Here is a 72089-nt window from a genome sequence, read left to right as displayed (position 1 = left end):
TTGGCCCAATACTTTGCTATGCTATTTCATAGTTGAAGGTCCGGATTCTAATCTTTCTGTCCCTAGAAACGTGTATTTTGACCCAACTATGCCCTCCTGTTGAGAAGTTTTGTGGCTGTATCAAAAAAGATATTGCCATTACGGGAAAAATTCAAAGCACAGAGAAAAGATTGGGCCTGCACTGTTATAACACATAATACCTTGCTTGGCAGCGAGTTCGCAGTTAAGAGGGCAGGCAGATTTTAGAATGGACAAACAACGAAATAGGCAAAAAAAGAAAGTGTACGTGAGGGTAACTTGTGGAAAATAGTAAATGTGCAATTAGTTCAATCAAGACCTAAATAAGTAATTGGACCAACTATATGTTTGTGTGGAAAATGGTTAAAGAATAATGCATGGATCGTGTATTCTTTTCATCTGACGAATATTATATAACTAGACACATTTCTATATAACAATGCTCGCATGTACAAAGTGCGACAAAAATAGTTTTGCAGGTAGAAGTCTAAAATAAGTTAAAAAACAATGGGCCTGTACCTGAGAAGAACTAAGTTTACAGTTCATACAGCATCTGATTAGACTGGAAAGTAATTTCATTCCCTAACTGAAAGCATGTACTTCCTTCAAGCGCTGACTGATGTTATACCTTTCAGTAGGCCTACTTTCACCCTACTCTGTATATATATGTTTCTAGTTTATTATATCTGTCCTGTAGTGTATATCATAGCGGGGTCTTGAACTAGCGGCCCTTTGTTCAAGCCCACCAAACTCCTAGTTTCAATGTTTATATTATACTCATATGATGCATATTTAAAATTTCACAGTATTCATGTGCAATAGAAATATTAGATACAACTAATTATTATAACCGCAGCATGCAATCGGTAGCAATGACTTTGGAATATCTCTGTGGACCTCTGGCAAAACAAGGCCGGCATTGGACCTGGCTTCTTGTACCTCGAGTTAACGAAATCATCTGTTGCTATGCTATACTATACTATATACGTTATATTCCATTTAGCTGTATACTTAATTAAAGGCTTGTATGATCGTTATAAGTACAGGTGGCACGGGTTAGATAGAGCCACCGAACGCATACGAATGGCATTCGTGATTTGTTATTTGAAGCAATAAAAGAAACGCCACTCTACTGTCTTTTACATCATTCATCAACACATGAATTTTCAGTGAACTAGGCATAATCAAGCTAGCACTTCATTTCGTTAACACGTTTCCAAAGTTCGTCGCTTCGATCACCGCGCGGTTTTTTGAACGAATCGATTTCCGTCGACACATTCGCCACAGGGTTTGGCAAACCCAGAGCATTTGAAAAGGGATAAATTGCATAAGTAAGTCGGGCCTGAAAAAAACGGACAAAGCTTCCGTGAATTCATCTCCAAATTTACGAACGAAGCGAAGATAACAAACGCTTCACGGCTACGCCTTCTCGCTCTCTTCACACTGTCCTGTCAGTTTCAACGGGAAAAAGCAAAGCGGGTCGTTTGCCCGCTGTCTCGGCCTGCTAAACCTGCTGGGACAAGGACAAAGTCTGTTCTTGAGTAGCAAATTTGGCTCTCAGATTTATGTGTGCGAAAATGCGGTACAGGCCGTCGGGAAAACTAGCTAAAGATCAGAATACCTACCTAATTAACCGTCGTTTGATGGCTGACCTTACGCGTGCAGTATAGTTTCATTGCTTTCTACTGGTTTCGTTGTATAACAGACGCCATGTGTAATATTGATTTGTTCCGTATGTATTTACATTAAAATACAAATAATAAGCCCCATGTGAAGTGTGTATCGTGAACCGAACAGGACGCCAGCGGAGATGCAATATTATTAGCTAGAGTGTGCCCGTACAACAATTTGATTGCAGTCTTCGCTGGAATATTTCTAATAGTTGTTTCAACTTAGCACTGTTTAGGTTTATAGAGTAGATACAAGTTTAGAAAATATCTGTACGCGGCTTAGAATCAAAGGTAGTCAAAAACTTTATATGCGTTAATATATTTATAGCGACCTTATTGTCTCCATTGCCAACTATCTAGGTATTAAAAGGTCGGCAATTTCGTAAACATAATCCGTTTTAGTTCACATTTCATTCGGCTTTAACGCAAATTTGGATGACCGTAATCTAACGTACATGTGTAAATCTTCTTTAAGCTCTTTGCTTAGAAAAGAAAGTAATAATATGTCGATCTGCGAAAAAATTACGGCTGGTCGATCACTGGAGTAATGTAGAGGTTATAATTAAACGACGGCATATTTAAATTTGCCTGTTCTGATTGATGGACATATATGAGCTCTATCGTAGGTGAATCACTATGTTCCTTTGCACTTTCATCCATAGAGTTCGTGTGGCTTCTGTTTACATACAGGAGAATGCTCGGAGATATAAAGTCACCGGAAATGAAAAGGATATAGCCGTTTTTCTGGTGTATTTCGTTATAGAGAGCACTAGTACTATGGTCTAATTGTGTATTCCACTTCAACACTGCCCATATATAGTCATTTGTACGGTAGGGTCAGACGGATCTGTCCTATAGCGGTATAGGCTACCTGTTTCCAAAGGCTCGAATGTTCTGTAGGGGCATCATTTTGTATGCTGTCGAGGGTCACTGTACGTGCCTAGTCGGCCATAGGTACAACGGTTAAATAGTTTCTGATAGCCTCCTTTATTTGTTGTTGGTAAATTAGATTCACGTTACCACGTAATCTTTTGGTAAATTTACTATATTCCGTAATTCAAGTCAATATCCAACCACAAGTAGTAAAACCGCAGAGCAAATAATCTGTATTCACAGTCCTTTTCAAAATAATTTTTTGCCCAACATTTTACTTTAATTTGGAATCGTTTTATCTTCTGTCTTATATTTGCAGAGATTTTTACTTCGAAATGTTTATTTTTTTAATTAATAGCAATATGATTTTATTACACCAAATCGAACTCGACATAAAATAACATGGTCCAGTCAAATCGTTAGCCATAACGATTTGTAAAGCAAAAGGAAACTTTCTAAACTGTATGTAAAGGGATGGATATGGACACATCGAAAAACCCCAGATCACGGACAGAGTCTAATAGATGCTTCTCATCCGGAGAGTGCCCTGTTACGGTGCCTGATGTTCTCGATATTCCTACGAAATTAACTTTGACAATTTCTCCCAATACGAGCCAAACAACGGAAACTATAATACTTCTATTAGTTGACGATGGCTGACATTAAATATCTTTATAATTATACATTTGTATTGCAACCGTTAACTAAATAAGAACGTACGCGTTTCCACGGAACAGCTTGAGCTAGCAAAACCAATCAGCTCTATACAAGTAAGGTTAGTACCGCCGGACTAATTTTCATTTTAAAATTTTTTGAAGGATTCATGAGCCTTGCTAGGTTAGTAATAGTTTCGGACAGGGTTGAAACGCGCACAACACTTTTGTTTATCTTTGTTTTACTTTAAGGCCCAGAAATAAAAAAAAAAATAGATCCAGATAACACGGATTCTAAAGGCAGAGGTATCATATGCCTTAGGACAACGTTTTAGCAGCCTTTCCCAATTATATTAAAAATAAATTATTTTATCTAAGACTTTAATCTTCAAATGGTGGAACCAAAGGCCTTTTAACAAGTTCAGGACCTGTGAAGGATCATCAAGGCGTTCGTATTTTACGATAACAGATGTATTATTATTATTAGATATTTCTCCCCGCAAGAGGAGAACTACGGAAACTACGACTTAACGCTTATTCTGTGACTTTACCATGTCGCAATATATCTATTCCGCAGCTCGGTAAAACAAGCGAGTCCCTGGCTAGGACGCACTGGACAAAACCAAAGGATTTCGAGGAAGAGACCTAAGGCCTAACTAATCTCAAAATACTTGTCTTCAACATTCTCGGTTTTGAGAGAATGACACAAGACAGAAAAGAACGTAGCATCTATTTGTTCAGGAATGGCTTAAGCTATATATGGGGCACTCGTTCAGGTTCATAGCAACAAAGAAGGGAGAACCTGCGACTTTGGCTTGATAACCGAAATACTTCGACCGTATGCAGATAAAGACTAAATAATTAAAAAGATGGATTAAATAAAAAGGAGATGTGCGGTTTGTTAGGCTCTATAACACAGCCGACAAACAAACGACTTGCTTAAATTGTCTATTTCGAATGCGTATTGTTATTGCAGCGGGTGAAATAAGGGGTGACGTGACACGCCGGGACGCTCGTTAAAAGTAGAGGGGTGCGTTAAACACAATACCGCTTATATCTACACTTACAAAAGATGCATACGGATATGTTACGCTACAATATTAATTGTAAACGTAGTTCAAGTCGTATGCAGTACCCTACTAACTACCTTAATGACAGCACGATATGTACTTAACTTGAAGACCGAGATAAGGCGTGGATCGACATATCCCTTGGAAGTAAATCAAATATAAGGTCCGCGCACCTAGGCGAGTTTTTTTCTATTGTGTCGTATTACATTTGAGTAGCATTATAGCTAAATGGACATTATCTATAATTAACATTTGTAACCACTATCATAGACTTAGGTATTGTTGTTAGACAAACTCATTTTGTGTGTTATAAAAAAATTATATGTAAGAGTGGGTTTTAATGCGGTAAGTGCATTACCCGTGCTCTTTTTAATTATTTCATGTAAGAACTTCAGCCTCTCTTCTGTGGCATTTTGATTCATAGACTGCACTGTGTGGCCGTTGGCGCAAGATGCTGGCCATTTACGTACTCCAGTGGCTATAATTTTTCGGACCTCATAGCGAACTAAATGGCACCGTGCAACTGACGTTCCGGCCTAAGGAAAGACGAGCGGACCTAATAACAGCGTTTATACTGGGTCTGCTGTTTTCAGAGGTAATTTATTACATGCATTCGAAACTTTTCCTGAACAGTCATTTCATGACTTCTACTGCCGTGCTGCGGTCAAAATATGCTGAAGGTGGCCTGAGCTAAAATTCGTCGGCCATGAAATTTTCAGACGTACCTCAACACACTGGTCACATCAAACCTTCACACATAGGCAAAGATGTTGTCGTTATCTATTCTTCGTAGCGTACCTGATATACTATTCCGATTCGAAATTTAATAGTAGCAGGCCTTCTGTTTACACTTAGTCGCAGACATTTGTGATCATACATTAAACCTAGTCGCTGTTTCCTCGAGATGGCGACTAAAACCTTCAGCTCTCCCTCTGCAAAGCCATAGACATAAGTGGGGGAGAAGCTTGATAAATGGCATTACTGCAACCAAAATGACAGTCGATAAATTACGTTTTTACATGAAGAATATAATCTTTTGTTTTTAGGACACGTATGAGTCGTGCCTGTAGGCTCACCAATGAGTCGATTACTATTTCAGTACCCGCTACGCTTTAGTGGAACAAAAACTTTAGTCAGTTATGTTGCCTAAAACAGAATATAATCGTGAAAAAAAGCTTGGCCTACGAATAACTTCTGAGCGAATCGAAAGAACCGAATTGAGATTAAAGAATATACATTTTAAAAAAGCCTATGCCAGTGAAGTCACCTCCATTCAATCGACAACAAACAAAAAAAAATGAACAGTAAAAGTCGATTTACTTTAATTAAGGAATTTGTAACATATTTCTTAAATGTTTTTCCAACACATAGAATTTAATTTGTCCAAAAAAAATGTGACTGTATATGAGATAGTTTTTTCACAAGACGATCTAGCAATTCAAAGACTGCGCAATATATTCATCACTGAATAAAATCAGCATTTATAGGGTTGCTTCATCACACTTTTGAAGTAATCTTTAAATATCTTCGATAAGATTATTATCAACATCGGTCCTTGACTGATCCTCGGCCTGGAGTGACGCATAGCTTCCGGTTTTAAAGGTAAGTACAATAAGGTGAGCGCGCTGGCTTTTTGGCATTGTTGGGATGTGAAAACAGTTTTTCTCTCGTAGGCGACATCTCTTTCTTCCAAGTTAGACCGTAAACCATCGAACAGCTCGAGTTATGTTTGCCATCTTTATCTTGTGTAGATTGATACTTTCCTGTAAGGGGATTTCTGGGAAACCTTTTGCATTAATGTCTAGATTCATATATGCGACTTATGCCAAACTGGCATGAGACCAGTCTCCGGTAATACCTTAGTGGGTAATATATTTGCCTGCTGCACTCAGCGACGTTGCGGCCTAAGTTTGAACCTAGGCATGGATACACTTCGTTGCGTGCTGGGAGCCAGCCATCTGGTGAAATGTCTAGCGGCGACACCGGACGACAACCTCAAAACACAAAGCCGTATAATACTAGCCTTGCTAGCTACCGCTTCAGGTAGTATCGGGGTAAGTACTCACACTTTAATAATCTGCTGCTGTAATCGTTCGGCGAAAAAATAACGAGTTTCACGTTTGTTTTATCACCTCTACCATGTACCTCCTAGGCAGCATATATATACGTGTATACGTATATATGGATATACAATACTTTTACTTCGGTCAGAAGTGGTCGCAGTAAAAAAAAGCAGCCTGTTGTGCGAAATGGTGGCGCAAACTAAGCTGGGTGACCATTCTTCATCCAACGCTGTTACTCGTTACCGTTAGTTCTTTCCCTCCATCTCTCGCAAGCCGCATCATCATTTCAAAACAATCATTCTGTCAGAGAACGGTTCCCGCTCAGCTACCACTTGGTCGACTGTGGTGCTCCGCCGTCTTGCTTTACTCAGTTGCTATTTGTTTGGCCTTCTCGCTGAATCGACCCTCCCCACTTGTCGCCTGCGAGCGCGTATGTGATCCAGTCAGTGCAGGTGTCGCCACTTATTTGTATGACATTTCAAGGTATCGGCCCAGAGGCAAAAAAAGCTGTAAAGGGTTTTCGTGCTCCAGTAACCAACCGTAGCGTTCTCACAGACCGACGGCACGTCAGACAGCAAGGACAGTTTTTTTGGAAAATAATTGTACATGCTAAGGTCAACAGTGCAGTATTCGACAGTATAGTGTTTGTTCATCGACGCCCGAATACCGTCAGGAGCTGCGCCGCGATAGTTGTTGCTGTAGTAATGGCGGGGCAGTTCTGACCGCGACGTCGACGTCGACAAGATGGCGCCCCATGCGTTGCGATAGATAACACGTACGAAAATATCGACGAGCGGTTAACCCCTCGGCAGCTTGCGATACAGGTGGCATGGTGATCGCTAGCCCACCATCAGCTTCTCCTTCAAGTAATAGACTCCATATTCAGGAAAAATGTGTTTAGGTAGGTTCGTGTTTGGTTTTGTCGACAGCCCGTGATTGTGCGATTGGCTGGCCACTCATTGTAAACAACCGAGTAGCTCATGTCGAAAGATTGTATCGTTATCTGTTATTGTGGTATGACAGAACGATCGGGCAAAGAGTCGCAGAGTTCTTTTGTGTAGACGTTCAGTGCGATCGTGAACTTTGTTCGATGCCTGTCTCGCTGACCACAACAGTGTGGTAATAGGATCTACAACCAAAAAGAGATTCAAATGAACTGAAGCTACATTATTCTAGAGCAATAGCCGGGTGGGAAAGTGTAACCGAGAGCGTCGACCAGACATTACAGACATTATTACTAACACAACAGGAATTAGTGTGAAGAGCGATCGGAGTGTGATTACATTACGAACTCTCGGTATCTTCCACTCTCGGGCGGCAAAAAATAGAATATCGACAAAAATGCTGCTAGAATCCGTTGGCAATAAAAATTCATGCTTTAAAAACGGTGACGCTAACATCTGACATTTAAATATGTGATTGGGGAGAATGTGTTTAATACGAGAAAAAGTATTTTGCGCGCTCATTGATATAGCGTTCCAGATACGCGCTGCATGCTATTGAAGTGTTTATATGCACAGTAACCAATTGGCAGATGGGAGATCTTGTATACGGGACGCTTTTAGCACAGCTTCGCTCGTAACTGCTCAACGCTAGCGCTTATGTTCTGTTCTGGCACCTACAACCATCTCGAAACTTTACACACTGTTGACTTTACCTTATGATTACCATTGGCGCAAGATGTCCGTCGAAGACCGATTCAACGCCGCCGTGCAGATCATTCGAAATTTGCCAAAAAATGGCAGCTTCCAGCCGCCATACGCCATGCAACTAACTTTCTATTCACACTATAAGCAGGCGACTGAAGGTTCATGCAAAGGTTCGCGGCCATCTTTCTGGGATGTTGTTGGTCGGGCCAAATACGATGCCTGGAACGGACTCCGGTCGATGACAAAGGAAGAAGCGATGGAGAAATACGTTAGTGAATTCGTGTCAACAATCAAGCAACTTCAGTGCAAAGCCAGCCCCGAAGAAGTAAAAGAGGCACTGTCGTACTCCGAACCAAAGCATATCGCCCTTTTTCGACCGCTTCTCGGCGACATTACGTGTCTTGACAACGTACCCAATGAATTTCACAAGCTAGTTGGAGATGGCAATGCCGCTGATGACGCTGAACGCCACTCGGAAGATGACATAGAGAAGCTCGATGGCGATCACGATACGGACGGCGAAGACTATTCCGATACGTTCAATCATGTCCAGGAGGACGGTCCTGGCCAAGCCGAAATCGTCAACGGCCATTCAGTGCAGTATCAGAATATGAAAAATAATAACAACAATAATAATCACATCAAGGCTGGCGGTGGTGACCCAAACAGTTATCCTCCGCCGCCCATTGCCCCGTATATGGGCTCTAACAGGGAACCGTTTCCAGGGGGCGGAGTGCCGCCGGTGTCGTCGTCGAGGGGTGGCTGGATCGCAGGGGAGTCTTCGTTAGGCTTTTCTGCTGGAGATTCGTTTACAGCGGAAAGAGCTCCCAGCGGTGGAGGTCGACAACCTAATAACGCCGACGCATTCAGCCGAATACAACCAGTAGATAACCTTTCATACGCAGTCGTACGTCTTCAGTACACAATGGATGAGGTAGTCCGACGCCTGGATAACCTCGAACGTACTCTACAGGAACGCCGACGGGCAAACCGTTGGTCGCTTCTAGGCGGAATCCAGCCACATACCCTTGCAGCGATTTTACTTTGGCCTGTGCTCGTACAATTCGTGTTATACCTTCTGCATCGACGGAGGTTGCGACTTCGTCTTAAGTAAACGATGATAAACAGAATCTTAATTCTTTTGTCACTAGTATATACTTTGCACGCCATATGAACAAAGAATAATTTCGAAGGAAAGTTTTGTCCGAAAACGACACCCAATCATGAAAAAATTATTGTCCTTATGAATATATTTTCGTAAAACACAGACGTATTTGCCAGAATGGCGATATACCAGCCAGTCATTGTTAAGTGCGGTACAGTGAAACAGTGTCTATATGTTATCTCGGAGTCTGTTCAAGGCAAATTTAGCCACAGCGCAGTGTGATATGAATAAGCAACGAGAAACAAAACACTATACGGTGCGTTCTATTTTGCCGTTTAAAGATATCTACAAACGCTCAGCGCTCAGTTAAGACCAACTCCAAACAACAAAGCTTTCATTCAAGCTCGTATGAGCTATGATGATACATCGATGTTTTAACGGCGGTGACATGAATTGCCAGGGCATGCCAAAGCGGCCAAGATTGATCCAACCCACTTTTTGATGACCGCTTAAGTTTTTCACAAGCTCATTATTTCTTCGAAGCACCAACAATAACAAGAATAGGGCCAAGAACACTGCTAAGCAGGAAAACGACCGCCCTAAACGACTACTAAAATTTTATTATATTCCATTGTGTCTCTGCTGTTCGTGGAGGTTACATATATACCCACAATGCCGATGTGTGCATTTCTAGACTACAAAGTGTCCCTTCAGCCAGCGGGAAAATACTTTTCCCATTAAACTACTATAGGGACTAATTTCTCTATCTAAGCCAGGCGAACGCGCTGTAGAGGCTGAATGGATTTAGCACATTTAACTTTCAGAAAAGGCCCTTAACAACTAATAGGCCTGAAAAATATATTATATTCATACATTATAACTACTCTATATATGAGTAGTTATAATCTTAAAATGTATGATTAATAATAAACACTACCACGACAAAGATGAGTATCATTTTTAGAGCAAGGAGGATTGAGCTGAATATTAGTATATACTGCGCTGCTTCTTTTAGTTGAGCATTACTATAAATGACATAGTAGTAAAGATAGCGAAGTAAGATGACAAAGTCCATGATCAGAACGGCTCCAAAAATATGTCTTCTTTGATATGCTAGCAACTACTTAGATGGAGAGAAATGCTGCAAGATGTTTCAGTTAGTGGCTCCTAAATACGAGATAATTTGTGTGGACGGAGCTATACGGATGGAACTAAATACAATGAGAAAATTATATATACCTTACTACTTTTGGAATAAATCTGCGCTTCTACAGCTATTGACGCGCATTATGTTGTTTCGTGTTTAGTGACGGCGATGGCCGAAACTGTACACCTTAGATGTCTATGTTCTTATTTACAAGCCTTTTCGTGATCGTTTTCGACTTACAGATAAATTGGTACCCGCTAAAGATTTGACATTTAATACACGCAAACCGTCGAGATGTGAACTAAGTTTGAGTTTAAAAAGGCAAAATATTGAGATTCACAGATAGATACATTGAAACGTATCTATACTCACTATATGGAAAAACGGGCCACTCACTATGTGGAAAAAACGACACTCTAAGCTGTCTTTCACTTTTAATCCCAAAGGCGGCACTCCTTGCAAACAATCATTGTATTTCTATTTCGACGAAAAGAAGAATAAAAGATTATATACTATATATTCTATTATTGCTTGTTTAGTTTATTTTGATGCCTTTGCACGCTGAAATAGTTGAATTATATTCAATGAAATCATACGTATAACTGGAGATACATACGAAGTACATAAGTGGAATCAAAAAGTAAATAAGCGAGAAGTGATTATTTCTAGGGGTATCGTATTATAAGTGTTGGCACTTACAAGGATCAGATAGATGTGTCTGGTTGTTTTATATAGTATTTTGCAATTAAACTCAACGCAATGCCAGACGTCGACTCCTTTTTTCAGTGGTCGCAAGGCAGTTGATGAAGGCGACTGCAACTTTGGCAGATAAGAAATATACTCGAAGGTTCAGTCCTACCACCAGTTACAATTATTAATTTTGTTTGTATCATGAAAAATATATCTACGATGAATATTACTTCGTCATTATCGAAAATCAATGATTTTTGTCTCTTTTTCTGTCTATCCTTAATTCATTAGCCAATGGTTTTCGTTATGCCGGATACCTTCGTTCATGTAGTATGCCATATAAAGTGTAACATTGGCAGTTACCATTTATTCGTTTGCTTAACTGCTTTGCTGTTGCAGAGCAAAATAAATCGTAACGCTCCAGCTGTAATCCAGCTAGTTTAGAGGGGTACAAACCATTTTTCTTTCTCAAACTTTCTTCGATATATATCGTATTTTCACCAAATATCATGGTATACGGACCATGTCTGCATGGTAGCGTATTGGGTCACGTATTTTCCTGCTGATCTTAAAAACACGTTGTGGTTTAGGATGGAACTTGAACATACACAGATTTCGCCTTGTGCTGGGAGTCAGCCGTCTGATGGAATGCTTAACGGCGATATTGAACGTAAAGCTTCAAACATAGAGGTATACGAACCGTACGCTATGTCTTGATACCGGCTGCCTGTAATGCGAAAGGTGTCACTAGAAAACATTAGCTTGATTGAAATTTCCACCATAAACGCAGCCGAGCCGTGAATCATGCTGCCATCAAAAGCACTTGGCAATCCGCCCAATATATCTTCAACACAGTTGATAACTTCCGCACTTGCTCAAGAAGAACTTACATTGTGGCTTGTTTTGCGGTTGTTACTGAAGTAATGACGTGGTGCGCGACCTGTGACGTAGTTTAATCACGGAGTGGCCATATTTCAAGCCAAGCCGAATTCAAGTAGTCGTTGCTTATAATGCATAATTGCTTTTCCAATGCGACTTTCTCATCGTCAAGGAATATGGTACTTATTAAAATAATATTGCAAGTCTCTACATTGAACATGTGTATAATTGTTGTCAAGAAAACGCCAAAAAACATGAAGTAAATGCACTTTTTATTTACAAAACATCAGTCGAAAAGATTTTAATCATATTTTCTGTTGTCGTACTTAAGTTTGGTGTAATTCGTTTCAGTGTTGTTTCCTGTCGAATTCAATAGGCTCAGTAAGGCATCGTAAAATGTATGCGACGTATGTTGATAAGGCCCAAGGCGGGTGACTGGGACAGCGTTGCCGTTTTTTGATTCCCTTGGTTGGCCCATGTCACCATGATGATGTAGCATAACAAATTTCAATTTTTCATGTAGATTTAAAACTTACCATTTAAACCTTAATGAAATCAATTTAACACCCTGTATCAACACTGACGGTACGCTAATAGAAGGTTGTTATTCTAGTTACATATCAGGTGGACGCGAGGGGTTCGCTCCGAGTTTGACTTGCGTTGCTTGATTGAACTAGTTTATTTAGTTGATGTTATAACGCCCATCATAATGTAAATTAACAGTTATCCCATTGTTGTTACCTGCCCACTAGACCCTTTGTTCTTTGACAATTTTTTTTACCATCGTGTTATAATGAAAGAAGATTCGATTTACGTTACATCGAGTCTATCGTTCCAATTAGCACCTATTAGAAATTCAAATACAGCTCAAAACATATTTTCATTCTACTGTTACATATAAAAATCGATCTCATCATTAGGTTTTTGCCTTTTTTTAAACTTAAAAGCAGTAATTTTACTATAAGGATTTATATTGCTATCTATTTCAAATCATCGAGATTGGTCGACAGGCATTAAGAAAAACCCCATTTACATAAAATACAATGTGAAGATGTTATTCTTCAAATAAACGGTATTTGAAAACTGAAAACTAGTTATATCCATGTAAAAAGTTGTATTTTATTGTCACTTTTGTCATTTAGTGCACAAGCGAAAAAGCTAGAACTCCCGTTTTTAGCTTTTTTCAGGCTGAGATATTTATTTTAGCTGCAGCAAGGTTTTTAGACAGCTCGTCGAGCTGTATCGATTGCGGTACTGAATTGGCATCAACAAAGTGCTTACTCGTGTAAATGTGTTCAGTATTTGGATATTTTTCTTTAAAATTTTTAGGGGGTATTTTCAAAAAATATGTCTACCCAAGATGTTCGTCTGAACTGAAAATTGAGACGTGGGTAGAGAAAGATGTATAGGATTCAGTTCGGCAAGGGCTTCGGACTGGTGTCACGAGCAGCTCCCTCACATACATTGGTCCGTTGCAGCATTTTAAAGTTAAGCGTGTTCTTTTTGTCAGATATATTGATGTTTTTGCCTTATGTACGGTTGTGCATTAATTATCGGTAAATACATGAATTGCGCTTATCTAAGAGGTACGTAGCAAAAACAAAAATTGTTGTCGATTATGTCTACGGAGCACCGTAAATAGATTGTCAAGCGGGTCAAAGGCTTCCCAGCTTGAAGGTATACACCTCTGTTGAGTGGTCGTCAAACGGTGGGCTTCTGCATTCATCGATGACACTGAATCAACGTTAGCAGCATATAGCAGTTCTATATGTAAGCATCTCTACCGGAGGACAGATTTGGTAGGGGTGATATCACAAACCTTTGCACACACTAATGCCTAAAGACTAGTGCTGCGGCACATATATACTGTTCATATGTAGATATCACACACAGAGAACTATGGAACATTATAAATGACACTAAAGTAATTAATGGCTAATATAACTCAATAATCCTTACTGTAACCACAGCAAAGCGAACAGTCTATAAAATTTGAGGAAATAAGTACAGTTCTAGCCTTGAAAGCTTGAGATATATTGATCTTATCTCTTATAGTTTTGTCAATTATATAAGTATACTGTAAGATAAATCTGTTTGAACGATTTGGAAACCATTTTTCGACAGATATATATATATATACAGTTTGTTTATAGAGTACTCTCATTCTATTTTAATGCGCTCGGAAGTAAGAAGAAAAGCCAGCATGTGTTTATACGCACGTTGGCCTACTGTAAAAAGTTGAATCTGTAGCACACATGGAACACAATGGTCTCCCGTATCCTGCGTAATTCAGCTCTAATCGCTTGACGCATTTGATGCTTCACATTGTAGATTATTTTCAGCGCTGTTTGATGCACACTGTCTTTCACATAGCCTCACAGGAAAGAATCGGCAAGAGTCAGATGTCAGGAAAAAGGCGGTGACGCGACTTTGCCGCTACGTAACAATATCAATCGACCTAGGATAATGCAGTCAAGCTTATTGATTGTTAGTTGCGCAGTATGGCAAGTTCTTCTGTCTCGTTGAAATCAATGATTACTTTCATTCAGTCCGTTCATTTCAGTCCTCAGTATGGTCTGTCACATCTCATGATGGCGCTCGTTATCACTTTTGACGTCTCATCGTCAAACTCCAGATTCTATGACGTTTTCACTACACAAATCGCACCAAACACGTGATTCTTTGCGAACAAAGTGGACTCTGTAAAGCCCAGATGCAATGACTTCGTTTATGCATTTAGTCATTTAGCTAAAATGAATTTCAACGTAAGATATGATCAAAAATCGCCAGCAGATGCCTTACGTTTCAAGATGTCGTGAGAGCCGAGCAGACGATACTTGCAATGTTTCTGAATATCTATTTGTTGAATTAGCTGTACCCTGTGAGGTTCGATAACACTTGTTTAGTTGAATATGCGTCATAGGCTGCTCTTCGATAGGCTTAGCTGTTGAGCGCAACGGCATATTTGGGTTGTTAGATCAGTACCTGCATTGCTCCTCACCGCAGCAATGCTATGACTAGTTCTCCTGGTTCGTGGTCTCCCTGGCTTCTCTCTATTTGTGGGTAAGCCAGTTTCTTGTAATTTCATTATCGATTGCTTCAATGTTTCGGAGGCCGATAAGAAGTGTTGTGTCTGTCTGTACGACACTTGCGGAATGTCAAGATAATCGACTCTCCATTTTATTCGAAAGCTTTTACGAAGATTAAACGCTGCTCCAAACTGGACCTTTTCATCGCCACAAGTCTCAACAGCTGCTGGGCACTCAGCTGAAGGTGGTCGCTTATTAGCGCAAGAAAACAGCGACGAAATAGAATAGAAGCGTCGAGTCCACTCTAATTCGTTGATTAAGACGATGGTAATTTAAGTTAAGTTTTTTGTTTAACTTATGCTTTGTTTTTCTTGTATCGAGGTCAAATAGAGTTTTTAGAGGGGTTTTTTTTCTGAATTTAGAGGAGCCTAACACTAAATAAAAATCGTACAATGCCTCTCATTTAAACACTCTGAAACAAAAACGTCTGTTGATTTATCCATATAATTACAAGCCCTATTAGAAAAGTAGGCAAATTAATTGAGCTCAGTCAGAGACATGCGAAGCCAGTTAATAACAAAGCATCAAAAAACACACGTATCTGATAAATAGTTTCCTTTCTATTTATTAAAATGTCGACTTCAATCAGGTGTTCTCCTTCGAATCAACCGTTCTGAAACTAGCTAAAATACCTTATATATACTTACCAATAGGTGCTGGTAGATGATGTGTAAGTCGGTCTGCGAAATTTGTTTATCTGCTTGTATTTGTTTAGGCTTTATCTGTCTGGCTTTAGGTCTGTTGTTGGCGGTAATGACAGAGAAGCAGTCGATATTTGCTCATTATTATTTTGGAAATCTGCTTATTAGACTATCTTTGAAGCCTAATCGGCCCGCAAGTTACCCTTAAAAGTCGATTTTTTCTTGACCAGTGAGGAATCGATTAAATGTTGCTTCTGAAGAATAAAAGTGATTTCCTTATGCGAACTGAACGAATATTCACTGAGGCTGAATTCCTCCAGAACTGGGCTGTTATCGATCATTTGAGCTTATCTAGTATATCAAAACCTGGCATCTGCTTGCACTGTACATGTGTCCCTAGAAAGGCTTGTAGCCAGACACGTCATCGTTGAACCATCACGAGGACCGTTACCCTCTATGTAACCAATGCGAAATTCAGCATTAAACAAGCAAATAAATATTTCAGAAAGCTCATTATCAAATTGCAACAATTCGACAAAAAACGTAAGGTAATACGTGATGTGTTACTCAAACCAGTGTCGTTGAAACAACTCATAACGTTCTTTCATTTTGAGCGATATCTAAAGCTGGCTTAGACAGTACAACGGTTATCCTAGCGCATTGTTTTTGTGTATGCCGGTTTACGAGAACAACGGCAGAAACTTTTTGAATCGGGGAAACTAAGTATCCTGCTAGCAGCTAGCTTACTGTAGAGAAATACTATTTCTATGAATATCTGGGTCGGAGGTGGCCGGCAGTAAATACGCTGACTCATTACTGAAAATGTCATCTGGCGTCTCGCATAAGACAGTGGTGCCTAAAATTAGGTTTATGTCGAAAACCAGCAGAAAAATGAAAGACGCAGTACCTCGACTGCAAGCCATAAGGGTCAAAACAGAATTAAGAAGTGCTGCCCTGCACCTTGGAGTCTTATGTCTTTGTAACCATGGCACAGTATTCGGAAAGCAGAAACTGTGTCAGAAAGGCAGAAACATGCGACCGAAGCATCAGAAACCCGGGGGGTGTACGAAAACCGTTCAGAACAAGTGACCTAGCGATAAATGATCGACTGCTTTAAAAACGTCCAATTATGCAACTACCACATCGAGTGATGATTAGATATTGATTGCGTACAAGTGTTCTTCAGAAAAGTTTTACAGGTCTCACTCTTCGTTTCGCTAGTACATATCCTAAATGTGTGAAAAACTCCACTTCACATTGTATGCGGATTATCTCATTATTATTATTATTATTAGATTGTAATAAAAACTGGATTTTATCACAGGCGGTAATAAATAAAACGACTGAATGGTGTTTAAACGTACTGATCTTAGTAATCAGATTCTGAATACCAAAAATATCCTTGAAGACTTCAGCCTGCATGATTAACTTATAGCGTTGCTTAAGCTGATGATGACACCATGGTTAACACCCGCGTTTGTTCATCACAGAAGCAAGCAAGCAAGCGGCGCGGCGTCCATTTTACGCAAGTCATCCATTTAGCGACCGTACTAGTGAGGTGACTTATCGCCGCTCCGTCGCTGACAGTGCTCATTTTTATGTGTGTATCAAAGTTCTGCGATATCAAGGATTCTGATTGACGCTCTTATCTTAAATGCTACATAGGCTTGAAGAAGTACAACCTACGTTTTTATCCAGGTGACTTAACATTGGTTTGAAATACTGCGACTTTAATCCCTACAAGAACCAACTTCACTCACATGAGAAATTTATGTGATAATGATTGTTCTGTAGCATAAAAGCGAACGGGCGGCAGGCGGACACGCCGAATTTTCTTCAAAAATATAGCCACACTTTCGTCTTCATACTTGATTGAGATGAATTAATCGGACTTAAATTAATGTTTTTCCTTGAACTATCCGGACATTATTTGTTCACTCTTATTTTTAATAAAAGTCTTATAAAGTATTCTGTAATGTAAAGAACTTACTTTCATTAGCGCCTTTTTTGTTTCGTTTTCATATTTTGTTAGATCTCATTTCAATGAATCACACGATTTCGCCTAACCTTCCGTGTACTTCAGAGCGCCCTCTTATTTTCTATAATATTACCGCTTTCACCAATCTGCGCTTCGGGCTCAACATCTATTCGATTAAGGCATACCTCATACGGCACACGTATATACACATGGACTCATCTTTCTTTCTTCATTAATTCCCCAAACGCGTTTTCTTTTGCCTAAGCTTATTTATGTAAACCATTACATTTGTGCAACGTACTTATCACTAAATAAATATCCAAGTAGAAGATCTATTGTTTTACTTTTTGTTTGCACTTTTATTTTTTTATTGCTCATATATGTATATGTCGATCATCAGTTTCGTCTTACCTATGTTATTTGTTGTAGAATATGGAGTTGCACTGTCTTTAGAAAAGAAATTGTGTTAGAACCGTGCGGTGCTGGATTTCAACTGAGGGGGATACTTCGTCTGCAGCTTGCGGCATCGAGGAATGTCGAAGACGAAGGAGCACAGACGCTAGATTAACCTTGACATACAACGAACAACCAGAATCACTACATTCATCAATCAATTTATCATTTTTCGACTATTCAAAGAGCTTGCACTAGGACATTATGACGATTTGTTACAGCAGGATTGTAAGCCATGCTAGAATTGTTTCAGGCATAGAAAACAGTTTCCGCTTTCCAAAATTCTGATAAGCAGACAGTTGTCTACATCCATGTTAGCCATATGTTTGGCTGAAACAAATGTGGCTTATAGGTAGTACACACGATTTAAACGTGTGGTACAGTAGAACAGAATTTCGCCCTGGCTGTGCGTCTGCTAGAAACAACTTTAGCAGTAACAATCTAGAAATGATATTTACCAGATTATATGTTATTCAAATAGCTTTTTTTGTTATTAAGACATCACACACGAAATACTAGATCGGGCAATGATATAAAGGTTATAGGTTCTTTTTACCATCAAGTTTTTCAATTCAATTTTTACCATTAAGTGGAGAGACTGATTTCCTACTTGGCCTCGTTACAATTTACGACTGTGGCCGTAGCGAAATTTCTAGTATTATGTCCCCAATTCGCAGGATAGTTTGCGTGTCCAAGAATGACAATGGCAAAGTATTGCATACTTTAAGATCTTTGTTATCGAATTTTCAAATTATGACCAGTGTGGTTCGTTACCCTCCATTCGTCTTTTATTCAATTATGGAACACATAAATTTTTGTGTATATAGCATTGGTAAACTTGGTACTTTTGTTCTATTTTGCACACGCAATCGACTTGTGTGCAACACGCCTTGAATGTAAAAGCTTTTCAGCCAGACATGCCACATGATAGACAAAACAAGAAAAAAATTGACCTTTCACGCCCTTCCACATGCAAATTTGTACGACTTCTTTCGGTTCTTTAGATGTCTCAATAGATAGCGAAAAAAAAAACTGCATTTCTGCGAGTAAAACCCAAAGGTTCAATGCTAAATACCCTTAACCCACTCCTATACTTTGGAGCGTTCTATCAGTATCGCATAGTGTATTTGTCGTAACGCAATAGTCAATTTAGGAACGTACAAGGACTAGGCTCAACCTAAAATGTGTAACGGCTTTCGACATGATGCCATATAATGCCAAGTTAGCCTATTCGGTTAATCTAGCGATCCAAAGTAAATATTTAGATGTGTACATAGATTACCCCTTTCTGGTACGTAGAGTACCCTTCTGATTTCATCTTCTCCCGGCAGTAAAGTCCACCGCTTGCCGGGTGTTCTTTGTCCTTTTGACATTCTATGTTTGATATTTGTATAATGAAACCTTTGTAGAAATAGTGGTGACCAAAGGTGTTAGTGAGATGGTCTCAGCTCCTACCTTAACTCTGAGAACAAACAAATTGCATCACATATAATGCCTACCTAAACCGATGCTTGATGGCAGAATGTTTTAAACCCCGATAAGAAGTCTAGGCTGGGATCGACAATTATACATATATCCAGTCTAAAATATTCGATGTAGTTATATATAAAAATAGCGAAGTGGCTAAAATTTGTCTTTGTATGGCCAGACAATGGACGCGTTAACGAGTGGCCTGTTTTCTTTGTGTGTCGAGAACAATACCAGATGAAAGTGATAGAGCCATCGCTATTAGTTTGCCCGTTGTACCCTAACACAGCGATTCGGTAGCCCAGTTGGGACGACGACTGTTGTATATATATATATATACACTTACCTATCGCAACACCCTGGCAACTTCTGAGTAGCCATATACTTATCGTTTGTTTTGCTTTATGTCATTTCATCTATGTTTGCTTAATAGAGTAAATCGGTGGAATATGCATACTCAACGGTTGTCTTTCTTAAGGATTGGAAAACTTTGTAATCACACGGTGATGATCGGGGGGTTAACGTCAACGTTAGATATTCCTTTCCTCAATTCAAGAAGCAATTGAGGCACGACGATGGGTGCTGTCATCAAGTAACCAGACAGAGTGTTTTCGATTATTCCACCAAGAGTCCCTTGAGGAATAATTACATTTATTGTTTCAATTTCGGCGAGTATATTCTAGTAGAAAATGTTCCTCATGTCCATTGTAGACCCCACCATCACCTTATGATCGAATTTATTTGATTAAGAACTTGATTTCTCTCCAGGGCGACGCCGCTTTCTCCTCTGGACCATCTCCGGCTAACGACAGAGAATGAAGCATACCCCGTTTCTAATGAGCGTATGCTTTAGTATGTTTTTTCTTATTGGATTTGTAAATTGCGCGTAGAAAACGCCGCGCCAAAGTACCACGTTGGTCTGTAGTAAGTTGATGGGGAACCTATTTGTGTTCAGTTTTCGCATTTTCACAATAGTTAAGTTACAATACTGTAACACGTCATATATGGAGTGGCAGCTTTGAGCGACGAAATTCTTAGACTCCAAGTTCTACTTTCGTGAAAAGTCTCCTTAACAGCAGCAATTTGTTCCTAATTTCGGGTGTTGACATTCGATTACGTTTTCTCTGGTTTTCAACACACCTTTGAGGAGTACTGAATTTTCCAAGAAAAAAAACAAGTGCTTTCCCTTCTGAATTCATTTTTCCTCGAGTAGCTTTTATCGATTTTTAACCACACGTATGCAGTATTTCATTGCTAAAAGCGTGTAGCTCAAAAGTTGTTCAATTTCGAAATTTGCCAGATTCACTTCCAACGGCCTATAATGCCTATAACGACCTATCTTTTAAACTGAATTTTATGTGACAATACAGTAAATTAATTACAATCCGCTTGCATGTGACTGCAAGCAGATTTTTATTGAACAGCAAGTGATTACGTTTTCAGAGATTGTACGATATGTTTAAAGACAAAAGAATTAGATTCACTACTATTTGTAAACATTTCAATAAATACAATCATCATAACTGAACCGGGGCACCCAGCAACTGTTATTTTGGAGTCGAGCTTCAACGACTGGGTAAATTGGCGTGAAAAAAAAATAGATGATGGCTTATTCGTTTATTGTGAATGCACCTCTGAAGGCTAAGGACCGTCTTGTTTCAATGATTTTTGCAATCATGCCCTAGCATGACGCCAGCACTAAACATCTAGCTACTACAATAAACATAAAGTTTTTATAAATCAAAAAGCATCGGTGTGTAAGGATTCTGCAACCTAGGCAAGCAATTATTCCCATAAATTGCAGGCATGTTCATTCAACACGATACAATGCTTACTTATCTACATTCGAGATGATGATTTATTGACAGTTCACTATCTATGCTTTTTTGAATGTATCGGTTCAAACCTTAGTCAGAGATTATCTTCTACGCAAAGGTTTTCCACAGGGCAACGTAAATTCGGGGTAAAATGACAGCTTTGTAGAAAAAAAACCAGAAGCTAATTAGCGTGATGTTTAGATGCATTAGCGATGACCCGTGGGGATACTTATTTTTAGGTCTTGCCACGTCCCTCCGGATGCCCAAGTCAGCTCATATTTTGAGATTGTTAGCATTAATTGCATTCGAAGCTGCCTTTTCTCAAGAACCTAAAAAGGATAATTAAGGATTTGCAGTGACGACGAGCGTAACTTAATATGTAGAACTTCTGATAAATTTAAGTTTCTTTCTGCTTACTCTTAATTTTTGTTGTTTGCTTTCCTCTTATATTATTATTTGTCTAATTCTTCTACTATTATTTAAGTTGTATTTGGCTTCTCTTATTATACTTCTTATATGTATACTGTTGCTGTATATTTTAGTTACATTTACATATCATATATTTCATAGCTGAACCATGTTATGTAACATTATCATTCAAAATGAACGAAAACATTGCCTGAAAATAAACATATTTTCACTCTTCAGCGCTGCAGGGGATAAAACAAGGTCGAACGAAAAAAACAAGGTGATCGATCACCACCAGATGGCAGGTCAGTCTAATCATTCCTTATTTGTGATGCAACATTCAATTTTCAAATCCGATGCTGCGCTGGATCGAAAATAACGACCTTCTTCCAGAAAAGACACAATCTGGAGGTGAAACATTCAACATTGTCGGAACGAGCGGTTTTGTTCCAATCATAACGCAATGTTACATTCTATTTGTCCAGTCGACAGCTCCCAGAAACGGTCGTGATGATGTGTTCATAACAAGTTAACGAAACCGAAGGTTCGTTACCACCAAATAATTCGTAATAATACGGATAGCTAGCGGGTATCGTAGCTGTGTTCGATCTTATCATTTTCGGTTCGGCTATCAGGTAAAGAACACACTATTTCACTGGTGAAAAGCAAATATATAGGCAGCTTAGGAGCATAAGGCAAAAACACTTCCTATGGATAGCAATCTCTAGTGAGCTTCACGGTTTGTTCCTTCTGACCCTAAATCATCGTAGATATAAGTGAAAGTAATCACGACATATATGAGCCGTTTCTGTATGATAATAAAGCCAATGCAATGAGCAGTGACTAATCAATCGGATAACGAGCCTACGCCAGGCGCTAGGCTTGATCGCGTTCGCAATACGACACAATATTAGCTCATGGCTGCTCAAAGCTGCTCGAAATCATAATTAGATGATGGTGTCATTCGTCGTAAAGAAACAGGTGCAGCTGAATAGTCGAGGTGAAGGGTATGAAGTGATCGAGCCGAGTCTTTAAGCCTTCACCAACTCTAAATTCCGAGTGCTAGCTTAGTATTCAATGGCATTTCATCCGTGCCAACGTATCGTTAGACTGTGCACACGTGCTTGGCAAGCAATGGCTGAATCTGTTTTCTTCGTTCTGAAATTCAATAGAATTTTAAAGTGTATCTTCTGTGAATTTTTGCATTCTCGCTTAAATTTGAGCCCGTGGAAACCATCCAGCCGCCGCTGCGCTGAGAACGTTCGCGCTACTAGCATAACTAATGGTAATATGGTTGATTATATTGTACAACCGATGAATATCAGTCTTAGACTAGCGGTTGAGCCATCCATAGCACTAAATGATACTGATAATATTAATGTCTTCTTTGTTCCTCTGGGAGGAAACTCGAACACACCAACCTATAGCGTGCACACACCTCATATAAAGCGTCGCAGTGTGAGCGGATTCTTATGCGAGTCAAACTCCCTACCTCACCGTACTGCTGGGATCAGCAAGAAGCGGTGGATTTTTTTCTTTGCCTTGCCGGGCGACGCCGCTCGACAGCATACGCCTCACTCCACACGATCGTAATAATAAGCTCTTATAGTAAAGCAAATGTTGGTCGACACGTATATATAATATAACACAAGAAAATTGAAAGTTTTATCTGTCAGAACGGCGCAATTAGCGGCAATGGGGCTCTGCACAATATGAGGTTAAAATTCAAAGATTGTTCAGTAAGAAAAATAGATAACGCACGCAGTCACGTGACTAGCAGTCAGATCAATCACCGCAAGTATTAAAAATGACTGTACAACAAAAGCGGTTTTACCTGTTCGGAAATCAATTTCCATCGTCGTAACGTTTTTACTCTTTCGTAACGAAAAGTTCAAATACTTTGCTTGTTTCAGCTTCGTAGGGTGTTACAACCCTACGAAGCTGAAACCGAGCTACAGAAAGCGCGCAGGTAGCAAAACCAGGCATCCAGGTACAAATGATTTATACATTATTCTGGCATCAAATTGTGTTAATGAGATGAATTTTATTATTACGATTATTAAATTAGGATAGAATTAGATCTAGAGCTGGTCATGCGGGGTACATATGTCACATTCGAGCTCACTCAATACAATAGGTGGCTTGTATAAAATACGGCTGTCTCAGAAACTGGGTGAATTATGCAATTATACCGTACAGGGTCCCGATCCACGAAGAGGGTGAATTGCTCGTAGTTGGGCTAATCGAATTAGCGAGCCAGGACAAATACAGTTCCGGAGGGATCTTTTGTGAACCATAAGAACTGTGTGGGCTAAACCAATGCTTCAATACAAATAGATGAGTCCGAATATCAATGACTATCGTTGTAAATCATAGATGAATATAGAGGAAAACGTTACACTCTTATCGAATGAATCATGAAAGGTAAACGCTTATAATTTTATAGGTTTAACGCTTATTGTCAAGCGAGTCGCACGGATCAATCGTGTCGGCTGGAGCTTGATTAGGCTGGATTGGTTTGCCAATAAAATGCTAACAATGGAAACAAGTTCTACCATTTTCATTCCAGCTTCTTATAGACTCTTTCACGTTTTCGATGATTCGGTCGTATGAAGTCTATTTAGTGCAGGTACCCATCCTGCTCACCGTAAAAGATGCTTAAAAAGACCGTAAAAGTTCTGTTCTAGAGATAATTTTTTCAACATTGCTTCGCTGCCACCACACTCTGAACCGCATTTGCCAAGAGATATCGACTGATGTCTCTCGGCACAAATTACGATAGAATAGAAGAACCGGATCGAAGTTAGAGGAAATAGATGAACCATTTAACGAGGATGTTTTTTTACATGTAGCTGGTACCAAATTTGGCCTGCAAGTAATAGGAACATGTGCGCAATGATACCAGCGATGTACCAAAAATCAATTTTTCCGTATAGTTTCCTAAAAAATTATCTGATATTGCCTAATATTACAATTTTGTATAGATAAGTTGTTCTGCCATTTGCGCATCGACCGCTGAGGTTTTGTGAAGAAAGATGTATATTAAACATACGTTTGTTTTTCAAGGCTCTACGGAATACACGTAACATTGAATTTTGCTGATACGTTTGTTGCCATTAAGTGGTAAGTTAGTTAGTGATATTTGGCCGAATATCTCAGACATGGTTCTTCTTCTATTGTGCCAACACTTTTTTCCACGGGCAGCTTCTTTTTTCACGCAAAGGGTTGAAACAGTAATTTATTTAATTTATAAAATGGCTGACGCTTAGTTATCTTGGTAAGTATGGTCCATACACATGAAGACTTTTCCGGGTAATAGAATTTACTGAAATGTGAATCAAATATTAGGTCAGGCTAATGAGGGCCTATCAATGGATATGTGAAACGCAAGCTTTGAGCTCAATCAATCAAATTTTATTTATGACTGTTGTTGGCGATAATCGAAAACTTCACATTTAAACCTACGACATAATATCGAAGAGAATAGACAAAACTATTGAGAACATTCTACGTTATACGTGTGAACTTGTGAGACTAATTTAAGGAATTTTTCCAAACGCGCTAAATGGCACTCAAGAGGCAACGAGCGGCGTAATACATATTCAAGTGTCTGCCACAATATCTTCATGTATTGTCAGGCTCGTAAAAATCTGGTTTTCTAAAGAATCTATGACGGAGCCGCCTGCCGACAAAACGAACTGAGGCAAGGGCATACCTCGTCAGGTAGGCCCATCGGCTCCGCCTTGGTCAAGTTTACGGTTAGTTCCAGATCTGTGACTGCCACGAGAAGCAGAGCTACAACTTGCCGCCCTTGGAGCCTATTCAACCGTATATCCCTGACTCATCTATATGCAAGATGACTTCAACTGATTTCCCCGGCCCTTTTATTTGATTACAGAGACTTTAGCAAGATGGAGAGTAAAGGTAGGAGCTAACATATGCTCAAGTTTCCCCTTATACCAGGCCGCTTGCCTGTATGCAGGACTGAGTCTGGCCACTCCGTCATCGATAGTTATCCCGTTTTCCTCTAGAATCGCAACGAGAAGGTTGAGCACATTCGTAGGGACACCCACCCTGGTTCTTGGGTACTGAAGTGTAAGCTGGCTTGAAGTCGATGAAGACCGCGTATAACGGATTGCGCTCTTGTGGTGTCGGCTATTACGATCGGCACGCCGTTTTCGTGGAGCATTTTTCCATGTTGCTCCGTTGGGATGGCGTGTACACTTTCTAGGTAATTGTTCAGTTTCTTATCCAGCAAGCCAAGGTGCAGTTTATAACGAACGCTGTCCTTCGATATTCCTCGCTATGCAAACGGCGCGGTTGGGTCGCTGTTTCCTTCAGGGATTTTTAACAGGCTTGCATTTCTCCACTGGAGTTACAGTGTATCAGTATGTAAACATTAAATAGTGCTGTATAGCACGACGCCAAAACGACGGCGGATTTGAGATGCTCATTGCAGGTCTTATCTAGATCGACATTTTTGTTATTGCTTAGATCCCCAAGGCCTCGCATTAGTTCCCACATTGTGAAGTTCTATTGAAAGATATCGCGTTCTATGGAGATCTCGTTTCCTTACGCTGCGGCGAAGAAGGGCAGCACGCTAGGCCCAATCGAAGTGCTATGCATGCTTCTACACCCAAATCTCAATTTTCAAGTCAAAGATGCCGTTTGAGAAGTAATCATTTGACATGTCATTCAATGTACTGTAGAGGAAGAAGGAGGGCGGGCCGGTAGTGGTAGCGGTGGCGGTAGTGGTGGTGGTGGTGGGGGGGGGGATATTTCGGCAAATATGGTATCTCATGTGGCAATGGAATTAAAATTTATTTTAAGGGACTTTCTAATCAAAAAATTTAAATGGAACAGTTGTTCTGGTAAGTATTTTCCCTGAAATTTTTCCCATATTTCCCACATTTTCTCTGAAAATATTATACGAAATTAATTAATTACCGAAAGCGTATCTTCTCTGCGAATACCTTCGGTGATCTGAGTGGAAATACAACAATACATTATTATATCTAAATAGGGATATTTGGTATGAAAACGGCCCATGTCTGACCGTTTCCTTCAACGAACGTCAATGTAGGGTTGTATTTTTTGTGTATTTTAATGTATGTGCCTAAACCTAAAGGTTTCAGTTTCCAGTAGAAAGGATCGTTTAGAATATGAAAACTTGACATATGTTCTATGTAAAAGGAAAATTCCTGCTATCGATCAGTACATCTTTACAAGTTAGATAGAAAATTTGTTGATAAATTTCTAGCAAATGTCACTCAGCAAACTCAATTCAAACCTTTCACAAGTATCTCAGTATATGTTATTATAAAAAAAGCTGAGGATTTCAATTTATCAGTTCTGGCTTTTACCAGGTATGGCCTGAACTAAAGGACTACAGGATTGGCATTTTCATTTTGTTTCGTCCTGTTTTTCCATAGGAATTTAACATGTCGTGACGCTTACAATGAGCTAAGGGTTGCTTGTTTTAACAGCTTTTGCACGAACTAGACGGTTAGACGGTTTTTCCTCTTTTATTTCTTCTCTAGGAGACTGATAACTCGTATGAACTTCATATCGATGTTTGACCGCAACAAAATCGATTAGATTCTAAAGTCAATATAACTTGTATTTTCATGGCGTCGGAGCGATTTTCGTAGTAATTACGCCTCAGATTTCAGTTTCAGATATTAGATCAGGTCTCAGCAACGAAACTACAGCTGTAATTGTGGATCTCATCTCAGATTGAGGAAACGATTTTTCTTATAGACGATTAAGTTCCACCTGCCCCAATTGTGCAAAAGTAAAAAGTAGAAACAAGTATGTTTGTGCTTTGGAGTACTCTGCCGGCAACCGAGTTAATCAATGTATTGCAAATTGCTATTTGGCTGATTAATTTAATTCGCGGTTAGCCTTGCATGAATGAAATGGCCTCCATAGATTATAATGCAGAGAAAAGGCCATGCTTGCCTATTCAGTCAGTTCGGATGAGCGTCCGTAACATTCTGAGCACTCTCGTTTTTACCCGAAAGCCATTGCGAGGTTAGTCGCTGTTCCGGTCGCTCCGGGTTATTACCCCTATTATTATTATTAGTATTATTAATTTTCGCTTTCAGAAAATAGAAGACAAGACTGCTGCTCATAGTTGAAACGATACATTGTTGTTCTCATTATTTTTCCGCACTGTATTAGCATTCACGTTAAACATCGTCGCGGAAGAATCATGAGGACTAAAAAGCCCACCAATCCAAGTGCCACCGTCAATATTTCGCTTGTGACCAGTGTCGACAGCCATTCATGACAGAGTTTTCGACCTTCGTCTTGAATAGTTTTCGCTTCGATCGACTGACTCGGAAAATCCGAGTTCACCTTGTGAACGGAAAATAAGTTCGAATTTTTGGTAGTAAACAGAATAAGTCACGTAGATCTTAGGACACCTTTACGAACAATCGTAGATGATGATAAAACACTATTATTTTTATCGCCATCTGCGTTTCGGTTGACATCTGCTTCCTTTAGTTACTGTTTGACTTAGTCATAAACGGCAGGTATCGATTGCCAAGCAAAACAATCAATCCTTTATCGATTGCATAGCCAGATGCGAGCGTGCTTGACCAACATTTAATACACATTAGATGATACTAGCAGTTATGAAATAGTGTTTTCAGTTACTTAATCCTAATTCTGCAAGAGGGGAAGCGTTGCTTTCAGAGCAGTTCAGGGCTTCAATAGATATCATATAGAAACACTCTATGCGCACTCCTAATCTAAGCAGTGATTACAAACATGTATGTGGCATCACATTTATGCAACTTTTAGTTTTTGTTGCTCAGACAAACCAGTGCCGCACGATCCGATCGAGAGAAATGCTTGGTTTACTGAGCTGTACTATTGCCCTCAAGAATCGACCGACCAGGAATTTTCAAATACCTTAGAATATCCTATGATGATCTCGGGTAGACTCGTCTCATTACTTTCACCACTTTCATTCGCGTAATTATTAACAAGACCGAATCTGTTAATATGAGATTTGCTGAAATCTCGTTCATCGGCAGGAATAACAAGCCCCAGCCTGCGAATTAAGTTCAATTGCCCTATTACTGATTACGCGCGTAGTTTATTTGTGTTTAGAATGTCTGAGAACGAAAAAACTACATCGATGTGCCCGATCAAAGAAGCTGCCAGTGACGCTACTGCAGCGCATGACTTTGCATGCCACCTAAAACGGAGCAGATACACGTAGCGTCTAGCAAACAAAAACTTATTATGACCCATAATACGATGTACTGAACGCATGTACCTGCAATTAATTATATGGGGTCTCGGTTCATCTGCCCGTTTGCGTTTAGTTCATTAGTTACTGCGACCGTAATGTGTAACCCATTTCTCTCCTATGAGAGATGTCGGATAGCTTGAATCTGTCTTCCAAATCCTCTACACATAGTGCTGTTTATTGCACTACTCCGTTTACGTCTTGAATCACAGGTTTGCCAACAACAACCCTAACACCTAAAGTACACGAAGTGCGGAAAAGCGTTTGTTCAGGGAGGGGCTCTCTTGTCGATCCTCATACATCCTGCAAAGCGGTTGACGTATATGCTGATGTCGGGCCTATTCGATTAAGTTAACGCTACCGATATTTCTGGTGCTTTTTATTGAGGCACGTCCCTTAGATGAGCTAGAGCGAGTACCAGGATCCTTCCATTAGTCCACCCGTTTAAAAATCATTAGGTCCTTTTACTCGGCGCCATGTCCATCTCTGACCATACAGGTTTACGTACCCTTTGCGCTGCACCAAATTGAGAATGATATATCAGGTTTTTTTTTATTTTGTCTCTGACTTGAAGAGTATGAAGTGATTGAGGCTGCCGTATTTGTACTTCTTCGTCCATCATATTTAGGTATTGTTGCAATACGGATGAGATAAACAAACGCCACCGTCATTTTTTACGTTCTCTTCCTTATGTTCATATGAGGGACAAAAAAATATCGTTTCGATTATGTATAATTTCGATTTATTTTGCTTTAAAACAGTCGTTAGATTCGTTGAATGCTGTTCAACAAGTCACTTCACAGCCATAATATACAACGGCCAGCCTGTCGCTATTTATACCTATCTATAAGTCTCTGTCTAAACTTATAAACGTCAAAGGCAGCTTAGGGGTGCCTTAACTTAACTTGTTGCATCCAAGTAGTGATATTCCGATCCCGTCGGGGCTTTTGTTAGCTATCTTAGTTGACTGATTTTGCGAACGAGCTTCGGTCTATCCGCTACTGAATCCGCCACTGTCACAGTAGCTGACAGAACACAGCGTTCGGAACGGGTGGTAAACATTAGAAACTCCCATTTGCTAAAAATCTGCCAAATAAAGAACAGCCGGAGACATTCGTTTTTCGCTACATGTTTAAATCTCAACGAGTGAACAAGGCCAATGAAGATTTTTGCAACATTTTGGTAACGTTGCAATATGCCCCTACGATTCTTATATATTTCTACGTTTATGTGGAATCACTATCTTTGTTATCGTCGGTCCATTGTCGAGGCGCTCTATTTGGTAATGTAGATGCAATGAAATACAACGCACGCATGCGTGCACAATTGCAGCGCTCGTATGTTTGACATCCTTAGCTAACCAAGAAAGGAAAAACTCTTTCTTGTTTTTCTTTAATTATAAACCAATATCATAGAGCCGCCCTATGCTATACAAGTGCTCTATCTATTATTAATCACTAAATATCATTGACTGCTATAGTGAACTATTCAGTGTCGCTTTTCTATTCGATTGTCCTCCAGCTGCTCGGCTCGGAAGATTTTTTCTAATCGTGTATTCCAAGATGTAACATTTGATACAAGTATCCCAAAACCTATCTTCGACGTTCAATCATCCTTTCTAAGCAACCACTCTCAAAAAGTCCGTCCGCAGTCGAGTTTGGCTGCACGTATCTTCATGGATGACCGACGATGTTCTGTTCGGTACTTTAGAGAGATTTTTGAAGCGGAGACGCTGGGTCTGACGATCTTTGATGTCTGACTGGCTGGCATCGAAGCCGCGTGATGCACTTCTAATCCCAATACATTAAAATTACTACGTACACATTTCCCCTCTCTGGAGTGCTTAGCTATACGTTTCGGTAAGTGTATTTGTTGACCCAGAACGATATACACAAACTACACCATACTTCTCCGTTTAATGGTTTCAACTGGGCTGTGTCCCAGTTGAAAATGCGTATGGTTGTTACGTACGTTGTATGGGCCGCTGCGCTAAGTTGCGCAACAAGTGGAACAGATGTAGGTACCACATCGGAATAAACCACATTCATTCCGAAGACTAGGGCATTTTGATGAACACCGCCGGCCAACTACCCTTGTAACCTGCTAATGGTCCCCACAAAAATGCTGACTTCATTCGTTCATGATAATTAAAAAGAACCTAATAAAGAAAGCCTGACATTTTTACTACTAGATCTATTACCTCAAACCATTTGACCAACCGTCTTAGTGTTCTCTAAGTGCGTCAACTGGAGTCCCTGTTTAAGGTCAATTAGAAGACAAAACAGACTCGCGCTACTAAAATTTAAAGGTTATAAAAGTACGGCATTCGTAATCATGCTATATATTAATTAAGTGAATTGATTCTAATTTTTAATAAAGTAAACAAATTCTAATAAAGTAAAACAAACCTGTCGCACGCATTATCAACCACTATTCGTTAGAGCATCTTGTCAAATTGAGATAAATATAACGGAAAGTATAGCGTGTTCAAAGACGCGAGCTGAGATGGAACTGTTATTCGAAATAAATTTATCACTCCTAAATAAAAAGAAAAATAAATAAACCTTAAATATATGAAATGTATTCGATCAAATGGAATCAATCGAGGTACATCAGTAGGTCAATCACAGCAAGATACTTCGCACGACGCATGCTCATTCATATTGCTTGTCACTGTATCACTGCAGAAAGCATCTAAACGCTTGTTTCTATTTACGCTTTGAATGTAAACCTACTTTTATCACCTACGACGACCACTTCCCTCCCGTGTAGCCTGCGCTTATAGTAATGCTATTGTGTAACTGCTGTTAGGCCTCTCATGAGACTTCAACAGGCTGTTGAAACCATGGCTGTGTTTTTCTGTTACACTGTATTGTTCTTGAATCCATATTGGCCCTTTGTTTAAACGTGTTAGGTTCGAAGGAAGTAAATTTCTCCTATTGGTTTCATATGCAACGTGTGATCACTGGATGAGATGGCATACCATGGGATGTTCGAACTGATCAGTCCGACTCTGAGAATAGATGGCCAGCCTGCTAGTACATGCATAAGACCGAGCAACAAAGCATCTCCATTTATCGAATCATACTACCCAAAATGGTGTGTGTGTGTGTGTATATGTCTATGGGTGATTAGTGAAGTCGGTTAAAGCAGGAGTCGTTTGCTGTCTACTTCATTCGAGCAGTTTACGTCCTTTGTCGTTTGCGGATTGCCGCCACGTTTTTCCTCGCTTTGACCCTAGCTGTTGTTCATGGATCGGTTTTTTTGGCTTGCCATCACACTTGTCTGATAAAAGAACTAGGTGTTTCTGGCTGATTGTACGTGTATTTCACAGAGGACCAAGTGCAAAGAGGCGAGAGCCGCGTTTCGAAGCCTACACGTATTGTCCAGACACAACCAGGGTTCAAACAGTGAGCGGATGAGAAGCAACGGAGATCAATAATACGACAAACAAAGAGACTAGCTTTTGGAAAAAGAAAAAGAAAAAGCTGCACGGCGTCGGTAACAGTAGTTGCTCTACCTCTATCGACTTACTATCGACCTAGTAATAAAACGAGTTACTTAGGCCGATTGCAGGCTTTAAATATATGTAAATATAGGACTGCTCAAAAGACGGCAGCTTTTATTCCCTCAACATGCTTGTTTTTGGCGACTCATACGTTGGCATAAGCACGTGAACAGCGGTAATTTATTGCAGCAGTAAGATATTTCTCAAGCAAAATGACGGATGACCCAACGGGCAGACGGCATCAGTATCGACAAAGACGACATGTAATTATATGAAATGGTGACGACGTATAAGCGAAATCAGTATATTATTCAGATATGAAGATTGATGTGGCTGCAATTGCAAAACCCGTTAAGCCAAGCTAGATCACGTAGAAACAACGTTTTACATGAAGCACATATTACGTCTGTATAGCCCATGTACAAAGTAAACGCTGACTTAAGGCAAAATTTCGCTTAACGTACCTATTTAGTAACCAATGAACTGCTTGTTTAATGTGTTTTAAAGTACAGATTCTTATAACCGACATACATTCAATATATTCTATATCCACTACCTGCCCAAATCAGGCGTCATCTATCAAAATGGCTGAAGCAAGATCAGTTAGTGTAGGAACGATAATTAAGCTGACATCGTACGTAGACTAGTTATTTTCAAGTAGAGAAACATTGTATCCACGGTCTTTTATGGTAATACTTCGTATGTCCTATACGTTTCGAGTTGAAAGACATAAGGACTTACAGCAAATAAAGCATTGCAAGCTTGAAAAGCATCAGCCCTTGCTTTCTGTGACCAGTAGACTCCTGAAATACCATCCCGTTCAGATGCCGTTTAGATGAACCGGACTGAGGCTGCAGAGTGAAAAGCATGCAACATCCACTTGCCTTTTATCGATCCCTTTCGCTTATTAGGTTGCGTAATTCTCTGAAGCATCGTACTTTCGTAGGACAGAGTTGCCGGTAGGAGTTAGTTCCTTGTTTCCGTAAGCTTTGGACGAGGCTATGGGAGCTAAGAGCCTTTAGGTTGGAGGCAATCGTATTAGCACGCGCGTTCGCCTTCTACTGCTCTACCATTTTTTGCCCAAACGGATTACACACTTGGCAACATCCATTAGCGCCCGCAGCGAAGTCAGTAAACTGGCCCGGATATATTTGTTCGGACCTTTAAAATTCCACTGCCGCCGCTCTTCCCCACTGTGTCAGCCTGGACGCGCCCCGAACCTCTCCGCAATATCCCATAACAACTGTCACAGCCTATTGATCGGCGCTGCTGTTTGCCTCCACACATTTTGTGGCCAAAGCCGTCAGCGGCTGGACGACTAACCCGCTTTCTAACCACTGGGAACAGCTGAGGTTGCTGAAGATCGTTGCCGACTTTGACCGGAAGACTGGTTCGAAGCTAACTTACATTATGCTACTACTGCTGCTCGAAGTTCTCGGGCCATCATTTCATGTTTCGGCTTCCCAATTTATTCTCCAGCCACGAAGGAATCGCATACAGTAGCGGTAAATAGACCGAAATACGGCAATCCAAAGGTCGTCTCAGGTAAATAAGTGCAGCTTGCTTGTGTGCAAATCCGGATGCAGATTAGCATAAATCATAGCGGGAACTTAGTTTGTAATTCTTCTTCTTTATTAGTCTTCTTAATTAGTTCTAATAATACTAGGCCAGATTGTGGTGATGGTGCGCGTGGTCATCCGCTAACACTGATCCGAGGAGTGCTGATGGAAAAAGTGGGAAAGAATTACTAATAATAATAATAGCATTGAGAAAATACATTTCTTGCTCTGGTGCTCTCGGAAGTACTATTTTTCGGAACTCGTTCATTTGCTGATTCGTCAGTGGGGTGACTGCAGGTCGGATGGCTCTTATATGCATTGCGTGACTTACTACGTAAATCATCTAAGGCAATGTAGCTCTGCTTGTAAAACCCGAAATACTTAGATGCCTACAATATAAATCCAAAAGCCTGTTTAAACGCTCTACTCAGAATGCTATTGATGGCGTTGTGATTGTTTTGGATCAGTCCGGCCAGCTTTGCTCTGCTTATTTTATGGCCATCAAATATGTTTATAGTTTCGCCACTTAGGGAACCAGTCTCTCTCGAATGTGGTTGTGTTCAATCAGAGTCCGCCAGCTGCAGGACACTACCTATTAGGAACCACTGCTCCCGCAATGTAAGATGAAGATATATAACGCTACAGCCCTACACTCTTATGGGAAACTGCTTTCAGCTAAATATTTTCCAGATCAAATTAACAATGCTCCAAAAAGTACTAAGCGAGCAGCATGCCATGTCACTTATTTCCTCTTTCTTGGTCTGCTGCTCTGACCAACAGCTAAGCCTACGTACACTTCAACTCCGAAATGTTTTGGCATTTTCTTTTGTCGCCGATTCCACCTACGGGTTGCAGAAATACATAGGTCGGTAGAGCAAGGTGGGCAGCGGAGCCCAGGCTCTAGACGAAGCAGGGAGCCTGCCGAGATCGAGACCTACAACATTCTTCGGGCTTCTCACATTTTACCATACAAGTCCAGCCTATAAGACGGTAAGGTGAACATAGGAATGATATATTATAGAGAGCTTCAATCGCATCTTCTGAAAATATAATGGGATTAAAGCCTTTTAGAGAAAATATTGTCAAAAGCTTCGTCATCCCTATCCGCTCAAGAGGCTTATGGGCTTTGCATGCCCCATGGACTTCTGGCTTTACGACAAAACGAGCACCGAGTTTCTACGGGTAAATTAGTCAAGCTCTTGTTTTTTAGTTAATTTTCGCGTACACGGTACAAGTATGAGTGGAAACGTTCCGCTACGTTATCCTTTAGCGATAACCACGCTCGATTCATGATGACTGAAGAGCTTTGAGCTCTTACTCGCTTTGGAATTCTCCGAAGGACATTCGGACTAAGCTTGACGTTCGCCAGCACTCGGCGAAGAGGGAGTAGCTTCCTTGTGTACTCAAATCGGCAACGTCATGTTTGTTTACGCGCGAACTGGTTACTCTAGCTAAACAAGCAGACGCCTGTAATTGTGCTGGAGAAAGGCTGAAAACGGCAGATAGTCTTTTCGGAAATATGGACAATTAATTGTTGTATTTATGCTTTCTGTTGAAAAAAAACGCTCCATCAGCTTGCAGTGGGTGTGAATTACATTTGCTTGTTTTTAACTGTAACGTATTTGTAGTCAACCACAATAAAGCGCCCATTTTTCGATACATTACAATGGCTACTAGCCAAAGCCAAGTGACTGAGCAAATGATAAAAATGGCTTTAGATTTTCTGTAACATTAGCTTATTCATCTGCTTATTCATTTGCTATTTTGTCCTAGTAAAATAAATTAAGTAAATCTTGACATTGTTTCCTGTCGCCTGTTGTACATATGTACTAAAAAAAAACATGTGGCTATCGTGCAGAATAGGTTCCTTCCGTAGAATAGGTTCATCCTTTTTCCGTTTGACGATAAACCTAGTACGTTGCAAGTATAATACGGTCAGACAATGTGTTTATATCTTTCGACAAACAGAAGTGTAAAATATTGTCTTTGATAGGCTATCTGTATTTAGTAAGAGAAAAAAATTATATATATATATATATATATATATATATATATATATATAGTACGGGTTGTATCGTGGGTAACGTAATTATACGCACGAAAAGAACTCGACGTCTGAAATGCCCCAACTCCCATGTTTACTAGATTCGTTGAAATACGTGCATTGAATTCAGGGGGCAATTTTGTCGATGTAGGCAAATTGGATTCAGAAATATGCAGCTAGCCCGAAACCAAACGCCCAATATGTCTCGGACTTTATATACATAAGTTACATAATAGAATAGAATCCATAATTTGAATAGTACCCTTATTTTGCGGCAGATGGTGTCTGTTTGTATCCAAAGATTTCTAAGCTCAAGTATAACTTACGTTATTTATCATTGACTTTAGTAAACCTATTTGGAAAAACGCTTTCAACTTACTGGTTAATGGTTAAAACCCACTGCATGGACCGCAGTAATCCTTTTTCCACAGTTTCAGCAAGCTTAAGCGAAATAGATCCATATTTATATAGAAAAACACTGCAATAAACAAGTACTTTTGTAAATTTCCCAATAATGCATGTGTTGACCTGGTATTTAAAGCCAATGGGTTGGTCACACACATTCTGTGAAATTTGTTTGCTTCATTGTGTTTACATTTACAATATATAGACAGAACAGCGGTATGTTGGCTTTATAAATAAGGTTATGCGTTTGTGCGATTTTCAAATTTGCAAATAAAAACAATTTATCGGCCTGCATTTTCGCGTTTCTAAGCATATAAGTCCAAAACCTCTTCAGGGACAGGTTGGACCAGGGTACAAAATCCGACTGACAGATTTACTAAATTGTTATAAGGATCTCGTAGATGTACTTTGTAGATTCTCCTGCTTGTCACCACGTCATCGTATCCTTCGGTCCTTTTGTATAATATATCATAGTCTAGGACGTTCTTCTAGTTACATTATTTTAATCAAAAAATAATATATATATAAAATAAAAAAGAAAATAAAGCTTTATCCCATAAAGGTTTTAATGGTCATTTAAGATATAATGTCAAAGTGTCGTGTGTCAGCTCTTTAATTTTTAGTAAACGATTACATTGGAGATACTTACTTAGAAGGAAGTTGGTGAAGTTCGGTGCTTTGCCTTTAGTGTGTAGAATGAAAACAAACCTACGATCTTTTTGCCAAGGACCAAATACATGTCGTATTCATCGACAGATGCGCCATTGAAAACTGAGTAAAAGTAAAAAATAGCCTATTTATTATGCTAGCATCTACTCGAGCTGTTAAAGAAGCCAGCCGCTCTCGCTCAACTGAATAATTTGGCCCAGTGTCGCGTGCAAGGTAATAATGAAAAAAAAAAAAAAAAAAAAGAAATAATAGTAATCAACGTACGGGGGCATAGATGGCGCACACAGCTGGACGTTGTTGTTGGCTAATGGTAATAGAGCGAGGGAAGCACGCCTGCGAAATAACGCCATAACTATTTGTGGAAAATTAAGAACATCGCATTCAAGTGAATAGGTCGTTTAAAACAAGCTTCGTAAACAAATAAAGGAGATACCTCCTACTTAGACTAAATTCGATATTTATAAGAAAATATAATAACATACATTTAATCTTTTACATTGTACAACAGTAAGCGTCTGCCGGGCTACACGAAGAGATAGTCTCTCGTATAGTGCCCAATTGAAACATTTGCATACACAATCATCTTGACAGTATGTTTTTCACGTCTCCCAGCGACCTTGGTACAGCGGCCTCACGACGCCGCCTCGTCCAAAAACACGAGATAATAACAGCAACAGAAACAACGAAGACGGTGATAACAGCTATCTCGTTAACTGTGTTCCGTATAGCCGTTCATTGGTTTCTCGTTCCATGTCGTTTCATCGTCCGCTACCGTAGCTCCTGTATGCTGTTGTCTGCATTTAAATACATAGCGTGTGTTTGTTTGTAGATAGCTCGGTAAATACCGAGAGCTACAAGCCGTCCACGCAAGACCGCCAAGTATGTTTTTGTTACAGGTACCAGTAATGGACGAAATGTGTCCATTTTATCCGTTCTGTTTGCTTCCTACATTGCGCTTCTGTCAATGCTATCAGAGCCTTCATTGGTTGATGGTTAATCGTCGTTCATGTCATACGATATGAAATGATTACCACTCTTTTTCCCAACTTTGGCTTGCTGCTGTTCTTACTGTCTGCCATCATCATTACCCCCGTCGCATAACTGTTCACTCTCCTCCTGGGCATTGTCCACCATTGGCTCTATCTGCCGCTGCTGATGGGCATCCAGCCTGGCGGGTCAATTTCGTCGCCATGATGCTGACTTGCCACTGGCGCAAGTTCCGCTTGTTCTGCGCGGCCGTGCGCGATTGAGTTGCCGACGCCAAGCGATAGTTGTCATCGTTTGTGCCTAAGAAGTACTGCAGTAGCAGTAGGAAAGGCAACAGCGGCGACGGCCAAGACAACAACGCGGGGCAGGCAGCAACAATCACAGTCCATCCCTGCGCCTGCCAGGATGATTCAGCCGCAAAACATCGAGGACCAGCAGACTCTTTTGTCGCATTATAAAGTGGCTAGGCGCGGCGGCGCCTGCCGGTTCGTTGTAGTCGTTGATGAACAACCAGATTAGATATCGATCTCAGCGTACCGCTATCAGTGAGCTCGATTGGGCCAACGACATCGCCGGCCGATTAGAGCTGTTATCAAGCGTGTGCGCTAAAAAGTTCGTTGTCGTTGGCTACCGCCGACGCGTTATCAGCGAAATCATGTTGGTGCTGCTATTGATGCTGTTGTTAATGTTACCGATGTTAGGTGGCCACCATCGATATCATGACAACGATGGGCTACTGTTAGGGTCTAGACACCTCCTCCATTCCCTCGTGCTGATGTTGTTCTTTGTCCCACATATGAAGGACGTAGTCAGCCGGCCATGCAGTGTGCCTGAAGAAAATGGGCAACAAACGTGCGCACACACAGACAGAAACTTAGCTCAGGCGGGGTTCCTAAGGTATGTCGCACTCCGTTTTTGCGCTCCTTCTATGCTATTCGACTCCTCTAGCGCTGTTGCTAGCTCTGCTGCCATCAGCAGTAGCAGCAGGCGCTATGCAGCGACCGTTTGCCGGATTGCAACAATCTTATCTTGTAGCGAGATCTCGTCTTCATCGGCCATCTCGTGACGTCCTCTCGATAGAGAACAACAGGGAGGAGGACAACAGGGGCAGGAGCAGTAGCAACGGTATGTACATCGCTATACTCGCTAACGCCATGGTCACCAGCGACTGATACAGCGACAGGCGGACACAGGCTCAAGCAAGGCTTTTGTAGTCGAACCGACACATACAGGCGTCGGTGCTCGCGTCTCGTGGTTGCTAGCTTGCCTGACGGGTGGTTGGCTGCTCGAACGGTGCTTCTTGTGTGATTGTTAGCGTGACCGTCGGCGTAGCCGCTCGTGTTTTGTGATTCGTTGTGCAGTGCGCGAACAAGAGAGGCACACGGACTACCCGTTTAGCCACTCCTCCACCCATCGCAAATCTCTCTACTTGGTGGGGTTGTCGTTCATCCTTGAAGATCTAGATGCGTACCAAGAACACGCCTTTTACTAATAACTAGCCACGGTCCGATATTTACTTGCAGAATAATTGTTGAACCGAGAGAATTTCTTGCGTCTCAGAGTATCACGCGGCTACTTATTGAAGTTTGCCTTGTCGACGTCATCCAGCTGCGAGTGCAGAGTGAAGATAATTTGTCCGCTGTACGATTTCGACGTTGGACGTACTGTGAGGGGTGACTAACTCAGAAATCTGGCTTTTTATTATTTTATGCACTATCTACTAGGATCGATATCGTCAAAATAAAGAGAGGTAAGTTCACTGGAAAAGAAAGTTAGAAATTATACATTATTCAAATAGGACAACTTTCATGGGCAGTGTCGGCTTATGGAGCCGAGTTATCAGTAGAACTTCCGGAAGTTCTGATCGTTGAAGCTATCAGAAAGCTACTGTATTTTTTACATCTTGTAAATAACATGGCGAAGCAGAAATTAACTTCCCTAAATGTGCCGTACCGCTTCTACAGTTCGGCACAGATTTCCATTGGTTGCTGTTCATATTCTAAAAATAACTTTCAGAGGTAACGAACGTTTGCTATATACATATTTAATTCGTACAACTTCCACTTTTCTGTATACTATCATTTACTAGACTAACTACAAAGTTTGTTACTGTTTGTATTCTCTGCATGGACCAGAACTTGTGACAAAGATGACTTGCGACCCTTCAATTGAAACAATGCTGATGCGCGATTTTGAAGAGGATGACGAGCTACGTCATTACTGCGGTGTGTTTGCTGCCATTGGAAGTGGAGAATGGCCCTCACAGATCGACATTGCGCATTCGATTTGTCTCGGACTTGTGGCTCTACAACACCGGTAAGCGCACTGATTTCGACTAAAGTTTACGTAAAAACGATTTCCCTATCTAGATCCACCATGACATGGAACAACGGACATTTTCACTGAACTCTACCTTCAAGCGATAGCCTTGTGCATAATGATGAGATACGATCTTTTCTTGTCTAGAATGATCGTATAGCATATTTGCGCAAGCAATTTCTCATAGTGATAAAATATCTGCCACACAATACGACAATATAGCAAGTTTTAATCATGTCCGCTTGCCGGGTGATCAACCCTTGTAGAACAGGGCGAATACAATTTTTCACTGCGGTTCGATATGCCCTACAGTTGGCACGTGCTTAAAGGGCTCAAAGCGCCTGAAATTAAAAGACTACCATAAAAGCTTAGCCAGAATCGAATATGAAGGTCGCGAGCAAAAAAAAGAGCAATCAATTCAGGCTGGTATGGATGACGTTTTCAAGTCACGTAAGGTACCTTAGCAGCGCTGCGGCTAAGGTGGCACACTATCAGCACCATCACACAGTTGCCCCCGATATCTGGTCAACACGCACGTCGCACCGATAGCGTGCTACCACCACTAAAGCTTGCCGCAATAGCTCCCCTCTATCTGCTAGGTTGTCATAGATAGAGGGGAAAAAGTGTGGAGTGTTGGGAAGCTTCGTGTAGGCCGAGGAGGACAGAAAATAACTCAAAAGGGAGCAAAGCGGGCCCTCGTTTAAGAATATATACACATATGTCCATACCGTACGGCCATTGCGATTGTAACTATTATCGTGAGCTAATCCGTGCGAATAACGGTAGATCGACCACCGTTGACCTCCGCTTTTGTAGTGATTATTACCATGTAAGCAGGCTTTTACGATGACCCTATAAATTCAAACCTCAACACTGAATTATTCAACAGTATTTTATTTGTAGACGGACGCAGGAAATTGATATGCTCGTCGTTGTAGCAATCGCATACGACAGCCACTTACCTCGATACATTGAAACTTACTAGAAACTTATTTAACTAGCTTAATGGCTATGCCTATTCTCTAATGACTTCCTGTGCAACCTATCATCAAGCGAGGACGCCTGCCGTCCTAGAATACTATGTAGCCTTGACAGATATCAGAATGGGAATAATGAGGGTGCTCTGCCGAAAGGAACGTCGCTGGTTGTGCGGAACAGGGGACACTAGCACTGTCTCAATGCTAGATTACTCCGATTTCAGCCCTCTTCGAAATACGATCTCTTATTATCTTGTAGATTGTGTAGGCTTTACCAGGTTTAGTTTGACCTTGTTGTATTTGCCGCTGGAATCCATGTAGCCGTGATAGTGCTACAAGCTACGTTGTTGTCGCCTGCTAAACTTGGGGACCTGTGGTGATCTATGATCGAACTCTACAGACTTTATCTTGCCTTGGGAGCCAACGGTCCAAAGTGCCGGACGTAAAATACAATACGAAACTGTTATTGGAATAGCTCCTGTCTACATAAGCTCACGACGGTGGTTCCCGTATTCGCACGTGCGTATTCATTAGTTGTAACGATAAACATTCGATGCAGTACAGAGTAAGTCAGAGGAAATGATGGGTTACGACCGGTTTTTGCACTTCTGCCCATCTACTACTGATCAGGTTGCGAATCGCAAGGTTCTAACCCAGGAAAAGTTACGATGTACTCATACCTCGAGTACAATGAGGACAAGAGCAAAAGTAAATGTGGATCATGCGTTGTCTTTTAACGCTCGGATGAAGTAGACGATTGTTTTCCGTTTCACCGACTTAATCGAAAGACGAGGTAATAGCAACTTGTCGTTGTCGTCTCCAACAATAATTATCTCGTAAGCTATTGATGCAGTAACACCAGACAAAGTAGAAGGTGACCGGCGACGACGCGCAGACGTGAAAAACCGCCGGGAAAGCATGTGGCGTAAACTTAGGCCCATTATCAACAATCGAGAGTTGCTGACCTTTCGTCACGTTAGAACGCTTTTGTATAGGGGGTAGCGAGGCAGCAGAAAAAAATCATTAACCTAAATTGTCTAGATGGGCACAATTATTATTAGAGTTTTTACCATTCTACACTATTCGCTAAGAGTGCGCAAGCACCAGAATGACATCGTAATATATTGTTACAACTAATAAGTAACTTTAGGGAACTCAGCCTCTCATTCCAGTATCAGAAACGTAGGTTCGTTTTTAATCATATTTTATATTGACACAAGTATTTTTTCAATCGCATGATGAATACATGCTTTTCGTACACATGTTGTTTACGATATGAAGACCTCTTCACACATGAACGTAAACAAATGAAGTTACTGTCTAATAATTAAGGGCATTCCCGAGTATCGGTGGGGTATCCGTGGAATCACACACTCCGTCTCGATATTCTTTGAAATTTAATTGGTACTGCAACGAAGTCGGAAACAATCAACGTTTACCGTGTTGCCGGTGAGTGTCCCCATTACGGTGCAGTGATAACATGTTCGCCCATTAAAACTATGGACACTTCACATGGTCTACATTCCCATGGTAGGTTAGTTGGTAACGTATTTGCCTGCTAATCCTAGAGGCACGTTGTGCTCTAGGTTCGAAGCCGGGCATAGGCGGTTCTTCTGACAGCTGCCCAATGTAATACCTAACGACGATACTAGAAGCAGAGGTACAAAACCTGGAGTAATAACTGCTACTGTAATAGGTAGAGATAAGTGGTCTTATGTTAATTTGAACGCAGCTCGTAAATGGAAAGCCACTCATGGCCATGCTTCCTCGAAATATCGCAACATTTAGTCGTGCACACACACTTTTAGCCGAAACTTTTAACGAAATAGTTATGTAGGTTAATCTACGCAAAATGTCAGTTTGGACTATGCGAGATATTTGGCGGGTATATTCCTAACAAGTTCGGAAAACCACCTTTTGAACTGAATGAAAAAAGACAGCCTTCGGCTAGTATGTCCTTAACGAAAACTGGAGGAAACTCGTGACGTCAAAGAATAACAGTTGTTAAGGTCCGTAACACAGACATTAGCGTCAAGGACCAAGTGCCAGTCGACCTGAGTTAAATAAATTTATCTACTGTTTACGATGATAAAAATTTCCACGGTCTATACGTTTTCTCGGTCCAATTAAGTTGCTAGAATGTTTTTGTAGCTTGATAACAAATAGCCACCATATACTTACACAGTGTAATGTAATGTAATTTATGATTTATTGTTACCTGTATGTTTCAGGGGCCAAGAAAGCGCTGGCATTGTCACCAGTAAAGGAGGTAACGTGAAAACTTTCGCGGTGCATAGAGGCATGGGGCTAGTTAGTAATGTTTTCAATGAAGCCTCTATGCAAAAACTAAATGGAAATCTCGGAGTAGGACATACCAGGTGAGTCGAGTAAAATTATAGCGTGACAGAGTATGATGCGGTTGAATAGGTCCATCTTTGTATCGCAAACAAACTAATTCCGGTATTTGTTCGGCTCACCATTTTTAGGTACTCTACTGTTGGGGGTTCCGAGCACGAGAATGCACAGCCATTCGTCGTGCATACAAATCATGGACTTTTGGCAATTGCACATAATGGGGAACTTGTTAATGCTCTCAAACTTCGGAAAAGGGTAAAGTTAACATGTTGTGATTACATATACGATCTAATGGATGACCTGCTAGTGGTCTTCCTGCAAGTTTTTTCTTGCAGACCATTTCAATCGAAACACGTTATGAATGAATATGGGATGATATAAAAAAGCTGCATAGGTACGACGATAAATAATGATATTTAGTTACAGCTGTGAACGGCTACGCTAACTTTCGCTTATTTTAAAACAGTATCTAAATAAATAAGTACTCAATTTTATAACGCTAGCGAAACTTCACGTACGTATTTTAGTTTAAATTCCATGTCAACAGGTAAGTATTAAAAGCCCATTTGATCTGATGATATCAGCATCTCTAAAGATGATCAGGCGGGAGATCGTCCGGTATCTCAACGATGGTATGAGTCGTAGCCTACCTAATCTATGCTGAGTCTGCATGATGCACGATTAGTTCAAAGCTTGAAGAAAACGACAATCTACAGTCCGTTAACTGTCGCTCTTAGTCTGAAGATCGGATGCCGACAATAGGCCCGAACTTACAATAATCCGACCTATCGTCACGATGTTCTATCAGGTGTACACAGTATAAGAAGATAGTCATCGGATTACGCGTTTCTGTCGAACAAAACTGAGCATTTCATTCGTTTTTGCCATATGAATTGTTTTCGTATCGTTGCTGGCTTTATTCGTTATGTGTACGTTACTTCAGTAATTTGTCACCCTGTAGCCTTCACACATTGGTCACTATGGCTCAAAACAATCAATCTTAACGCTAAAGAAGAGACTGATACGATTGTATAGAAACAATTCCCGGACCAACGCCTCCCTTATTTGCTGGAATGAATCTGATTTTCCGCAGATGTTTATATGTTAGTTCACAGCAGGTGTCCACCTCTATTCTCCATTCAATTCGTTCGATGAGCAAAGTCCCGTTTTCGAACGCACTTTCCGCTTCTTTGACGTCCTCAAGCTCTCGCACCAAACGAATCCCCGGTCCGCCCCCGCCGTAAGCCGCTTTAAGCATAACGGGTAAACCATAGTTTTTACAAAATCCCTATGCTTCTTCAGCACTCAAAATATTGGCTTGTCTGGGATGCCACGTTGGATGGCGCACTATCGCGCTGCAATTTTGTCGCCCATTTCGACCATGGGTTCCGGCGAAGGCCCAATAAAGTGAATACCGGCCTTACTAACAGCTTCCGCAAAATCTGAACGCTCATGATAAGAAACCATAACCAGGACGAATAGCGTCTACATCATTCTCCTTAGAAATTCTGATATACTTGGCAATATTAAGACACGCTTGTATTGGCGCCAATCCTCGACCGATCAGATAGGACTCGTCAGCTTTATGACGGTGCATATGCATTTTATCCTGTTCCGGATAGACAGCAACGGACCGAATACCCAATTCCGTATTGACCGAATGGCAATTTCACCCCGATTGGCAGCAACAAGTTTCTTAATAGGTTGCCTTCCTGCCTTGCTCGAGCAGAAGCGTCTCTCAACGCGGGCACGATAAAGCTGCGCCGCACGGCAGCCTTTTGCTAACCACAGACTCATCGCACTCGGTACCCTTTGCTATAGCAACACGACTCATGACGTTTGTTGTTTCGATTCATTCGTTCACACATATACACAATGATTACTACGGCAGTGCTCGGCGAGAGCAGTACTCGAAATGGAAAGTATCCCCTAAATGCACGATGGCACATCGTCGTCCAGTACGAATCACTTCATCTCGAGTACAGCCGCACATCTGTTCAGTAGACCCAATTTGCGTGAGCCACAACTATCACAGTAATATAATGTTATATAACAATTATCTTTGGCAACCTCCCTGTAAATTAGGAACTAGATATTTGTGATTAGTTGGGTAAAAATTTAGCGTGTGGCGACTAATTATTATCATCATCGGTTAAATCTGTTACCCTCATGCAGCTAAACTTTTTGTTGCTCTCGTTGTTGTCACCTCTATTCCTCATTCAGCTCTCTCGTTAAATCACAGTCAATTTCGACCAATAAGTCGTCACCCTGCATCCGCATGTCCTTCACAGCTGTTACCAATTTCACTTCCCCTGCCACCGGGGCCTGGACGATCATCTCCATTTTCATCGCACTGAGTACAACAAGTGGGTCACCTTTCTTGACAATGTCGCCTACCTTAACCCTGACATCTATTATTGAACCTGGCATAGGCGCGCCAACACTGCCCGGATTTGCCTTATCTGCTTTTGGGTTCGATGCGATAACTTCCGAATGCGTTTTGTCTAGAACAAAAACAGACCTCAATTGACCGTTCAATTCAAAGAATACCTCCCGCTCGCCCTTCTCGGTAACGTTAGCAGATACCGCTAGCATCTTGATGTGAAGCGTTTTTCCACGTTGAATTGTAACTTCAAAGTTATCACCTACATCCGGTCCAACAAAGAAGATTCTCGTATCCAATTTGTCCACAGGTCCATATTGGTTTCGAAAATTAACGAAGTCCTCATAGACCTTGGGGTACATTGCATAGGACATGACGTCAGTGTCTCGAATATGAACCGTACGAAAATAGTCTTGCAGTTTCTCCTTTTGTGCTTCCAGGTCCAATGGAAGCAGATACTCGCCTGGTCGGCCTTCAATGCGATAGGTGTCCTTCAGGATTTGTGATCGAAGAGGCTCAGGGAAACCCTTATACGGTTGACCGATGTATCCCTGCATAAACTCTACCACTGATGTGGGGAAGCTCAGTTCTTGCGCCCTATTGATAATGTCTTGAGAGCTGAGTCCATTCTGTACCATGAACTGCGCAAGATCTCCGACGACCTTCGATGATGGCGTGACTTTGATAATATCTCCTAAGAGCTGGTTGGCTTCAGCATAGGCTTTCTTCACACTTTCAAAGTTTTCACCCAAGCCCAAGGCAAACGCCTGAAACTGGAGATTCGTGTACTGCCCACCAGGAATCTCATTCTCATACACGTCAGCATTACCCGATTTCATCGTTGTGGTACATTCAAAGGGAGCATACAACATGCGGGTTTGCTCCCAGTAGGCGGAATAGTCACTGACGTCTTTCAGATTGACCCTCGTATCGTACGGGGTGTGCTGTAAACAGGCTACCAGTCCACCCATTGTCGGCTGAGAAGTGATACCCGACATGGAGTCGACGGCTACATCAATAATGTCTGCCCCAGCGTGAGCACACGCTAACATCGAGGCAACCCCGACGCCAGCGGTGTCGTGGGTGTGAATATGAATAGGTACTGTGGGATGTCGCTCACGGAGAGCGCCGACTAACATTCGACATGCTTTGGGCTTGAGTAGGCCAGCCATATCCTTGATACAAATAACATGTGCGCCTGCCTTTATGAGTTCATCGGAAAGTTTAAGGTAATAGTCAAGGTTGTATTTCGTCTTGTAAGGATTCGCTACATCTCCGGTGTACGAGATCGCTGCCTCAACAACCCCGCCAGCCTTTCCGACCGCCTCAATACCAAGTTGGATATTGGGCAAGTAATTGAGCGAGTCAAAAATACGAAAGATATCCATACCGCATTGTTTGGCCAGCTCACAAAACTTGAAAACGACATTATCTGGATACGACGCATAGCCAACGGCATTAGCTCCTCGAAGCAGCATCTGGAACGGGATGTTAGGCACTTGTTTGCGCATCTCTTCTAGTCGCTCCCAGGGACACTCACGAAGAAAACGCATGGCTACGTCAAATGTAGCCCCGCCCCAGTTCTCAAGACTGTAGAAGTTGTGGAACTTACATGACACATAAGGTAAGACTTTTAGCATGTCAATGGTACGAACCCTCGTTGCTAGTAATGACTGATGAGCATCACGGAATGTGGTGTCCGTCAGTAGAAGTCCGTTGTGCCGCCGGACGGCTTTGGCGAAACCCTCAGGTCCTTCCGCGTCCAATATTTGTTTGAAACCTGAAACGGGTCTATTAGAAGTATCGAAGGATGGTTCAACAGGGGTAATTTTTGCAGGATTGAGACCCGTAGCTAATGGAGTCAACGGGCCATTGACAACAACGTCACTAAGGTAATAGAGCAATTTCTGAGCTCGGTTTCGAGCTGGTGTGAGCTTGAATAATTCCGGATGCTCATCTATAAAGTTCGTGTCAAAATTTCCGCTTAGAAACGTTGGATTCTGGATAACGTTAAGTAAAAAAGGAATGTTCGTTTTCACGCCTCGAATCCTAAACTCTCTTAGGGCTCGTCGCATTTTGTTAGCTGAAGCCTTCATATCCTTCCCGTGAGAGACTATCTTAACCAGTAGAGAATCATAATACGGTGAAATAATGGCCCCCGCAAAGGCCAGTGCACTGTCAAAACGGATGCCAAAACCTTCACCACTTCGGAACACCTCAATCCTGCCACAGTCTGGCTGAAATCCTTTTTCCGGATCCTCAGTAGTCACGCGGCATTGAATTGCACAGCCTGTAGTTTTGATGCTATTCTGGGTTAGCCCAAGCTCATTGAGCGTTTTGCCATTAGCAATCTCAATCTGCGACTGAACCAGATCCACTCCAGTGATTTCTTCAGTGATCGTATGCTCCACTTGTAGTCGAGCGTTTACCTCGATGAAGTAATAACTTCCGTCTTCATCCAGTAGAAATTCAACTGTGCCCGCATTTTGATAGCCAACATAGGAGCACAACTTGATGGCATCCGCGTGCATAGCGAGACGTACCTTTTCGGGCATACTTAGACCGGGAGCGATTTCAATAACTTTCTGGTGTCTCCTTTGCACAGAGCAGTCTCTCTCGTATAAATGGACCAAGTGACCTGTCTTATCGCCTAATACCTGGATTTCTATATGGCGAGGATGCTCAATGAAGCGTTCGATGAATAAAGCCCCGTTTCCGAACGCACTTTCCGCTTCGGATGCCGCTCGGCGAAAACTTTCTTTGACGTCCTCAAGCTCTCTCACTACACGAATTCCCCGTCCGCCCCCGCCGTAAGCCGCTTTAAGCATAACGGGTAGACCATAGTTTTTACAAAACCTGTATGCTTCATCAGCACTTACAATTGGCTTGTCTGTGCCAGGAATAACTGGGATGCCACACTGGATGGCGCACTTTCGCGCTGCAATTTTGTTGCCCATTTCGGCCATGACTTCCGGCGAAGGTCCAATAAAGTGAAGACCGGCCTTGATAACAGCTTCCGCAAAATCTGGACGCTCCGATAAGAAACCATAACCAGGATGAATAGCGTCTACATCATTCTCCTTAGCAATACTGATATACTCAGCAATATTAAGATACGCTTGTACTGGCGCCAATCCTCGACCTATCAGATAGGACTCGTCAGCTTTCTGACGGTGCATATGCATTTTGTCCTGTTCCGAATAGACGGCAACGGACCGAATGCCCAATTCCGAACACGCACGAAAAATTCGAATGGCAATTTCACCCCGATTAGCAGCAAGAAGCTTCTTAATCGGCTGCCTTCCTGCCTTGCTCGAGCAGAAGCGTCTCTCAGCGCGGGCACGATAAAGCTGCGCCGCACGGCAGCCTTTTGCTAACCACAGACTCATCGCACTCGGTACCCTTTGCTATAGCAACACGACTCACGACGTTTGTTGTTTCGATTCATTCGTTCACACATATACACAATGATTACTACGGCAGTGCTCGGCGAGAGCAGTACTCGAAATGGAAAATATCCCCTAAATGCACGATGGCACATCGTCGTCCAGTACGAATCACTTCATCTCGAGTACAGCCGCACATCTGTTCAGTAGACCCAATTTGCGTGAGCCACAGCTATCACAGTAATACAATGTTAGATAACGATTATCTTTGGCAGCCTCCCTGTAAATTAGGAACTAAATATTTGTGATTAGTCGGGTAAAAATTTAGCGTGTGGCGACTAATTATTATCACCATCGGTTAAATTCGTTACCCTCATGCAGCTAAACTTCTTGTTGCTGTCGTTGTTGTTGCAGTTTCCTGACCAAAAAGCCCCAGTTTTCTACCCCAAATGTGCGTCCAACGACCAGGCCACAAGGATATTTAGTGTTTCCTCGTTTTGCCCTTAGCCGAGCGAAAACCTTTGGCTTCTAAATATGTTTTATTTCGTCAAACTAATCTACATTAAACGACAGTGGCAGACGCGGTGTCGCTTAGGGTTCACAATTCTTAAACAATTCCTGGTGTTATTGGCAAAGGTATTGCATCTTGAGTTATACTTTTTACCTTAGCCATTCTGTTCCCCACCTGGCCTTCTAAATAGGGAGACCCATAGAATTCGGCTGCAGGAACACAAGCAGGGTTATCAATTACTGTAGATAAGGGATCAAATCTTCGAATGTGGGTGGCAGACACAAGTTCCACACAAATTGCAAAATAGGAATACGTCACGTCTACGCTTGTTGATGAAAAAGGTATGTAAGTGAATAGATTAATATTTGGCTGATTCATCAATATAATCGGGTGGTGCGGACAAGGGTCGTGGGGGTTCGCGAGATAATGCGATAATTGAATGATCTGTATCAAACACTCATGTCGTATTTCCTGTTCGATTCTGTAATGGCATCATCTCTGCGCAGCAGTATTACCCCTCAGCCATATTACCGAATTACTTCAGCGTTAGAGAACTTACATACGAGGATTTTATTAGTCTCTATTCTACATAATGGTCAATTATCGGTACATAATGAGATTCAATTTTGACAGGACAACAATGAGACACTCTCGTACTTGTAGAACATAGATTTCAGTTTTGAGCTTTTCATAATTTCTGCATAGAATATATATTGGCTCACATAATGCACGTTGGCGAAAATTCGGCGATCAGTAATGGTGGTATATTAGGGTGGTCTTATTATATGGGTCTCGACAACTAATGGAATTGCAGGGGTTTCACAGGAGGATACGTAAAGAAGTGCAATGAAAAATAATTCTAATAGCAATACTGGTCACATTAACAAGAAACACCGATAACGGGAAAGTAGAACGGATTCATTAAAACGAGGTGAGCTGATTAAGGTGCGGTAAGGGCAGTGATAATGAAAGGGCACAAATAGAAATATCATCTATAGGGCTCATGAAAACGATAGTTAATCACAAAGCTCTTAAATTACACTCAGCAGATTAATTGAAAGAGTTTCAGCAAATAAAAACTGCTGCCGCGAAAGATATACGAGGGTACACACCATAAACAACAAGTCTGCCTGGGAGGCAGGCACGTTGTTTGTGGGGTTGGGGGCATCGGGAGGAGTACGGGGTTGAACAATAAGAAGGTTTAAAAAGGGCACGGACATTTCCGGCTTGGAACTGCTTTGTTTCGCACTTACGGGCCGTTCGCCGTACGAAAGGGCAGCACCAAATTTGAGATTGTAAACTAAGGTTTGCATTCGCGGAGACGGAAATAACATGGACAGAAGACGATCAATATGAAATTGTCGAGTAAGAAGAGATTAAAGAAAGGAGCTATACCACTGCGCCGAGGTGAGTGGTTATCAACGGTCAAAGTACAACAAACAGGATGGGGAGAGCAAAACTACTTGAAAAAGCTGCCACTGTTTTTGAAAGTTTTAGAAAGCGGTACAGTGGAAAGGTAAGAGTTAGCCTGAGCTAGGCTTATCGGCGAGAAAGCGATTTTTAATTTCAATCAATATTCTGGTGTATATATCAATTAAGGCTCTGGTGGAGATGTAGGATTTTTGATTTCCTATAAGTTTCGGAGGGAACTCCCGAGATATTAACTTGGATGAATCTGGTAAGCGTACAACACGAGAACCGTGAAAAGGTATGATAAAAGAATTCTGGATGGGATAATAGTAGTATGAGCTACACGTTCGAAGGCCTTGGCAGCGCCGACAAATACTCCAACCGTCTCATTGCCATTGACGATAGTCCGACATGTTTCAGGGTTGCAAAGCGCTTTCGAAAGCCGAATTGATAAAAGGAGGAATTTAGATTTGAGACGGGATCGAGACTAAGCACATACAAAACAAAAAAGTCCTTTTCCAAGCAAAAAAGATGGTGGTTATGGCAGTAAAGGCGGTCGCGAATGAACAGGTAGCCAGGGAAGCGTCTGGGCATTGCCTCAAAGGATATGCTATGTGTGAAGACCTTAGGCGTCGATGGTGCTGCTATTTTATAATTGGCTCTAAAGCTACTGCGGACTTCTATGATAAGGACTGCATTTGAAACGCAAACGGTCGAGTAGTGGCTATCTATTTAGCAAACGAGGCGTGGTCGACATAGGTGCTAACGTGAAATCCGGTGGAAATACCTATCCAGTAAAAAAGCCCAGATTCGCAAAGCTAAATTTATTCACAGCTAGGATGCTGGGAACCTAATTGGTTGATATTGGTATATTTTAGGCGAAAAATATAGGAGGTTCAAAGCGATCGCGAGTTATCACGATGATCGAAATAACAAACACATAGAAAATTATAGACACAGATAAATATTATATATATTTACCTATTATATATATAGGTAAAAAAATCGTGTGAAGCAGACTCTAGTGCTTGCTCCAGTAGATGCTCATGGCAATAGTAACGCCCTTTAAGCTTAATTATACAAGAAGTATTCTGTATAATTTTTCCTTAGCCGAGAAACAGACTATTTGTCCCAATGTTTATTTAGAAAGTTTCAAAAATTAATATAACTTAATTTTTATCAGTTTCAGCTCCTTCAGTACATACATAGGGTGACCAGAATAACCATTCATCCGAATAGCCGCAATTCATAATTATGTTCCCTTTAATATTAGTATCGTCTTAGGCTAAATAGTGTTCCAATAGATTTCTCCTAATAGTGGTTCTCGAAATTTGCTCCTTGGATGTGGACAGTTCGCCGCTAAGGCAAATCTACTTTGTTTCCTTCTAGTGCATAAGAAAGGACCAGTGTATCTGATCCTTACTGAGAGGATGCCTTAACTTTTCATTGAGGCCTCAGGCTGTAGCTTATCGAACTTGCTATCAGTTCTGTTTACGCTTTCGCCCGGTTCAAGTACGGCCAGACACGGCACGCCTGCACTATTTCACATTGAAAAACGTTACTACAAAATCGTTCACGTTAAGTTAAACTTGTACGTTTAGTCTATCGACGCCAACAGCAAACTGGAATTATTAGTGTTATGATAGATGCCACGGAACTCGGGACTATTGAGATGGACTAATGCTTAAATAGTTAGCAACTTTTGAACGGAGCTGCCTCTACGAACCATTTCAACGTATTTATGTATACCATCTAGTCGTATTCCCTCTTAAGCGAGCCCTTCTTCCAAGCCTACAAGTACGCTTTTCCACTGCTGTTTGTGAGGCAGTGAGCATTAGGAGATCCTTGAGAATCCACTGATTCGGCGATTTAGCTAGAATAATAAACATTAGAGTAGACGCTGTACAAACGTACTTCATATTTTGCATAAGCTATGCCACTGTTCATTTGTCATAGATTTATCAACGTCTAAACTTCGGAAGCGAAACTACCGAGTCTCATGCTTTTTATCAGCACCGATCTCCGCTACACCTCAAAACAACTGATGCAATATTATCAATTTTTGCTGACTGGCGTTGATCTGATAATGCAGACTACGCTTATAATAGATAACATTTTCAGGCTAAAAATACGAGTAATCTCGCAGCTATTTATTGACGCCTAGTTAAAGATGCATTTACTACAAACAGAAAATAACTGCAAACTTATAGGCTAACCCTGAACAACTTAAATGCGAAAACTCTATAAGTAAGCTTTTATTGCAGATTTTAAATGCGGGTATCGGGTTAACAACTGGCTCAGACTCTGAGCTTATTATGCAGATCCTTTCCCAACCGCCGCCGGACACGTCGGAAAAAAATGGTGCAGATTGGCCAGCGCGTATTCGCAATCTTATGTCACTTACGCCGACAGCTTACTCTCTAGTTATGATGCATGATGATATGATTTACGCTGTGAGGGATCCGTTTGGCAATCGGCCATTGTCCATTGGAATGGTGTTACCCCCTGGAGGACCCAGAGGTATGTCAGTATCTGCCGATTATCATGTCATTTATTAAATTTGTCATGTGAACAGATGGAAGGAGGCCAATAACTTTTGGGGTTGACTGGGAATTGACAAAGTGCTTGATAGTTAAAGTTACTTAGTTTTCTTTCGGCTTTGTACAACAGACACAAACTTGCATTTTTAAGAAAGATATTTATGTTCACGGTGTTCCTGAATATGATATTAACTTCAATGACTATCTCGTTGCCCATTTCTGTCTTCATATTGCTTTTTTTTTGGTTTCTAGAGCGATCTAACGTTTACATGAACTTTTAAAAATTTAGAGTAGCTTTATCTTGACGGAGCGACGTAATTTCAAAGAGGTAACGAAGCATTGTTAGTACTTTGACAGTCTGATTAAAATAAGAGTACAGATAATTGACCCAAGATCGCGGGACGTCTGTTTCAAAGTCACAGGACGATTAGACCTATTATCATGAATTAGGGCAATTAAACAAATTTGTGAATTTAAACGAGGAATACTCGCGGATTCAAATTATGACGAATTTACACTGAACAGGTATAACTAACTTAATAAGTTAGAGTGAGGAAAATGACAGTTTCGTATTGGATGAGTGTGTATTTATAGTACGAATCATGGATAAACGCATCAGCCATACTTGGGTGTTCCACTGTGAGGTCAAAAGTATCGACAAAACGCCTTGTGTTGATCGGCTAATAGTCAACCCGTAACCAAGCATATGACCCCACACTGGCCTGCATTTGCTCTCATATCCAATTTGAGACCGTTGGGTTTTGCAGGCTGTTCTTCTCCATTATTGGTCCTTTTTTCTTTTTTGGAAAATTAAAGTAGGACAAGAAACGCCCGTTTTTTTGTTCCGCGGCGTTACAAAACAACAAGGCGCTGAAAAATAGTGTTAATGTCATATTATATAAAATTTTTGGAAATCAAGCTACGGGTTGAATTGAACTGTCCGAGTGCTACCAGACGTGGAAGATGGCCGTCAGAGGACTCGCAGAATAGACATCTCATACTCGTTATGTTGGACTATACTTTTGCTCTTGCTTAGTGAAGGTTTATAGCAACAATCGTGCCGGAACCTATGAACGAAAAAACTATCTCATCCCGAGAATCTCAATGCACTCGATCGAGATTTGCCCCTACGCGTCATTACGTGCGAAGAAACGTAGCTGTACGGATGGGATATAACGTACTAGCACAAACGGCTAGATATCGCTCTTATATCGAGCCCAGAGAGCAAAGAACTGTAAAACCTTAGGTCAGAAACCAAGCGTCCTCTTATCGTGTTTCTCAATTACCCGGGAGACGTTCGCGGTAGATCTGTAGAGACGTATGTTGAAGGGTAGTAAAAAAAAAAAAAAGGGTAGTACAATCTTGATTATCAACTAGAAAATAGTCAACCGTATACATATAATTCGAGGAGGAATGGTAGCAATTTAACGATCAGGCTAAATCTGCTGTATGATTACGATAGCTGAATTCTATTTGATGACAGTTGAACATCGATTGTCTTATCTTCTACCTAGCTCATCTTATCATGAGCCTCGCTTAGCGAATCTCGAAACTTGCTTTCGCCATATTATAGGGTAACAATGTCCAGGTGGTCTGGCAGTTGCTGCTGCTGCCGCCACTATCATCGTCGTTGCTTCTGCCGGACACCTGCCGGACACGTTCTGGCGTTCTTCTCAGACGATTTTAGACAACGACAGTGGCAAACCAATACCCGGACGCTCGGCGTGCCGATCGTGCACCATTGTCTCTCGCTAGCGACTTTTTTTTTTTATTTTCTAGCTGTGATCGCAATACGATATGAAAAAATGACCGCGTACAGTTTGTAATGACAAACTCCCCGGGGCACTATCAGGGTCAGCTTCCACCTGACTCTCTGGGTGAGTGGCAAACATACGATGACAAAAACAGAGCGCCGTGTACAGCTTCAGCTCTGCAGTGAACCCATATATGCCTCCCTTAGCCTAGACAGCAGCCGTGTGGATGCGGGTGTCGCCTTTAAGACGGATGGATCCCTGGTAAAATAGAGGATGCAGGATATGCAATAAAAACTATGAAATATATAATGATGGAGTGTTCCGTACGCCGTAGATGCAAGCGTGTGATTTGCAAATGAACTATATTAGCGGACCGCAACGCGGTCGATTGTGTACACGGACAATGCGAGCAGGGTAACTAAACACACTGCCTGTTGGTTCGATCTCTGGAATAGAAAAAAACAAAATGGAGGCGAAGCAGACCGGTATTCGCGCATAGGAGCGATGTTATCTTTGTAATGAAAATGAATGTAATGTAATAAAAAATTTCGATGTACATCAACTCAAGAAACAGATGTAAGAAAAGTGAATAGGTACTATGATACAAAAACCATTTTTTGGAAAACGGTTCGCTTTCAAATGTTGATGATAAAAAGGTAATGAACTGGTGAAATATACACATCGTATAGAAGACTGATACGCAAGTTCGATATCATCGAAAACAAGATTTTCTCAGTGTATCCTGCTTATCGATAAGTCTGTGTTTAGTATGAAATCTCTTTCGGACGCTCATTTTCTATCAATTCAAATAGGATTACTCCATTATGTATGTTTCATAATGGAGGCATATTGCGACCAAGATATTTCTTCCGATTTTGTTGAAAGAACACCAAATAATATTTTAGGCATCAACACAGATCTATTATACGAGCAGTATAATTGGTTCACCGTAAGAAGTTCGGTTCGTATGCTATTCAAGGCCTATAGTTTTTATCTTGTTCACACAATGAGTCTGGTTACAAGTGTTTCATTTTTAACCCAGATGTTTATATAAGCCGTGCCATTTGTTGGGTCTACTAGCTTGACCGGTGTACAACGGCCGTTCACAAAGGTTACTTGATGCAGCAATTGAATGGAAATATTTTTCGAGACTACGTCACCAATGAACAGGCCAAGCAATAAAGCTGCTTTACCACAAGGATGCAAGTTCGCGACTTGGTAGACATTAACGGTTCGAACATTATTAGTATATATATATATATATGTATATGTATATATAATTAAGTGCTTTTAACACACATATGTGTCGGAGTGTATTAATGTGTGAAACAACTGTCACTCTGATAACGATCAATAGGTCTTACAAAATGTAAATACTAAATAGATCGCTCTATTCGATGAACTCATTCTTACGTTAGTATACCTGCGAATTTTGCGTTCCCAGATCCCGAGCATCCTGAAGAGTCTGCCGAAGGTTGGCTGGTATCATCAGAATCCTGCGCATTCAAATCAGTCGGCGCTACCCTCTATCGAGAGGTGCTTCCCGGCGAAATTGTTGCCCTGACCCGAGGAGGTCCTGTCAGCTGCTGCATCGTACCACGGCCATTCCCGGTTGATCCGGCATTCTGCATATTTGAGTACGTGTACTTTGCAAGGCCCGACTCCATTTTTGAAGGCCAGATGGTCTATGATGTTCGCATGGAGTGTGGTCGTCAGCTGGCACAAGAAGCATTTGTCGATGCTGACATCGTATCAACTGTGCCTGAATCCGCCACGCCATCCGCCCTCGGTATGTAAATAGCAGCGTATTTCATTCGAACTCGTTTCGTCACCCTTACTATTGGATTCTGACCGCTTCCGTTCTCCGACTGAGCAGACCTAATTAACAGATAATGAGCCATCCGGAATTGCTTGCGTTTATTTCATGCACAAATACTGCACGAATAATGAAACAAATTTGTGGGACCTTATTAAATCGATGAAAAAAAACGGCTTTAGCAATATCTTACTAGCTAAAAGTTATAGTTCTTGTCTGGGCTATTATTTCTACTAGGAACGAAGTATTCCCCGACCACTTACCGAAATCATTGGACAGCGTCGAATGGTACTGCTTTCTGTATAGTAGGCTGGGTAAATATGCAGTAAGGATTGAATATCTATTGACCTCTAAAACAATAAGTACCGCGATGAAATCTGCTGAGGATTTCATAACCCAAATTGCTATATGGCTTGGTTTTGACAACTCGGGCGACATATTCAAAGCGCGCTGTCTACTGATGACAAGACATCACCGTAGTAAGACTCTCCGTAAAGATTTGGTAAGGTCCTGTCATGAAAATTTTGAAGCTGAAACGGCTAGTTAACTTAAAACCCCAATTTGCTTGTAAAGCAATTTTCACTATAGTTAGATAGACTGATTTAATGATCAATAGCGAACATTACCGGGCCTCAGTAATGTGCATTCTTTTCTGGCATTATTGCTTTCCTTAAGTAAGCTACTTACCCTGGGTAAAATGTATTCTGGCAGAAGTCGCTGGAAGCTGTAGGACCCACTTTCTATCGTCACGGGCATTCAAAGCGTTGGAAAATGTCACAATGTACATTCGTTTTATAAAATAGCTGGTATGATTTACTGCCAGCACGAGACGCCTATACTTGCATAAGTTAATTAGGTCGTACTCCCCTGGTTATGATACTATCCAGAAGACTGGATAATTCTTTAGCAATTAGGAGAACATGATTCTCCACTATTCTAATTAGTACAAACTAGTATTAGAAATTATCTGTTTTGTATCAGTTCAACGCGGCACCAGTCGAACTGCGAACAAAGTTCATTATCGAGAACTGGAAGGTTTATAATAGACTTGATAGAAAATGATAGCGCAATATGTGGGACTTATGTGTGGACGGCCCGAATATCAACGACCAGCAGCAATCGTGCACGGGCTAGAATTGGTACGCATATGCAATGGAAGACGCAGCACTATCTTTTAACTAATTCCAACTTAACCTAAGTCTAACATATATTTTTCCCGCCTACAGACGAGCTCGTCGCCGTCATTCGCATTATCACTGTGTTCCACGATCGCCGCAATCCCCGTTGGAGTTTTTGATTCTAGCTCTCCCGGTCGTGTTGTTATCTTGCAACACTTATACTTTTATACCTTGTTTTGACAATTCGATCAGAGTGTTTTATAGTAATGTCGATAGCTTCATGCTACTGCTGACAATGTACCCTGATTTAGATACTCTTCAATCATATTTTAGTCGACTATGTCTGGTTCTGTAACGAAGGCGTCATACATATTCCGTACGTGTGCTTTAGTCTACATTTCAGTACATTTAAGTAGCGTAACATAAAAAAGCACAGTATTTTCTTGAAAAACCAGGTCTTCATGCGAAAGGTTTTTCTAAAAAAAGCCGTTTTCGGAGTGATCGATTGCGAAACAGGGACCCTTCTTACACATTTTAAAACAATTCATATATATATATATAAATGATTGATAATGTATGAATCTGTATGTGCTAACCGTTTTGAAAACTACTTGTTTTGCATCTGTAGAACGGGCTAACAGTTAATAATATCATTATAATAGTTGTTATTATAACCAGGTTTGTGTTATATTAATGTTCTTCTTTTGCCTATCGCCCATCCCCCCCCCACCTGATTCTATGCGCATCGTTATGTCTTCATTAAACCTTTCGCTTGAGTTCCTCCTGTTTAGCATTTTACTGTTACGTTGCTTAGTCTCTGCTGAAAAGACTGCTTATTTCTATAATTACTTCTGATCTACGTCTGATGCACACATCAATCTTCAGTACTTCCGATCTGCAATCTCAAACAATTCTAATGTCTCACAATTGAACTTTAGTAAACTACTGCAATCTTTCGAAAAGAAAAAATAGAAGATTTCCTTTTTTGCTTCACTTTTTTGATAAAATTAATTATAAATAACTGTCACGGCGTTCTTTTTCTGTATTATGTTAAGCTTTTAGCCTGACCCACTTCTTATTCGTTTGAGCATTCAGCCCAACATTCTGGCCAGTTAGTACTACCGAATACATCATATATAGCGGCGTCGTATGCAAGTTCGAAGAAAGTTTGCCATAACAGACATCCGCCTATCCGTGACTATTGACAAGAAAGCTAGTTATTTTTAGAACAAACCACAAGCTCATCATGGTTGAAAAAAATGTATCGTTCTAACAGTTGGAACGAAGACCAGTAATTATTCCCTCTCTTCATGCGGAACGGACTCCATTGCAATTATCGGCCTTTCGTTTAAGCTTGCAATCCACAATTATTGTGATTTACTTTTACTACCACAAGTTATTGTCAGTGTATATAGAATTTGGTGAAAGTGCGACGAAGACTTCGATGAGGCGGGGCTCAAAGATCCTCAATAGCGCTTCTATTTAAACGGCTCGAGATTGCTTAAAAGTGGTGTAAAAAAGGGCTATTTCTAATAATTCCAGATGCAGAGGCTAGCGGCCGTCGCCGAGCAATTGCTGCTAACTGGATCGTCTTTTTGACTTGCCATCAGCCCGAAATTTAATCGTACCTTTTTTATATGAATAATATCTTAAATGGGCCCAAATCTATAACTACTGCCATTGATATAAGCGCTGCCATTGAGAGGTAGGAATATTTCGAAGACTACGTGCTTGTTTGAATCGCAAACGGAAACAGTGATTGAGGTTTTATTCAGTGAGCGTTACACCTTTAGAGCATAGACAAAAAAATTTCGCCACATATAAATATATATACACATCGCGTATATATACACATATATGGTACCTCAAATGGCTGTACTAGCGACGTAGCTGTCGCCTAACCACTCGCTTTTACAAATTTACACATTTGTTTGTTATCACTGAAGTAGGTACGTTATTACGGGCACGAAGCACAATAAAAGCTTGCTAAAGTTCATCCATTTCCACTTGTTTGTTCTTCCTTTATTCTTTCCCTTCAAAGCGAACTGCCTTTTTTGAAGATGTCTTCACTATTTGCAACCATGACAGCTAAATACCTTCATTCTCTATTATTTTCTTCTCTACCAATATGCTACGTGCAAACACGCCAGAAACTTTTTTTTGACAAGGGATGTTCTGAACGTACGCGTAAATACATGTAAATTATATGAAGGCCTAGGTTCGCCATAGACAATGTGATATATACGATTGTTCTTGTGTGCTATTTCAGCAACAAGGACTAAGGTAGCCGATTATGGTACAATGAAAAAAAAAATCTAATAACAAGGAAGCACTTCTCTCTCTGTTCAACTTCTATACGATCAGGAACGAACTACACAGAGCGCGAAATGGAAATAGCTACCCATAATTTAGCAAATTACATTTGGGCATTTTGGCTATTGAATGTCGTTTGTGTCGTGAAATGAGCGGCAGTCGGTAGCCGGTTGGCCTTGCAAGCCTAATGTGTTCAAGGCGTACAAGCATCGTCTAGAAATGAGTCTTTCTTTTCAGATACAAACTAATTGTACGAGATTATTATAGGATGATTCGAGTGGCAGTGGCGCTAGAGTCCCACTTAGCCAACGGTCGATATACGTACAGTTGCTAGCAGCGCCAGCGCTACTAGAAGTCACATTGAATTTTACTAGTTGCGACAGTATACGTCAACGTAAGCGGGACGGGTTGAAGTTTCCTTGCAGCTTTGCCTTCTGAACGTGCTGAATAATAATAATAATAACAGTAATATTAATATTGCATGATTCCAGTAGACTGAAAACAACGCAGGGCAACCTCATCAAGGTAATTTTTCTCGAAGATAATTGAGCGCCGCCCCCTGAAGCTCTGCAATAGGGTGAAAGGAATTTGATAAGGGCAGGAAGTGCCAGTCGGGTGTCCTTCGAGATATTTTCGAATATCAGAATACACAACTTAAGGATATTTTTTTTTTTTATGTATGTGCGGGTAATGTCTTAGTGTCGTATCATCGTAAAGCCCTGTTTTAAGACAAACTGTTTTACAGGCTATTGTGAGTTGTAATATACAAAAAGAGCTAGTAACGAATAGAGGATATGAAATAACCTCATTAGTATTTTCGGTCATTGAAGAGGAACTAACTGAATTTGACAGAATATCGAGGCGTTATTGAATATTCTGCATCTCCTGGTGGATCATGTCAGACTCGTGGTTCCGAAAAGGTATATTCGATGGCGCGCCATGTCTACTGGTTGTATTTGGATTTGATTGTTCACCACTTTCCTCGTAGCGCCAAACATGTAGAAAGCAAGAAAGTAGGAAAATTTCCTCCGTGGTCCACGTCCTAGTAAGATATTTCAAGACAGCAGCTCTTAATATCGTGATTCAGCATTAAACTATGCACACTATAAATATAGCATGTACTATATACATATAGTTCAGGGAAGCTGCCGTCCCAATAATACAGGCTGCGTGGAATTTTCGAGTAGAACTTGATCTGGACTTTTATAGGGAACGGAAGTCAGCCCTTATTAATAACCAGTTTCACTGACAGGATTTCAATACTGGTTGCCTTTGGAGCATTGAAACTTGCTCTATTGATGCGCGTATTGAAGAACTCCTATATTGAAGAAGCTATTTGTATCCTGGTTTATAATCACTGCCCATAATAATCGTTATCCGTATCTTACGTTTAGTAATTACGTCGTTAGGGATTACTTCAGACGACTGGTACCGAAACAAAGCATATCTACTCGCATACCTCCATTTAGATCACCATGTGTACCGAGATGTAGCAGGCAAACGTATTTAATAATCTCACTGTCGTAAGTCCAGTATTTCCAAGTTGAAGACTGACATACTGTGAGCATGGAGATAATCATTTCGCATGAGTATTGAGTGGGACTGCATGGACCTAGAACAAACAGTTCATATAGGGATGTCAATGAAAGATGCAAGAAAGCAGTACTGGCTTAAGCTATGTCTTCGTAGATCTTCTACCAGTTACTTACCGTTGCTGTTATATGCTCGTCGCGTTCTATTGTTGCAGGTTTCTCACAGAGTACAGGCATCCCGTACGCAGAAGTACTCTGCAAAAATCGTTACGTAGGACGTACGTTCATCCAGCCATCAACAAGGCTTCGAAAACTCGGTGTCGCAAAAAAGTTCGGTCCCCTCTCAACTAACTTCGTTGGTAAACGCATCATTCTCATTGATGACTCGATCGTACGGGGTACCACTATCGGCCAGATCGTCAAATTGCTCAAGGAGGCCGGAGCTCAAGAGGTAATATAAAAAAAAAAGGCATAGTCAGCATTGTTAATGAACCTGCTTCTTAAAAAAAACAACGGTTCTGTTAATAGTTTCGTGCAATACATATACGAGCACAATCTCGAACATTCAACACGAACACGCAACGGTGGCGGAAAGCAAAAGAGTATGTCTTCAGAGGACTATTGAATCCCGCAGACATTTGTTACCTCATAGAAGGTTATAATGTGGCGTTTTTTTAAAAAAAAAAAAAAATCATTGAGTAGTAATTATCGTGACTTCTTCAGCGGTCGTATTTCTATCTGTTCCAGTAAGTCTTAGTTTTGCATAAGAACTCATTATGCTTAAAATAACATACTCCCAACTTTATAGCGAACAATGCATCTTGTTAAGCTATATCGGGAATAGCTATTGAGTATAGTATACTACATGCCTGTTCGAAACTGAGTGCGCATGCATTGTAGAAATACAATGTTCTATACAAAGCACTCAAGTCTTTTATGGGCGAATTCTTAATATATCTGCTATGAAATTTGCTATTTACTTATTACTTGGATGAATTGGTTGGAGTTAAGAAACACAGTCCATATCCATATTTACTCTATCCAACCTGTTTACCATTGTACTTTCTTAATGTGCTTCAATGCAGGTTCACATCCGAATTGCGTCCCCACCTCTACACTACCCGTGCTATATGGGCATTAATATCCCGACATCTGACGAGCTCATTGCTAACAAGTTGAATCCATCACAGCTAGCAGAGGGACTGGGTGCCGAGAGCCTTATCCATTTGTCGGTCGAAGGACTTGAGACAGCCGTGCGAAAAAGCATTGACCGTACTAAAGTCAAGGACGTTGGCCACTGCACAGCCTGTCTGACGGGAAAATACCCTGTCAGCATTGATTTCTAGGAATTTTTTCAACAAAAGTCTTTTTTCTATTGTCTTTCTACATAGAACTAAAATATGGCGAATTGCGCATCACCTAAGCAACTAATATAAAGCGACCTCGCTAACATTTGCCACTCAAACGTCGCGCGCAAGCTGGTACCGTCGCTCTATCACACACAATATCAATGCGGCACATCACACATATATACATGTAGATAAAAGATGGATAAACGTGTGCATGACGGACAAACGTACCGAAACATACGCTTGGGAGCGTGCATGCACACACACACACGCACACAGTCACGAATAAACAGTTACACATTGTTCTTAACGCTTAGTGAATCGAATAAAACAACGGCAGTACCTAAATTCCCACCAGCGTCAACAAATCGTTCGTGACCATTTTGATGCCAACCGAAGTGATCGATCGCAGCAACAGGCAGCCGAGGACATTGTTCCGTTCAGCTACGTACACGTACCGTAGAGACGGCCATATGCACGAATGACTATATCGCAATAGACAAAATAACTATCTCATTTTAGTTACAATCGTATTAATATCAACAAATAGAAGATATTGATATGAATAATAATTATTATAATTAAGAGATAGTATAATAGGCGACACCTTCTGAGTGGAATAGGCGTTGTATATGGGAAATTCTTTAAGCTGATATGATACTTGGTCCGAGGGGCTCTATTAGATATATTTAACGACTCGGCCATAATATGTTATACAATATACATCTATAAATACAATAGTATCACTATTTAGCAAGTGAATCCAAATGTTAGTTTCTTATAATAGAGAACTTGCTAAGTCTCCAGACAAAAACAAATCGGAACCTAAGAATGAAAGGGTTGACCCAATGCACGCGACTGGTTTAACAGTTAGAAAAAAAATAGGGGGGATATTTTTTTCACAAACCTCTCTTTCTGTTCTTCTGTCCCATAGAAGCGAGGTCGTTTCGCTGCTATTACTATTATATTATTGAATAAGATATGTTCCCAAGTATTAATGGATACATTTACGAGAGAATATAGGCTTGTTCATTTTTACTACGATTGATACGTCTGAAAGATATTGCAAAGATAAGCATGCGTCTATGGTGAAAAAAGCAAGCTGACCATACAATCATACATTGTTGACGGGCTATCGCTGGCGCGGCAGTGAATTTTGCCGTGGCTTTTTCTAGCGTTTGTTGATATGCATGGATCACGCAATGCACGAGCAGAGCATGCGCGTTCTTCTCTTGCGTGTACACAGATATTCAACGACAACAACAACAGCACAAGCACGTATCTGATGAAAGCGCACTTGTTTGTTCGGATAGGACTACCTCCCCTGATTCAGCCACAACCGCGTACGAATCATTATTGGCGTATAATTCTTATTACAGAAACTGTGTGTCAGGCGGGCTTCACAAAAGCCGAATGCGGAAAAAATCATTTCTCTCATAGAAAAAGTAACTTGCATTTAAGATTAAGCAAACGGAACGAAACGTCGCGGCGAAACGTCGATTGGGTTTCTGGCAACGAGTTAATGTGATCGATCCAAATGAAAGCACATATTAGGTCCACGGACCTGCCAGTTGCAGGACGATTTGCCATACATTTTGCCTTCATTGCGAGACACATGATCGTTTGAAATTAATCCAGTACGTTTTTTTCCCAACGTCCTCTTGCTTGCTGCCGCACAGTATGTACATAATTATCATATTTAGACACGTTTACACATGTTGTGATTGCAGTGCCTTCACTGTAAAATCGCGATTGAAAACGCGAACGGGTTTCTTGGCATACTGAGAAAGTTGAAATCAATTTTATATATAGCCCACACTAAGTAGCATCGAAGTCTAGGGTTTTGCGTTTTTCTCATGCAAAGTTAGCCTGGGTTCAATTCAACGCGTTACTTTCTGTAACAGTACTCTGTTCTCATTTAAGGTCTTTTGCCACCCGTCCCCCTTTTGCCCTCTATGACAGTTACGATGTCATCGTCAAAGTTTGCAGGGCTATTCTCTTCATAGGAGATATCGAAGCTTTTCACACAACTCGAGTTAATTCCAAGCAATTCCTTCACTAGCGGACGGATTATCTGTGGCAGGATACATCGAATTGGGAGGGTAACATTCTCCGTCAGTTTATCGTTGTTATATGACGACGCGCGATAGCCATTCGAGAAGAATGTTGTTGTTGTCATAGTCGGCGTCTGAATCGCTACTATGCGTCTAGCAGACATTGCGCAAATTCAACGGGATAGGTTTATGAGAGACTAGGTTTAGTCTTTCCTTAGGCTGTTAACGTGTGTTCTTCCTATCGTTTTACGTTGATCCGACGACTCCGCCAAGCGCAACTTGTAATCGTAGTAGAATTGTTGGATAGAACTCCAATTGGGCGATGGTAGTGCGTAGCCGTTATGGACACATTAGTGGTGGTAAAAACAATCGTTATATTTTTCCAAGTTGTCACACGCGCCTGCTTTCCTACTCCCAAAAGGCATGGTGCCTATCGGCTGCTATGATATGGACTCCGTTTTACAATAGAAAGTTAGGACAAAATGATTTAGGTCTTCGTCGAATCTCTGATTCGTCGAGCAGACGAAAATTTCTGATAGTGGTGTCTTTTCCTGCCTTTCTACACACCGCGTAAAACGGGTCGAAGTAAGCGGCATATGCGTACAGCTGTTGTTGATCGTGCCTGCGCGCACGATTATGCTAGGTGTGCTAAGTTTGAACGTCGGAAATTTTTTGCTCATATAGCCCGCTTGCATTTAGCATACGGTTTCCATGACTCTTATGTTTTGTGCTTAAATCGTATCGTGGCAATTCTGTGTACATTGTTTTCCCGCTACGTACAGAGATGTTCTCATGATAATTAGTACTATTGTAGTCCGTAGCATCTTTTGTAGAAAAATGATGAATCGATGACCCAAAGAGGAAGATTTACTAGAGTATTTTCAAAGATGATATCGCCGCCTTTAGCAAATGCACGAAGATATGTAGAGAATCAATTCGAATTTATGTACCGAAATGATAGAGCATATGCTGAATTGTGTACAACCAATGAGCTCCTCTTCAAAGCGGATCTGCAACGTGCAAAAGGAGCGGTGTTATTTTGGAACGATTTTTCCTTGTGGGCTTTACGTCCCTACTCGCTCCCTTTAATTCCGAAAAAGTAGGGCGTGCTGTGTCCTGTGTTGTTGTTGTTGTTGTTGTTGCTTGCGTCGCTCGTGGCTTACTAGGCCAGAGTCGGACCACGCATGGCAATGCAGAGCTTCTCTCAAGAAATAAGCAGTTGTGGAGTAGCTCGCTTAACCGAGTGGTAGCATATATGATAGCAGATACTCCTTCGGATTAGATAAGTTATTCGCAGGGCGCTTGTCAGACCGATAAAACTACTTGGTGATTGATCTACGATTACTACGTAACTAAGTAAAAGCTTAGCTAAATAAAAGTACTTAATTACACGAGTCGAGTAAAACAAATAAATGTAGGTACGCACTGATAAGAGCAGCTGTTAAAAAGCTTGAGTAAAAAGCGTACTTCATTTGACTTGGACCTGTTATTCTATGAGCCACACGTAGCAAGGCTAATTTCGTTACCTGAACAGAGGTTGGCCTTTTTGATTCATTACACTTGTAGTTCAACAGGGCAAAGGCGGTTCCTCTTGCAACTATAATATAATATGTAACCTTAGAAAAATGTAAAAAAAGCTGCATACAGCACGACACTATGGGCAGTGATATAAATGGTCTGTTTATCTATCTACAGTTTCTTTGTTGTAAAAAAAAGTCGATTAGTCCAGTTCTACATCAACTAGTATTTGGTCATCGGTTTCTCAGCATCGAGAGCACGAACCTTGAATGCATAGCGGTCCTTTATGCTGAAACGAATTTATTGCAGTGTCTATTTTTACTGGTATTTAATGGTAACATTGCTAGTTGAAGATACTAATATTCGTCCTTTGAACCATTGTTTAGCCACCATTTGTTTTGGTCCTGCTCCTTAGCTTTTACCTTCGATAGCTTTCGGCGTGTTGGGGGCGAACAGAGGCAACAAACACAATAATCGTAACGCGAATCGAATTCAACAAACATTTTGCCCCCGCTGTTCAAGATCGCATCGTAAATATATATGAACAAACATTGCGCGAGATCACTGTGTCTATTTACAACCACTAAACGTAGTGTGTTTAAGTCGTTATCCCAACTATCGATCGATTTGTTTGTTCGCCGTTAGAGCTGGCTAAAAAACTGATTACGACAGTATACATACACGTGCAAGATAGATATTTATCTTCAAACAAGGGTTTTTATAAATGCTTAATGCCTCTTTGGGACCAGCAGGCCAAGTAGAAAATCGAGCGGTACCTCGGTGAAAAGTACGACCCCGCTACAGCTATGAGCATATCGGTAGAGTCGGCCAGCGTTTGCGATAGGTTAAGACTACCTAATTTGCGAAGTCGTTTCTAAAACAAGCATCCCAAACGCTAACAGTGGTCAGGTTTGATAAATTAGAATGGTGTTAAACGAACGACTCATTTCGACTCGGAGTTTCTGGCATGAAGTGAAGATGGCTCAAGGTGATCGATGTCAGGAGACTTCATCAGGCGGGGCTCAGTCTGAAGGAGGTCGTCGTTAGTCTTACCGTACGAACAAATGTTCCTGGCACATGAAAAACTGTGCAGCTAATATTGAAATGTTTCCACATCGCCCTTCACAAATATCCATCGTAACATCTACAACTCAGAAGGATACTAGTCTCGAGCACAGGATGCTAACTCGCTTATTCCGGCGGCCACTCTTATTCGCTGGGATCTGTAATAGGGAAGACAGGAAAAATCAAGATACATACGTGCGGTCAAACAGGGTAGGCGGTACAGTATTTTAGCAAAGATATTGAAAATAGCTAAACTACCTTAGTTACTGTTAAACGGCTATGCTGACATATCTAGAAAATCGATGCCTTTGACGGTTTTAAATCGCATAGCGCGTTTCAGCGAGGCGGTAATATATGACGTTATAGGTATTTTCGTATTAGGAACATCTGGGGTTGGTCGTCGTTCGTTCCTGGTGATCATCTGAAGCGTGATTTGCTATCCAAGTTGAAATCTCCGGTTCTAGACAAGTACGGTTAAAAAAACTGACCAGTGACAACGCTTACTGTACATTCAACCTAGTTTTATATAGGTACCGGTAGGCAACTTGTCGAACAACAGATTTCTGACAATACGAAACAAGGTGTGTTTATGCCCGGATTCGAACCCATGCCGCCACGGGACTTTCACATCTGGCAAAAGAGTACGTTACCCGCTTTCTCGCTTCTATGTATAGATAGCGAGAAATAACCAGAATAATTGTTAATGACATATATTTATAGGACGTTTTCATACACAGCACCCGTGTCGATGGGCCTACCGTATGATTGCTACCAGCAATGGATATGATTGTAAATTCATTTCTGGATTTTCACTGCTGTTCTCAGGTAGCCAATCGTAAGCAGTAATATATGCGTACGAGAGGCACAAAAGATGAGAGATTTGTCGCGCAGGGTGGTGTTGTTAAGTTAAAATCGAAGTGAACCGGTAAATAAATTACTGAGCTGCAATATACCCTTCTTAATCCCGTGGACTGACGTGATGAGAGATGATGATATTAAATCGCCGCCTTTCTAACTTCACGCCTTAAGAACAGATTATTTTATTGCTACTTTAGTTAGCGGTAGTGGATGTAGCGATTATCGATGAAACTGACGAGTAGTTGACTAGGAAGTTCCCATTGAAGCTGACAGATGGCGCCAGCGTCGGATCGGCTGATCGTATCTAGCTGAGGCTGCTTTAATCCTCGCGATGGCGTATTGGGCAACGTACTCTTTTGCCAGATGTGAAAGTCCCGTGGCGGCATGGGTTCGAATCCGGGCATAAACACACCTTGTTTCGTACTGTCAGAAATCTGTTGTTCGACAAGTTGCCTACCGGTACCTATATAAAACTAGGTTGAATGTACAGTAAGCGTTGTCACTGGTCAGTTTTTTTAACCGTACTTGTCTAGAACCGGAGATTTCAACTTGGATAGCAAATCACGCTTCAGATGATCACCAGGAGCGAACGACGACCAACCCCAGATGTTCCTTGAGCGAAATGTGGCAAAAGCTTACCTCGCAACCGAGAGTGAGAACCAGATGACAACAGTCATCTGGGTCACTCTCGGTTGCGGAAAAAACTGAAAAGAGAAGAGAGTAGAAAATGGCAAAAAAAAATATCTGACGATACATATATTGACTGTTTGCACGACAGAAAGGGAAATCATGTTTATGCAAGACTGTTACTGGCGATAGAGCGCTAATCTTTTACGATACCCGTAAGAAATTGTTGAACCCCTTTTTGTTCGGTGCCATATGGAAATATTCAAAGTCAATAGCTGCGCCTTGGAGTGGCAAAGTTTAACATAATGTTACTGGCTTGTGATAAGGCCACATCAGTCATTTGTTACTGCTTTGACGATGGATTTCCAGTAGGGAATGCTGCGTACAGCGCGGAGATTGTTTAATTGATGACCACTTATTTCAGTCAATGCAGTATATCTAGTAAGGCAGACACTTCAGAACGTGGACTGAAGTCCGTAATTGGACCGACGAACGACCCCTTCCTAGAACAATGGTCGTAGGAAGAGAGCGATATTACTTTAGCTGAAATGTACTCACTTGTTTAGAAGCTACAATAAATTAAGGCGGATAATAACAACAGAAAACTCTTACCCAGCCTAATATCTTCAAGAGAGCTTGGGAGAGAAAAGGAGAGAAAGAGAATACTAATGAACTACTTTTCAGCCAAGTGAGGTAGGGACAACTGGGCGCAACTTCAGCTATGGCTGACCAAGATCAAAAGCAGAGCTCATCCCTTTTTTAATGCTCATTATGGAAAGCGACCAAAGCAATTGGCAAAGCGAGAGAAGATCGGGCAACAAAGCAGGATTCGTCTGTATTTTATGTTGTTATGTTAATGGAGATACTAATGTGCCAAAAAGATTGATGAATAGTAGAAAAGGTTTTCTAGCATTAGGACTAGCACTGCTTAACTCCCTCTATGTAAATAATTATAATAATGTATACAGTTGTCGTGCAGGAGCCCATGCCGCAAAACAACTAAGGGTTTATGTAGAAACATGGAAAGCAGACAACATATCCTTGACCGATACTCGAACAATCGGCTGTTGTGGCTGTGATAAGGGAAGTTGAAAACCTGAAAAAAGCAGGAAAAATCATGCGTCGAAGCTATAAGGGATTTAATTCGCTTGTGTTTAGGAAATGTAAAATCTTTGATAGTGCCGAGAAAATCGGTCAGTGGTCAAACAGTAACGTGGACCACTTATACTATCGCCGAGCAAGTATTATTTTATTTGGTAATTATTCATCTATCCGTTTTCTTTGTTGCGGTTTTTTTTTTACTAGTATTTGCTAGATTGATGCATAAGTAATTCAGTCGGTTTTTCAAATATCACAAAAAAAAACAACAAAATAATTGAAGATGTAGTCATCATCATCTATTCAGCGTAAGTTCAGGTCTAGCAGTAGTCCACAAAGTAAACACTATTTATTATTTACTCTCTATAAACATAAATCGATTTTAGTGGAAGTAGATGTATGCGCTTTTTTGCCTGGAAACTTTTATATATATATATATATATATAGCGCACTCTGCGGAAAATAATGAAACCACGCAACGGGGGGTTAGTTGTTCGTCGTTGGCTGTTAATAGATGTCTTTTCAGGGGTTGCTCCGGCAGCTCTGATAACGAAATAAATAGCTAATGTGAGGCGTCTTTGTCTCTAGCCTTAAAACCGGCAAATTTTTGCATACGAGGAACGTGCTCCCCTTAAAATTATTAACTGGCATGCTTTGCGTTGACAGATCAGGTTGGAGACAAGTTAATATTATTATTTTTTTTTACGTACTAAAAGCACGAACATATTAAAAGTAAATATATCTCGTATAAAAACTTTTATTTACTTTAACGATTCCAGGGTAGATTTGTAACCAGGGCTTTGCTGCGCTTGCAGCTAAGCTACTAGATGAGACTGGACATTAGGCCTTGACGCACTGCAGCGGGACAGGCCTGGTACCTGCGCCCTAGTTAGTCTTTTACTCGTTGGCGAACACAGCACAACGCTGTTGGTTACGTCTGCATAAAATAGTCGACGTTTTTTTGGCAGCCTGTTATTTCTGATGTTGTTTCTATATGCAG

At 41.0% G+C, this 72089-nt stretch overlaps 2 protein-coding genes, 2 long non-coding RNA genes and 1 pseudogene across 7 annotated transcripts in view; 3 read left to right on the top strand and 2 right to left on the bottom strand.

Moving 5' to 3' along the window:
- Positions 1-10775, top strand: part of LOC147758232 (uncharacterized) — a 14724-nt gene extending 3949 nt beyond the window's left edge. The window contains exons 2-4 of one of the 4 annotated variants that reach the window (XR_015319342.1): positions 4191-4244; positions 4680-4879; positions 9443-10775. This is a non-coding gene — a long non-coding RNA (uncharacterized LOC147758232). The other 3 variants (XR_015319341.1, XR_015319340.1, XR_015319339.1) reach the window with 3 other exon arrangements.
- On the top strand, positions 7247-10775 carry LOC111255294 (uncharacterized). Its single transcript, XM_022817097.2, has one exon. It carries the CDS (start codon positions 8028-8030, stop codon positions 9108-9110), a length of 1083 nt encoding a protein of 360 aa, XP_022672832.1. The 5' UTR covers positions 7247-8027; the 3' UTR covers positions 9111-10775.
- A 10272-nt stretch (positions 10776-21047) lies between these two features.
- Positions 21048-62836, bottom strand: LOC147758231 (uncharacterized). The gene is made up of 4 exons (XR_015319343.1): positions 62698-62836; positions 62448-62600; positions 57165-57619; positions 21048-22828 (listed from the first exon to the last, which is right to left on the bottom strand). It is a non-coding gene; the product is annotated as an uncharacterized LOC147758231 (long non-coding RNA).
- On the top strand, positions 39203-67611 carry LOC111244559 (amidophosphoribosyltransferase-like). The gene is made up of 8 exons (XM_022791789.2): positions 39203-39856; positions 40242-40422; positions 43634-43780; positions 43889-44012; positions 53712-53967; positions 57186-57530; positions 62736-62971; positions 63606-67611. The coding sequence occupies exons 2-8, from the start codon at positions 40256-40258 to the stop codon at positions 63864-63866; spliced, it is 1536 nt and encodes a 511-aa protein (XP_022647524.1). The 5' UTR covers positions 39203-39856; positions 40242-40255; the 3' UTR covers positions 63867-67611.
- Positions 45966-49529, bottom strand: LOC111244550 (pyruvate carboxylase, mitochondrial pseudogene; annotated as a pseudogene).
- Positions 67612-72089: the final 4478 nt, after the last annotated feature.

Source organism: Varroa destructor, unplaced genomic scaffold (assembly GCF_002443255.2).
Source record: "Varroa destructor unplaced genomic scaffold, Vdes_3.0 BEIS01000001.1, whole genome shotgun sequence".
NCBI lineage: Eukaryota > Metazoa > Arthropoda > Arachnida > Mesostigmata > Varroidae > Varroa > Varroa destructor.
Note: the sequence above shows the minus strand (reverse complement) of the source record. Positions and strands in the feature narration are given on the sequence as shown.

Excerpts from the sequence above, each read along its gene's own strand:
- LOC111255294 (XM_022817097.2), top strand. The coding sequence starts at position 8,028 with ATGTCCGTCGAAGACCGATTCAACGCCGCCGTGCAGATCATTCGAAAT.
- LOC111244559 (XM_022791789.2), top strand. The coding sequence starts at position 40,256 with ATGACTTGCGACCCTTCAATTGAAACAATGCTGATGCGCGATTTTGAA. Across the intron at positions 40,423-43,633 it reads CTTGTGGCTCTACAACACCG|GGGCCAAGAAAGCGCTGGCA; the intron begins GTAAGCGCACTG and ends TGTATGTTTCAG. Across the intron at positions 62,972-63,605 it reads AGGAGGCCGGAGCTCAAGAG|GTTCACATCCGAATTGCGTC; the intron begins GTAATATAAAAA and ends GCTTCAATGCAG.